This window comes from Corvus hawaiiensis, chromosome 11 (genome assembly GCF_020740725.1).
Source record: "Corvus hawaiiensis isolate bCorHaw1 chromosome 11, bCorHaw1.pri.cur, whole genome shotgun sequence".
NCBI lineage: Eukaryota > Metazoa > Chordata > Aves > Passeriformes > Corvidae > Corvus > Corvus hawaiiensis.
The window spans coordinates 1184728-1255553 of record NC_063223.1 but is presented as its reverse complement, the minus strand read 5'-3'; positions in this window follow the sequence as shown (position 1 = coordinate 1255553).

Sequence of the window (70826 nt, the reverse complement as noted above, 5' to 3'; positions counted from 1 at the left end):
AACGCCTTGTTCTAGCACTTGTTCTCTGAGTGCAGCTGCTGGATGTTTGGAAGGGCTTTGGGATCCGCGAGAGGTGGAGGGTAGGATGGTAGCTAGAGCTTGAAGGAAAGTGCGTCTCTCCAGGACCTTTGATGCAGTCCAGTGGGTGCGAGTTCCATGTTGAGCATGTTCAAGATGGCACAGAGAAGGTTCTGAAAGAAAGAGGCCGTGCTGGAACTGCCTTGACTTTTGCCGCTTCGAAACTGCACAGCCAACAATGAAAAGATTCCTCTTGCTTCCCCGCGACGCGCAGGATCACATTCTTTTGTGTCTCCAAGAGGCAGGATGCACAGCGGAGCTCTTCCACCAACTGCTCGCACACGACTGCGGCCGCGCCAGCGAAGCGCTTGGCTTTTTCCCCGGCACTGTCAGCGCTCATCGAAACAACCGCACGATGGCGCTGACGATTTGCAAAAGAAGGCCAAGCACCTGGCGCTGCTCGAAACCGCCCCAAGGGCAGAGGCAAGTTGCAAACGTCCCTGCACTCCAATCAACAGCACATCAGGACAAAAAGATTTCCCTCATCTTCCCCTTCCAAGAGCAGACTCTTCTTTACACCACACTCCAAGAGCCAGACAAACCTCTTTGGCCCAAACAAATCTTTTCCCTCTCGCAGATTCTGCCTACCAACTTGAAACCATCTGGCAAAAACAGAGCTCAAAACAGTGCCGGCTGACGAAGATCTTACTGCCTGCAACTTCAACTGCACCCCTCAAACTAGCAGCACACACGCTGTTCTCAGCACTTTCCTTCTCAGCTCTAGCTACCATCCTAAGCCTTCCCTCTCCTAGAGTCAGGATCCAAAGACAACGGCACCACGGACTGCTCACACACTAAAGGCATCAGGACAAAAGGCTCACAAGCTTGGCCTTTGCATTCCCACGGACAGCTCAACAGCTCTAACCCAGAGAGAGCTCTGCCTCTTGGGAAAAGCCTTTAAAATCCCTAAGAGCACCTGATGTGCACATCCAAACCTGCTTGCCTTGCCAAAGAGAGCAACTACAAGCCCATCTCCAAAGAAACGGCATCCCCTCCTCCAAAATACAACACATCCAGCCACTGATCCACCTCCAGTATTGAATAGATCCAACAATTGCCCCTACACGCCCAGGGGCCAGAAGAGAAATGTCTTGCTGGACTATTCCTCCCCATGCTACCTTAACATCTGCTCCAGCAACACTGGCACTCCGAGTCTCTTGGCCTTGCCTTGCCTTCAGTACCTTGTCGAGTTCTTCTTAAGCTACCCTTGCTCTGCTTCCTTTGCCTACGTCTGCCTTGCCTCGCACTACCTACAACTTGCTGGCTTTGCTTTGCCCTGCTTACCACTCTTGGCCTTGCCTTCCATGCAGGCAAGGCGCTGCAAAGCAAGTGCAGGCAATTGTGGGCAAGTCAAGGGAGAGGTAAGCAAGGCCAGAGCAGTGAGGGGAAAGCAAATGGAGTGGTAGGCAAGAGAAGGCCCAGACGTTAGAGGCAAGGCTGGCCGTAGGAAGGAAAGTCCACTGATGGGTAGGCCAGGCAGAAACAAGAAGGGCTTGGCAAGCCAAGGCCCTGGAGGAAAGCAGTAGGCAGGTCAAGGGCGGGGCATGGACGTGCAAAGGAATGCAAGGCTCCAGAGAGCTAGCAGGGCAAGGCAAGGAAACTGTTGTGTTGCCAAGGCAAGGCAAGGATAGGCAAGGCAGGTGAGAAGTACATTCGAGGACTGCTGGTACACAAAAGTGGCCAGGACCAACTGCTCTGTGTGGCCTTGCTTGGCGAGGCGAGGCAGGGCAATGAGGGTCCTAGAAGGAAAAGGAAAGGTGAGGCCAGACCTAGATGAATGTGAAAGGAAGTCAGGTGGGGGATGGGTGAGCAAGCCAATGCAAGGCAGGGGAGAAAAGGCAGGTTGAGGGAAGGCTACAGAGGGGGCAGCAAGGAAACGCAAGGCATGGGGAAGCATGTGAGGAGTGGGTGCTGCCAGCCGGCCGGGATGGCAGGGGCGGGGCCACTGCAAGTAGCATGGTGGGGATGTGGAGGGGGGTGTTAGTGTGCGGGAGGTGTGTGTGTGTGTGTGTGCAGCGGAGTGCAGGGTAAGTGCAGGTGTGCGTGTGCGCATAGGGGGGTTTTGTGCCAGGTGCTGTGCCAGGGGGAGCCGTCCCACCTCCAAGAAGGTGTGGGAGTGAAAGGAGTAACATGGATGTGTCTTTACAAAGAGATCGTGTGAATCCGTCCTTAGACAAGGCTAGGAATTTACTGGTAGGGGAGTAACAGAAGAAAGTGTTAGTTCTAGAAACTGTTACTAATCGACAGAGACTGTTGCTCAGCCAAGGCCGTGTTAAATTCCTGAACCTAGAGCAAGGCAACAAAGACTTAATAGCATTAGGAATAGTTTCGTTTTCTTCCTTTTCCATAGCAAGAGGGGGGTGCCTATTAGAGGGGAGCATAGAGTAGGCAGTTCCGGAAGTCTGTCATTCCCGAGTACCTCAGAGGGTGCTGTTGCCAGGAACTTAGCATAAAAAGGGGGCTGCGTCCCGCAATCAGTTGAGAGACTCCATGGCAAAAGCCCCATGGCCTCTCCCTGTAGTTGAAGAATGTTCCAGGACTCCTCTGTCTCCTTTTTGGTGGATGAAGAAATTCAGAAAACAACACTTCTGCCAGAACTCTCCAAGATGCCCCCTTTGCTCCCAGCGACTCCATCACTGCCCGGGAAGCTGTCTTTTCTACCAGAGGAGTTCGAGATACAGTAAAAAGCCGTGTGGCAGAGAAAAAAGACAAGAATTGGTTTATAAGGGATGGCAAACAAGAGATACCAGAAGCTTTGGCCCTACCAATATTAAAAGAACTCCGTGAAGAGAGTCCTTGCACTTCCTGAGGATTGGCAGAAGCCTTCCTCATGCTGTATGTTGCTGGGGGTCTTTTTAGACTGGCAAAACGAGCTGTTGAAGGTTGCTTGATCTGTGCTAAAGCAAACAGCCAAGTTACAAAGTAACTTGCCAGGGGAGGGAGGCCTTGGGCTGCATGTCCCTTCCAAAGATGCCAGGTGGATTTTCCTGAGATGCCCCAAGTGGGAAGGCTTCATATCTTCTGCTAATGGTATGTCAGCTAGCAAGGTGGCCAGAGGCATTTCCAACTGCTTCAGCAATGACAGGATCAGTTATTAAGGCATCTTTGGAACAAATCATTCCAAGATACAGCATTGTAGAAGCAATAGACTCAGATAGGGGAACTCATTTTACAGGAAAGATCCTTCAAGGGGTTTTGGCTTCTTTAGGAACACAATGGAACCTCCATAGGCCCTGGCACCCCCAGAGCTCGGCTGGGGTAGAAAACAATGAATAGAGAAAGAAACACCTTTTGAAGCTGGTAATAGAAACCAAGATGCCATGGCTAGGGCTTTGGACATTGGCTTTGGCGAGAATGAGAGCCCGACCCAGAAGAGAGATTCCGTTATCCCCCTTTCCGTCGTTGTTACGAATTACCCGGGTAAGTCTCAACCTAGTGGGGGAGTAGAGGTAAGTGATGTATATTTAAAACCATCTGTGGCCAGGATACTGCTTCTTGTGAAACCCCTTCAACAGGAAGCTCAGCTGGCACAAGCCCCACCTTTGGACTTTGCTGCTTGTAACATCCAACCAGGAGATTGAGTCCTAGTTAAGGAGTAGAAAGAAGCACCAGTGGCGGTGAAATGGCGTGGCCCATTCCAAGTGTCACTGACGACAGAAACAGCCATCAAGACAGCTGAACACAGGTGGACCCGTCACTCTCGGGTCAAGGTCTCTGAAGCCTCAGAGATTTGCACATCTCAGCTGGAGGAGAAGGCCGGGAGGCCGTGACTGACACTCTGCAGGAGTAGGCCGGAGCAGTAGCCAGTGCTTCGACATCAGAGGAAGCCCTGCGTGCCTACCCACAGACCATCTGCTGAAATAGTCTCTATGGGCATCCCTCCTCTAGAATCTCCACTCACTGGGGCGCTAATACTTGCAGCCATTGTTTCACGTTAAGTAGTTTCTGTGTCGTCAATTGCCACAGGTGCTGCAGAAGACAACGGGAAAATTAGACTAGCTAATTAGATCACATTATTAAAACATTTTCCTTACTAGTTCTACTTTTATATGGTCAGCTAAGTTTAGGCCAGGAGTGGGAGAATCAATTTGCAGCCTTAGGAGAAGAAGTAGCAAAAGTTTTGAACCTTAGCAATTGCTGGCTCTGTGGAGGGCCAGGAGGATCTGAAGAGTGCCTATGGTTGGCTAGCCCAGCTGAACCTAAGTGGTGGCTCAACACCCGACATGAGGTCCATACTAGGACCAAAGGGCCAAAGAAGGAAATCCATGGCTATAGGAGAAGGTTTCACGAAGGATGTCTGGACTTCAGGTGGCTCTCTTGAAAGCTGTTTCTTGCATAGGCGAAGTTACAGCAGTTCAGGGAGCGGGTATCCAGAGCCAGCCCTACAGCTGCCAGCTCCAGCTGTAGGCATACCTGAAGCCGCTTTCTGTTCAAGTTACAAAGCATTCTAGACTTTTCTTTGCAGAGTATCTTAACACATAACAACCAATAAGCACCATACCCAATACCTTTACATTTGCCTATAGCCTATCATAGCTACTACCATCACCATATTCTAGTCATTATTATCCAATCACAAGAGTAAGTAAGTTACAATTTCAGCTTACAGTGGAGAATTCTTAGACCTTTCTTCTTCTTGCTACATCAACATTTCTTGTTTGCCTGCCATATCTTTCTTTTTGGTAAAGACACGTTTTCTATTGACTTATGCTCTTCTTGAGACTTACTTACTTGGTGAAAAACATGTCTTTGTTTGTAATCACATACCTTTGTCCTGCTCCTAAAAATCTCCTTCCAACTCATCTCCAACCTTTGCCTTCTCAGTTACTCAGCGATCACTGTTTCAGCAAAACATCTTTTATTCTATATCAAAACTTGCTTCTATTTCTACCTCATCCCCAGCTTCTACATTCACAGACCTTTCTGCCAAGCCTACATACCTGTGAAACTTTCTTACCAAACTTTCATCCTCGCCAACACATGGCCACTTCATTCTTCTCCAACAGGCACTTATTGCCTAAACAGGACAGGGCGGGTCTATGTAGGAAAAGGCATTTGTCAATTGACTTTCCCTCTGGCTTTAAACAATTGGCTTTGGACCCACAATTGCCCTCCTTACAATTGTTCCAAATATCAAGACAAATGCAATCAAATAGCTGTTCAGCTCACTAATGGTAGCTGCGTAAGGTGTTCTTACCACACTTACCAAAAACATTTGGAAGCCTGTAAAGCAATGGGGAGGGACAAGGGGTTTTTTTGACCACCTATTTTTAAGCTGTCCCCACAAAAATTCCACAAGTAGAAGACATGTTGTTTGTGATTATCAGTGGGAATGGCAACACCGGATTGGAACTCAAAGCCTTTTAGTGAGTTCTGCTCCAAATCCAACCAAACAGCTTGCAGATGTAAATGTAGATGGGAACCCTGTGTGGGAGCTTGGAAATGCAAATACTGTGACCCTTATGGTGGGGCAGCTATTGTTGGAGGACCGTTAGGCCCGGGAATCCTGCTGTATTTTGACCCGCCAATTGATGACCAAGGGTAGGAAGGCCCCTTTGCTAATGGAACATGGGCTTTGAAAGGACATTATTGGATTTGTGGCCAACATGCTTAGCTCAGGTTACCTCCAAACTGGTCAGGGATATAGTGTATATCTTAGACCATTGTTCTTTTTGCTACTACAAATTCAGGGAAATCGCTTAGGAATCAAAATCTGTGAGGATTTAATTAGAGAAAAGCAGTCAGCTGAGGCAGCCTTGGCTGCAGGGAGCACCCCAAAATGGGGAAAAGATGAATGGCCACCAGAACAAGTTACGCAACACGATGGACCAGCCCCTTGGAAACCTAAGGAATTAATCCCAGATGCCTGGGAACCCATTTATCATTTCAATGAGATAATTAGGTTACAAGCTGTCTCAGAAATAATTACCAACCAGCCAGCCACAGCTCTTGACCGTCTTGCTGAGCAACCCACTTCAATGAGGAAAGCGGTATTTTCAACATTGGATGGTATTAGATTATCTGTTAGCAGAAGAAGGAGGAGTTTGTGGGAAATTCAATGACTCGAGCTGCTGTTTGCAAGCAGATGACAGCGGAAATGTGGTCAAACAAATAACAAAGGAAATAACCTCAGCTCATGGACCTGTCCAAGTGTTAAAAGGATGGTAATGGGACATGTTTTCCTGGCTAACTGGCCAGCTATGGGCTAAATTGTTACAGCAGGGATTACTGTAACACGCCTATATCAAACCAGGAATCCCGTGGAAAAGAAGTATATATGGACAGATTGGTGGTAGATGTTTCGGAGGTCTTTATTTCTCCAGCCGCATGGCCGGGGCTCTGCTCAGGAACTCCCCCAGTCACGGGACCCGAGGGTCCTTGGCCACACCGGGGAACACAAACCAACCAATGGGGAATGAAGCTGACCAGGGGCAGGGAAACCCCGTGTCTCTCGCCCAGGGCCCATCTCCCAGGGCTCCATGGCAGGGGGGGAGACCCCAACACTAAATGAATACCGTTTCTCCTCTTATATGCTATAGCAACTCTAATCTTTTGAGCATGCGTGACACCATGCTGGGTGCAGCTCTTTCAGCAGGTGGTCAAGGGGATGCCGCTAGCAGCCATGCCTACCTGATCCAGAAAGGACTACAAAAGGACAGAAAAGGATGTCACTGCAAATAATAGCAGAAGCCAAGAAGGCTCAAGAAGAAAAAATTAAATCAATGGTAATTAAGGTTTGTAAAGACAAATACAGATCAAATAAAAAGAGGAGGGATTAAAAGGAAGGAGCTGGATGAGTCTTTACAAACAGACCGTGTGAATTGGCCTGTAGACAAGGCTAGGAATTTATGGGGAGTGAAGTAACAGAAGAAACTATTAGTTCTCTAGAACTGTTACGAATCATCAGAGACTGTTGATTAATCCAGGGCGTGTTAAATTCCTGAACCTAGAGCAAGGCAACAAAGACTTAATAGAATTAGGAATGGTTTCTTTTTCTTCCTTTTCGATGCCAAAAGGGGGGGTGCATATTAGAGGAGGGCATCGAGTAGGCAGTTCCGGAAGTCTGTATCTGCCGAATACCTCAGCCAGTGGGGAAAAGGAAGAGGGCCTTGTGGCCAGGAACTTGGCATAAAAAAGGGGCTGCATCCCGCAACCGTTTGACAGACCCCAGGGGAAAAGCCCCATGGACTCTCCCTGTCGTCGAAGAATGTTGCAGGACTCCTCTGTCTCCTTTTCGGACATAAACCTCAGGCATCGTGGATTAATTTTCCCTAACGGCAGCGACCTGCTGCGTGCTCTCCGTGCTCCTCCCCAGCCCCCCGGCAGGTGTAAAATAGTTCCCGGCGGCTCCCACCACGCGTTACAGACGGCTGCGCGGCCCCGGGGCTGCTCGCAGTGCTCCCCTGCTCCGCAAGGGCTGCCCGCGGGCTGCGGAGCCACCTCGCCACCGGCGCGGCCAGGGCCGGGGCCCTTCTCGACAGCAGCCGAGGGGCTGCGGAGCGGGCGGCTGCGGGACGATCAGCCATTTTATGCCGCGCGGTGCTGCCGCCTCCATCTAGTGCTCCATCGCGCCGCCGGCCGACCCCGCCTGGCGCGTTCACGCTCGGCCGCGCTCGCCGCCCGCCCAGCCTCGCCGGAAGCTCTCCGGCCCGGGCCGTGCCCCGGCTCCGCCTGCGGTTCGGCAGGGCCCGGCCGCACGCGTGCTGCGTGGCTCGGAGCACCCGCGTTGCGCCGCAGGCCACGGGGAAGGCGGGGCGGGGCGGGCCGGCGCCATCGTGGTAGCGCGAGGAGAGGAGCGCCCGGGCGGGGCGGCGCGTGGCGCGGCGGTGAGCGCTTCTGCTTCCTGTCGCTCGGCGGCCGCCCTCGGCAGGTGCCGTGTGACCCCGCGGAGCGGCGGGGCCGGCCGGGCGGTGCGCGGCGAGGCTTTCGGCCAGCGGCGGCCGCAGCGAGAGGCTGCTGGCACTGCCCGTGCCGGTGGAGAGAGCGGGGATCCGAGGCCGGCCTTCCTAGGGTAACGAGGGGCGACCGCCTTTGCCGCGCTGCCCTCCGTGCAGCACGTGGCCGATTCCGGTGAACCCGAGGTCTCCGCAGCGGCGCGGGCGGGAGGGAGTGGGGAGCGCGCTCGGTGCTCTGCCGGCCGCTCCCGCCCAGCGCTGCGCTCCGCCGAGGCGTTTTCCCGCCCGTCCTGGGGAGGACACAAGGGACACCAAAGTTGGAGCTTAGCTGTCAGGGGGAGCAACTTGCCTCCATTGGCGACGTCCTTTTCCCTCTGATTCAGCTACCTTGTAGTAGGTGCGATGGTGCTGAAGAAGGGTGGCGGCTTGGCACAGTTGCTGTCATAGGTGGTGCAAGAGCTCCACGCAAGGAGCTTTGAGTGGCATGTGTGAGGGTAGGAGGGTACGGCACCCACAGCTGAAGGCAGAAAAGGTCAGGGCATGTCATCAGCCGCAATCGTGCTAAGTTGTTCATCTTTGCAAACAGCTTGCCGAGTTGTTCCTTTTCTTAGGTAATGGGGGTTAGTATCAACCAGAACTGCATATGGTCAGTATTTGCAGAGAAGGTTATTTGGACTGTTGTTGAGGTGAGTGTAGCAGTTTCTATGGCATTTTGCAAAAAAGTGACAGGTCTCTCTGCGTTCCCCAATTCTTAACAAAAATGAAGTTAACAAAGCCCTGAAAAGAGGTTTTACAAAACTTGAGGGATTTTTTCCTACGAGTACTGTAGAGACAACCATAGTCACCTTGTCTTTCCAAAAGTGAAGGTTACATCTTTTTGTCCAAGAGCATCAAGTGCTTTTGGTCAGCGTTTGTGTGCAAGCATTAGCCTTGTTCTTGTTCTTCCCTGGAGAACTTTTACAGTACTCAGATGATCTGTGTAGGCTGCAGAGTGCAGTGGTGAACTTCAAGGCTTCCAGCAGAAGGGAGATGCTGTCCACGTTTTGGATTCTCCTTAGTCTGAACCTTCAATGTCCAAGGCTTCACTTTTCAAGCAGTTGGAAGAGCTCCAAATTAAGATATGAACAGGTCTTAATTGACCTTGTCACCGCCTCAGTTAGTCAAGTAATGCTGTGCACTGGATTTAATTGCCTAGTGCAACATGTGCTAAAAATATGTAGAGTATCTCCTCGATTACCCTCCCAGAAGGGTTTGAATGGAGAACAAGGAGTTCCGAAGACAGGTATTTGGTGTACGAGAAGTAGAACGTAGTTGCTTGCAGGGCACTGCATGCACAAATGTCTAAGGAGGATCCTTCTTTTTTTGTCCCATCTATGCTTGTTCTCATTTGAAATCCTGAACATTCTGGAGGTTGGTTTTGTTAGGGTTGTGGCTGGGGAAGGGGTGGTGGTGGGGGAGGGGTGGGTGTTGTTTCTGATTTTTTTAATTTCCAGGATAGTGTACAAAGAACTTGTGCCCAAAACCAGCAGTATGAAGCAACGCAGGTATAAAAGAAGGTCACCGAAATGTCGGCTAATATGAATCTGAAAGCGCTTCAGTATTTTACCCAGGAGTTTCACTCCAACAAGGTGATTGTCCTTCACAGAAATGTAGTGGCAGGCTTATGCCATGCTAGAAGTGATGACCTTTCTCTGCCCCAAATTGACCAGCAAGATATTTTGGCTCTTGATTTAAACCCCTGAGCCAGCTGTGTTTCAGGCTGCAGAAGCTGCAGGTGTTGTGGCAGACGCGGGGCGCAGCCTTGCCTGCCGGTCCCGACCTGGCGCACGCCGGTGGCAGCCGTCAGCGCCTGGGGTCCCCTGTGCCGCCCACGCCAGGGCTCTGCCTGCCTGCTTGCACCCCCGGTAGCCTCAGGGAAACAGCGGACTACTCCATCTACTTTAAAAACAAAGAAGCAAACAAAAAGCCCACTGTAAAAATATGTAAAAGTCTTGAAACTAATTCTCAGCGCTTGCTCGGAGTTTGTTGATGGCGCAAATGGATTTTGGATAAACTGGTATTGCTAGTACTACTTTTAAATTAGGCTCCTGAACTTCAGAAAGGAGAAGATGGTGGTCACATACCCCTGAGGAATGTTTGAAAAAGTAAGAGTGCCCAGTCATTTAAAGGTGGCCAGAAAATGGGTGTGGCAGTGGAGTGGACACTCTGCGAGTAGGTAGCCTTAAGTCATGCAGCGACTGGCACTTCAGTGGGAATTTTGCATCAACACCAAGAGATCGTTCCATGATGTGTTGCATAACAGCAGATTGGGCCAAAATTCTGCTGACTTTGATCAAGGTGGACGGGCCACCTTCACTTAACCCAGCATAGGGACATAAATCAATGATGTTTGAAAAACAGCCATGAAACATAGCCCCTTTAGTTTATTGCACTGTTGCAAGTCTGCAAAGCTCTGTTGCCAGGTCATTGGAAGGAGCTGTTGGAATCTAACTGCATTTGGACACTTTGTCAGTCAGCATCACCAGGAGGCTTAACGGTTTAGGTTGAGAGGTGGTGCATGTCTTTTTTCAGAGGAATGGCCCAGTGAAGAGCAGTGTTCACTGCCATGACTGCCGTTGTCGCCTTCTAGAGAAATCTTGGTTCATTCAGAGAGAACTTCCTTGGTTCTGCTGGTTTGGTTTCGCAGCTGGAGCAAAGGTACAGCACTGGAAGCAATTCCTAGGGCAGAAGCGGGAGATAGCCAAAGCTCTGGACTTTGTTGTCCTCAGCACAGTGTAAGTGAGCGTAGTCTAATTGGAGGGGTGGTGAGCATCAGTGATATCAGATTTTTTACAAGTTCTTAATTCTGTCAAAACAAGAAAGAAGGAGAGTGATGAAGATGAAATCCTTTCCTCTTAAATCTGCCTACAGAGCAACTTCAGGGGTAGTTGTAATGTGTATTCACCTATTTTGAATTGCCCAAAACCAGGCCTAGAGATGCTTCAGAGACAGAGTCAGAGAAGCGGGTATTTGCTTTATTTGGCGCTGGGTGCGTGGGGGATCGCTCCTCCTAACACACCCACGCAGAGCACTCCATACAGTCCAGCATTATGTGTAAATTTTTTGAATATTCATCACATTCCTTGGGATAGGAGTAGTTCTAGAAATTACTTCTCGGAAGTCATTGATATCATTAGCAGACGTGCCACGCATGCGCTGTGTAGCCAGGTGGTCGCACTGAGGAAGGCTGCCCTTCTTCCTCGGGGGTCTTTCTGATAAAGATCAGTAGTCTCCGTCACAATGCACTTTTTACCTTTCTTTCTGGAGCATGCACAGTTCTTCACCGGATGATTCAGCGATCTCTGTGCTGGTTTTCAAAAGATCCTGTTCCTCTTATCTTGACAAGATTAAGGCAAGTCCTGCTGCTTAGGTTTTGTGATTAACATTTGCTGTCTCTTAGTAGTTCACTCGTGTTTACATGAGTAAACTATGGATCAAGCCCCTTCTCAATTTTAGCACTGAAAGGATATCAGAGTCATTTAAAGAGGTGTCTCCTATGGAGTACTATAAAACTGCCATCATGGTAACACGTTTTCATACAGTCGTTTTAGCACAGAAGTAATAGATGTACAATCTTGGATGTTTCAACCTGCTGACTCAAGAGCCAGTGTTGAGCTTTTCTCTTTTAAATCCAGTCTTAGAGCTCTGCAGGGATCACTACAGCATGACGTTGTGACAAGGGGATGCTGATTCATGCATAAACCTTTGACGCTTTCCTTCTATCTTCAAGCAGCTTTGCAAACCAGTGATGATCTGGCATGTTGCGACTTGAGAGTCATGGTAAAGGTTTCACCAAACACTTTGTAATATCATGCTGCAGCTTTCATTCCTAAGGAAATAGCATTGAGCATATGGCTGGCAAAATGCCAAAAGAATGAGCCAAAACCAATAGCCTTTAATGGGAAAGATGGAAAACATTGAGATGTGTTTATTTGAACTAAAATTCCTGTGGACCAAGCCTAAATGTATTTCACACTAAATTCTTAGAACTGATTTTAAGGGAAGATGTGAGAAAGATGAATTCACAAGCGGAATTTTCAGCAGCGTAATATTGAACATTTGTTAGTAGAACAAAGGCATATCACAGCGCGGGAGCACTTAGCAATATTGCTAGAGGCGTGGCTCCATTCATGTTACTGTGAACTTAAGTACTTTTTAAACATAGTCCTTAAGCCCAGAAAGTAATTCACACTTCACTCAACTTTTCCCCCCCTCCTGTCTGTGCCCCCTTGTGCCAGCGCACGCCAGCACGCTGCCGCCTCGGTCCTCTGGATAGCTCCAGAATTGAAGGCAGGCACCCCGCTCCGGTGCCTCCTCAGTCTCCAACCTAATTTGTAGTCGACAGATTCTTTGGGAGGTGTGAGTTTTGATGAGATAACAGACTTCCTGGGATGCATGCGGTTCATCTTCTTTGTTTCTTTAAGATGTCTGGGTTTCTACCTCTGTCATTTCTCAACTTAAAGGACATTTATTATCACGTGTTTATTACGACGTTTCCCAACATGTTGCCACTCTTTCGAAGTTACAATTTACTCTAGTCTTGTTTTTACTTAACTGTATTTTACCTGTTTCTACATAGTACATGATCACTTCTAAATGTTAAAATCATATATGGGAAAGACAATATTTATCGTTCACTCATTTATCACAGGAGGAATGTGTTAGCTGCTCGTGTTGCAGTTCACTTGTAATGCTGGTCTATTACCGCAGGCCTGGGCCCTAGGCTATATCACCATGTCGCGCAGCCATAGGGAGGAGGAGGAGAGAAGATCCAGCAGGCAGGAATTGTGCAGCAAGATTTATTCATTTAATTATTTTACAAACTCTTTTACAGACTTTCTTCTTCATAATCTATTTGGACAAAGGATCAGCCACCCCTTGGGGTGATTGGCTAAAATCCTAAAAGATCCATTGTCAAAATATTTTTCTACTATACCATAAACAAGACTTTTCAAGGTTGCAGGTGGCTTGGTCGTTTCCATACTCTGCTCCCTCTTCTGTGAGAGAGAAAAGTCTCTCACGGACTTAGAAAATAGCAAGAAAATCCTCGCTAGCAGCATTTTTGTATCTACACTGGTCCTTCTCATTTCCTTTTCTCTAGAACACATTTCTCAGGCTCAGTGAGCAGATGTGCGTGCAAGTGGTTTGGTGTGTCCTTGGAATTCAACTAGTCAGGATCAGATGGGTTTCTGCAGTGAAAGGATACAAGGAAACGGGGATATAGCCTACAGTGGGAACTCCTGTGATTTTGCTCCTCTCCAAACATTTCTCCTCTCCAAATGGATCTCTGTAGGAAACTTGACACATTCTTCTACTCCTGGGAGTCATTAATAAAGAAACCTGGGGTGTTTATTAGGTGACAGTGCTGTTCCTGCTGTGCACCTTTGCACCTGGCTCACAGACCATTTTCACACAGCCGTGGTCCAGAATGCGGGCAGACAAAATCCCAGCAGTTTTCTCTTGCCTACTTGACTTTTCAAATTCTTATTATGTGATGATTATCGCATCGTTTTGTCCATAATATCTGAAATAATTTGCCATGCAGTTTTGAATACAGTGCAAATACGTATTTTACTCTTAGAAATTTGAAAGTGAGTTACATTTAATAGTAGTTTGTGAGTAGTATGGCAATCAGGCCTTAAATGCGCCAATCAGGCTTGTAAATAAACCCATATTATCAGTCAATCTCTTCAATCTATTCATGTGTTTATATGGGATTTTATTCCTATAGAATAGAAAACTCGGAGCAGTGGCAAAGAAGGGGGGGGGGGGGGGGGGGGGGGCAGCAGCGGCCCTGCTCTGAGCGGGGCAGGGAAAGGCAGGCTCGGGATGCCGGGGTTTCTCACCTGAGGCACCCGAGCAGATGGTGAAGAGTCCCTCTTTTAGTGAAGGTAGACTGTTAAGAAGGTTCCAATGCAACGGCCGCTCTTAGGAACAGAGCTGCACTCACGGTAGAAGAAAGGCAGCAGGAGACGGAATCCTGCAGTGGTGACCAATTCTCCCCACAGCCACCGCAGCCTCTCTCCCCTCCGAATGCTTGAGAGAACAAGAGCTGGGGGCTGCATGCAACCCCGTTTTGCCAGTCCAAAGTTCACTGTATCTCTGCCCTCACAAGACACCTCAGCTAAAGGGAGTAGCCAGCTGCATCCCTCCCCTGAGCGGTGACAACTTCTTTTGTCTCTCTTAAGTGTCCAGTCGTTATTGTCTCCTAGCGTATGGGGGAAAGCTCCTTAAGAGAAAAAAACCCCCAAAAAATAAAAGGAGAACTACTAAAACCCCAACATACGGGTGATTCTCACTTTCCTTCTCTGTCCTGTGGTGGTCGGCGATGGAAGAGACGGGGCAGATTGCTCGGATGCAAGAAGCCGATTTTATTGATACAGAGCTGAGTATACCCTTTCAGCAGTAACTAAAAATAGATTCTTATATAAGCAGCAATCACTATAACAACCACATCTATGTTTCTTAATAACATTGCAAAACTACAAGCTAGCATTAACCGACAGCAAGCATGCCGTTCCCTTATACTAGCTATTTCCTGGTAGGCCGTACTGCCTGCCATGGTTTGCGGCCTAGCAGCGTTAGCGCGTCCACTTCTGACATGAGTTTAGCAGTGCTCTCACTTCTGCTTTCTAGCTGTATCTCCACACTTCTCAGCTCCATGTAAAAGCACATGCTCTCAGTGTCGTAGAGTCCTTAGGGAAAGCAAACAGCGGTTCCGCTTCACACTGCTAAATGTGCCAGGACAGAAGCTTTCACTGACCTTGCCTTGCCTTTTCCTTGCAGCCTTTCCTCTTCAGAGTGAAAGATAGATTTAGAAGAACTATAAAGATTTTAGTTATAGGCTAGCTGTGTTGAGATTAGTTAGAGTAGGAAGGAATTTGGGCCCAGTGAGAGTTAATGAAAATAGTTAAGAGAGCTGGACCTGAAAGGGGTTTTAAGATGTGATTACCAAATAACTGATGATCTGTCATTTGCATGTTTGCTTAGCTGTGCTTAGAAGGAGGAATAGAAACTTTGATAAGTTGGTGTAGGGAACAAGGACAATTACCAATTTCCTCCCTTGGTGGGAACCCGTTCAAAAGTCACGCAAGAGGAAACTTAAGAGGTCACTAAAGTAATTCGGATTGTTAAAGTTCAAAAAGGCAAAAAGGCCAAAATGAGGAAGATGAGTTACTTCATCTTTCTTGGGACCACTGACCCAATTCAAGACCACTGACTCCATTCAGGACACACACTATGCATGCTTAATGACATTTAAGCTCATTTCCATATGAAGCGGAGAATGGGAGGTGTTAATGTTACGAATATGCATTTGTATTTTGGATATTCCTAATATGTGGAAATAAAAAGTGTCGTGTTTGCTTGGATCGGGGCCCTGCGTCTTAGGCAGCGCGGCAAAGGCGGCCACCCCTCGTTACCCTAGGAAGGCCGGCCTCGGATCCCCGCTCTCTCCACCGGCACGGGCAGTGCCAGCAGCCTCTCGCTGCGGCCGCCGCTGGCCGAAAGCCTCGCCGCGCACCGCCCGGCCGGCCCCGCCGCTCCGCGGGGTCACACGGCACCTGCCGAGGGCGGCCGCCGAGCGACAGGAAGCAGAAGCGCTCACCGCCGCGCCACTCGCCGCCCCGCCCGGGCGCTCCTCTCCTCGCGCTACCACGATGGCGCCGGCCCGCCCCGCCCCGCCTTCCCCGTGGCCTGCGGCGCAACGCGGGTGCTCCGAGCCACGCAGCACGCGTGCGGCCGGGCCCTGCCGAACCGCAGGCGGAGCCGGGGCACGGCCCGGGCCGGAGAGCTTCCGGCGAGGCTGGGCGGGCGGCGAGCGCGGCCGAGCGTGAACGCGCCAGGCGGGGTCGGCCGGCGGCGCGATGGAGCACTAGATGGAGGCGGCAGCACCGCGCGGCATAAAATGGCTGATCGTCCCGCAGCCGCCCGCTCCGCAGCCCCTCGGCTGCTGTCGAGAAGGGCCCCGGCCCTGGCCGCGCCGGTGGCGAGGTGGCTCCGCAGCCCGCGGGCAGCCCTTGCGGAGCAGGGGAGCACTGCGGGCAGCCCCGGGACCATGCAGCCGTCTGTAACGCGCGGTGGGAGCCGCCGGGAACTATTTTACACCTGCCGGGGGGCTGGAGAGGAGCACGGAGAGCACGCAGCAGGTCGCTGCCGTTAGGGAAAATTAATCCACGATGCCTGAGGTTTATGTCCGAAAAGGAGACAGAGGAGTCCTGCAACATTCTTCGACGACAGGGAGAGTCCATGGGGCTTTTCCCCTGGGGTCTGTCAAACGGTTGCGGGATGCAGCCCCCTTTTGATGTCAAGTTCCTGGCCACAGCACCCTTTTCCCCACTGGCTGAGGTATTCGGCAGATACAGACTTCCAGAACTGCCTACTCTAAGTCCCCCTCTAATATGCACCCCCCCTTTTGGCATCGAAAAGGAAGAAAAAAACCCCATTCCTAATTCTATTAAGTCTTTGTTGCCTTGCTCTAGGTTCAGGAATTTAACACGCCCTGGATTAATCAACAGTCTCTGATGATTCGTAACAGTTCTAGAGAACTAATAGTTTCTTCTGTTACTTCACTCCCCATAAGTTCCTAGCCTTGTCTACAGGCCAATTCACACGGTCTGTTTGTAAAGACTCATCCATCTCATTCCTTTTAATCCCTCCTCTTTTTATTTGATCTGTATTTGTCTTTACAAACCTTAATTACCATTGATTTAATTTCTTCTTCTTGAGTCTTCTTGGCTTTTGCTATTATTTGCAGTGACATCCTTTTCTGTCCTTTTGTAGTCCTTTCTGGATCAGGTAGGCATGGCTGCTAGTGGCATCCCCTTGACCACCTGCTGAAAGAGCTGCACCCAGCATGGTGTCACGCATGGTCAAAAGATTAGAGTTGCTATAGCATATAAGAGGAGAAATGGTATTCATTTAGCCCATAGCTGGCCAGTTAACCATGAAAACATGTCCCATTACCATCCTTTCAACACTTGGACAGGTCCATGAGCTGAGGTTATTTCCTTTGTTATTTGTTTGACCACATTTCCGCTGTCCTCTGCTTGCAAACAGCAGCTCGAGTCATTGAATTTCCCACAAACTCCTCCTTCTTCTGCTAACAGATAATCTAATACCATCCAATGTTGAAGATTCCACTTTCCTCATTGAAGTGGGTTGCTCAGCAAGACGGTCAAGAGCTGTGGCTGGCTGGTTGGTAATTATTTCTGAGACAGCTTGTAACCTAATTATCTCATTGAAATGATAAATGGGTTCCCAGGCATCTGGGATTAATTCCTTAGGTTTCCAAGGGGCTGGTCCATCGTGTTGCGTAACTTGTTCTGGTGGCCATTCATCTTTTCCCCATTTTGGGGTGCTCCCTGCAGCCAAGGCTGCCTCAGCTGACTGCTTTTCTCTAATTAAATCCTCACAGATTTTGATTCCTAAGCGATTTCCCTGAATTTGTAGTAGCAAAAAGAACAATGGTCTAATATACCCCAGGGATATACCATATCCCTGACCAGTTTGGAGGTAACCTGAGCTAAGCATGTTGGCCACAAATCCAATAATGTCCTTTCAAAGCCCATGTTCCATTAGCAAAGGGGCCTTCCTACCCTTGGTCATCAATTGGCGGGTCAAAATACAGCAGGATTCCTGGGCCTAACTGTCCTCCAACAATAGCTGCCCCACCATAAGGGTCACAGTATTTGCATTTCCAAGCTCCCACACAGGGTTCCCATCTACATTTACATCTGCAAGTTGCTTGGTTGGATTTGGAGCAGAACTCACTAAAAGGCTTTGAGTTCCAATCCGGTGTTGCCATTCCCACTGATAATCACAAACAACATGTCTTCTACTTGTGGAATTTTTGTGGGGACAGCTTAAAAATAGATGGTCAAAAAAACCCCTTGTCCCTCCCCATTGCTTTACAGGCTTCCAAATATTTTTCGTAAGAACACCTTACGCAGCTACCATTAGTGAGCTGAACAGGTATTTGATTGCAATTGTTTTGATATTTGGAACAATTGTAAGGAGGGCAATTGGAGGGCCAAAGCCAATTGCTTAAAGCCAGAGAGAAAGTCAATTGACAAACGCCTTTTCCTACATAGACCCGCCCTGTCCTGTTTAGGCAATAAGTGCCTGTTGGAGAAGAATGAAGTGGCCATGGACTTCCTTCTTTGGCCCCAAATCCCATGCCATTGTGGCCCTCCCATTGACCCACCATTTAGGTTCAGCTGGGCTAGCCAACCATGGCCACTCTTCAGATCCTCCTGGCCCTCCACAGAGCCAGCAATTGCTAAGGTTCAAAACTTTTGCTACTTCTTCTCCTAAGGCTGCAAATTGATTCTCCCACTCCTGGCCTAAACTTAGCTGACCATATAAAAGTAGAACTAGTAAGGAAAATGTTTTAATAGTGTGATCTAATTAGCTAGTCTAATTTTCCCGTTGTCTTCTGCAGCACCTGTGGCAATTGACGACACAGAAACTACTTAACGTGAAACAATGGCTGCAAGTATTAGCGCCCCAGTGAGTGGAGATTCTAGAGGAGGGATACCCATAGAGACTATTTCAGCAGATGGTCTGTGGGTCAGCACTCAGAGCTTCCTCTGATGTCGAAGCACTGGCTACTGCTCCGGCCCACTCCTGCAGAGTGTCAGTCACGGCCTCCCGGCCTTCTCCTCCAGCTGAGATGTGCAAATCTCTGAGGCTTCAGAGACCTTGACCCGAGAGTGACGGGTCCACCTGTGTTCAGCTGTCTTGATGGCTGTTTCTGTCGTCAGTGACACTTGGAATGGGCCACGCCATTTCACCGCCACTGGCGCTTCTTTCTACTCCTTAACTAGGACTCAATCTCCCGGTTGGAGGTTACAAGCAGCAAAGTCCAAAGGTGGGGCTTGTGCCAGCTGAGCTTCCTGTTGAAGGGGTTTCACAAGAAGCAGTATCCTGGCCACAGATGGTTTTAAATATACATCACTTACCTCTACTCCCCCACTAGGTTGAGACTTACCCGGGTAATTCGTAACAACGACGGAAAGGGGGATAACGGAATCTCTCTTCTGGGTCGGGCTCTCATTCTCGCCAAAGCCAATGTCCAAAGCCCTAGCCATGGCATCTTGGTTTCTATTACCAGCTTCAAAAGGTGTTTATTCCTCTATTCATTGTTTTCTACCCGAGCCGAGCTCTGGGGGTGCCAGGGCCTAGGGAGGTTCCATTGTGTTCCTAAAGAAGCCAAAACCCCTTGAAGGATCTTTCCTGTAAAATGAGTTCCCCTATCTGAGTCTATTGCTTCTACAATGCTGTATCTTGGAATGATTTGTTCCAAAGATGCCTTAATAACTGATCCTGTCGTTGCTGAAGCAGTTGGAAATGCCTCTGGCCACCTTGCTAGCTGACATACCATTAGCAGAAGATATGAAGCCTTCCCACTTGGGGCATCTCAGGAAAATCCACCCGGCATCTTTGGAAGGGACATGCAGCCCAAGGCCTCCCTCCCCTGGCAAGTTACTTTGTAACTTGGCTGTTTGCTTTAGCACAGATCAAGCAACCTTCAACAGCTCGTTTTGCCAGTCTAAAAAGACCCCCAGCAACATACAGCATGAGGAAGGCTTCTGCCAATCCTCAGGAAGTGCAAGGACTCTCTTCACGGAGTTCTTTTAATATTGGTAGGGCCAAAGCTTCTGGTATCTCTTGTTTGCCATCCCTTATAAACCAATTCTTGTCTTTTTTCTCTGCCACACGGCTTTTTACTGTATCTCGAACTCCTCTGGTAGAAAAGACAGCTTCCCGGGCAGTGATGGAGTCGCTGGGAGCAAAGGAGGCATCTTGGAGAGTTCTGGCAGAAGTGTTGCTTTCTGAATTTCTTCATCCACCAAAAAGGAGACAGAGGAGTCCTGGAACATTCTTCAACTACAGGGAGAGGCCATGGGGCTTTTGCCATGGAGTCTCTCAACTGATTGCGGGACGCAGCCCCATTTTTATGCTAAGTTCCTGGCAACAGCACCCTCTGAGGTACTCGGGAATGACAGACTTCCGGAACTGCCTACTCTATGCTCCCCTCTAATAGGCACCCCCCTCTTGCTATGGAAAAGGAAGAAAACGAAACTATTCCTAATGCTATTAAGTCTTTGTTGCCTTGCTCTAGGTTCAGGAATTTAACACGGCCTTGGCTGAGCAACAGTCTCTGTCGATTAGTAACAGTTTCTAGAACTAACACTTTCTTCTGTTACTCCCCTACCAGTAAATTCCTAGCCTTGTCTAAGGACGGATTCACACGGTCTCTTTGTAAAGACACATCCATGTTACTCCTTTCACTCCCACACCTTCTTGGAGGTGGGACGGCTCCCCCTGGCACAGCACCTGGCACAAAACCCCCCTATGCGCACACGCACACCTGCACTTACCCTGCACTCCGCTGCGCGCACACACACCCACACACCTCCCGCACACTAACACCCCCCTCCACATCCCCACCATGCTACTTGCAGTGGCCCCGCCCCTGCCATCCCGGCCGGCTGGCAGCACCCACTCCTCACATGCTTCCCCATGCCTTGCGTTTCCTTGCTGCCCCCTCTGTAGCCTTCCCTCAACCTGCCTTTTCTCCACTGCCTTGCATTGGCTTGCTCACCCATCCCCCACCTGAGTTCCTTTCACATTCGTCTAGGTCTGGCCTCACCTTTCCTTTTCCTTCTAGGACCCTCATTGCCTTGCCTCGCCTCGCCTCGCAAAGCCACCACTTGCCTTGCCCTGCCCTTGAAGCCCTCCCTTGCCTTGCATGACCTTGCTCACCCCTCCCCCACCTGGAATTCAAGACCCCTTTTCAATGACATTTCATGGCCTTGCCCTGCCCCTTCTGCTCCTCCTAGGAATCTCAAAGCTCTCAAGCATCTCCGGTGTTTCAGGATCACAGGAGAGGAAGACCAGGGGAGGACGCATGTTGCCACACTCATCTCCATGGGCAGCCTTTGTCTGGGAGCAATCCTTGCATGTCTTGAATCTTGGAAGGGCAATTCACATTTTGCCCTTGAGCTCGGGGACCAGAATGAGAGTTCTTTTGCATACAAAGGAAAGCAGGTAGCTCAAGTCTTTTAGCTGCAGAGGAGACATGACCCACGCGGGATCAAGGCCACACAAAGCACTTGGTCCTGGCCACTTTTGTGTACCAGCAGTCCTTGAATGTACTTCTCACCTGCCTTGCCTGGCCTTGCCTTGGCAACACAACAGTTTCCTTGTCTTGCCCTGCTAGCCCTCTGGAGCCCGCTGGAGCCTTGCATTCCTTTGCATGGCCATGCCCCGCCCTTGACCTGCCTACTGCTTTCCTCCAGGGCCTTGACTTGCCAAGCACTTCCTGTTTCTGCCTGGCCTACCCATCAGTGGACTTTCCTTCCTACGGCCAGCCTTGCCTCTAACGTCTGGGCCTTCTCTTGCCTACCACTCCATTTGCTTTCCCCTCACTGCTCTGGCCTTGCTTACCTCTCCCTTGACTTGCCCACAATTGCCTGCACTTGCTTTGCAGCGCCTTGCCTGCATGGAAGGCAAGGCCAAGAGTGGTAGGCAGGGCAAAGCAAAGCCAGCAAGTTGTAGGTAGTGCGAGGCAAGGCAGACGTAGGCAAAGGAAGCAGAGCAAGGGTAGCTTAAGAAGAACTCGACAAGGTACTGAAGGCAAGGCAAGGCCAAGAGACTCGGAGTGCCAGTGTTGCTGGAGCAGATGTTAAGGTAGCATGGGGAGGAATAGTCCAGCAAGACATTTCTCTTCTGGCCCCTGGGCGTGTAGGGGCAATTGTTGGATCTATTCAATACTGGAGGTGGATCAGTGGCTGGATATGTGTTGTATTTTGGAGGAGGGGATGCCGTTTCTTTGGAGATGGGCTTGTAGTTGCTCTCTTTGGCAAGGAAAGCAGGTTTGGACGTGCACATCAGGTGCTCTTAGGGATTTTAAGGGCTTTTCCCAAGAGGCAGAGCTCTCTCTGGGTTAGAGCTGTTGAGCTGTCCGTGGGAATGCAAAGGCCAAGCTTGTGAGCCTTTTGTCCCGATGCCTTTAGTGTGTGAGCAGTCCGTGGTGCCGTTGTCTTTGGATCCTGACTCTAGGAGAGAGAAGGCTTAGGATGGTAGCTAGAGCTGAGAAGGAAAGTGCTGAGAACAGCGTGTGTGCTGCTAGTTTGAGGGGTGCAGTTGAAGTTGCAGGCAGTAAGATCTTCGTCAGCCGGCACTGTTTTGAGCTCTGTTTTTGCCAGATGGTTTCAAGTTGGTGGGCAGAATCTGCGAGAGGGAAAAGATTTGTTTGGGCCAAAGAGGTTTGTCTGGCTCTTGGAGTGTGGTGTAAAGAAGAGTCTGCTCTTGGAAGGGGAAGATGAGGGAAATCTTTTTGTCCTGATGTGCTGTTGATTGGAGTGCAGGGACGTTTGCAACTTGCCTCTGCCCTTGGGGCGGTTTCGAGCAGCGCCAGGTGCTTGGCCTTCTTTTGCAAGTCGTCAGCGCCATCGTGCGGTTGTTTCGATGAGCGCTGACAGTGCCGGGGAAAAAGCCAAGCGCTTCGCTGGCGCGGCCGCAGTCGTGTGCGAGCAGTTGGTGGAAGAGCTCCGCTGTGCATCCTGCCTCTTGGAGACACAAAAGAATGTGATCCTGCGCGTCGCGGGGAAGCAAGAGGAATCTTTTCATTGTTGGCTGTGCAGTTTCGAAGCGGCAAAAGTCAAGGCAGTTCCAGCACGGCCTCTTTCTTTCAGAACCTTCTCTGTGCCATCTTGAACATGCTCAACATGGAACTCGCACCCACTGAACTGCATCAAAGGTCCTGGAGAGACGCACTTTCCTTCAAGCTCTAGCTACCATCCTACCCTCCACCTCTCGCGGATCCCAAAGCCCTTCCAAACATCCAGCAGCTGCACGCAGAGAACAAGTGCTAGAACAAGGCGTTGGCCTTCCTAGTCCCTCTAAAGTCTGTAAACTAGGCGAAACATTGCAGTGACCAGCACTTTCCTTCGCAACTATCTATAGAGCGTCATCACATTCTCTCAGAGTGGCTAAGTCCACTCTTGCAGCGCAGCATTTCCAGCCACAGTTGGGACTGAGAGATGGGCCAGGTGAGAAAGCATTTGTTGACTATCCCTCGTCTCTGGAAGACTTGATACTCGCAGCGCAATCACGTCCACACACCTTCAGTGTGGCCAAATTCAAGCAGCTAGAGCTCACAGAGATGGGAGAGTCAGGAGAGAAGCCGTTCCAAAAGTAGCGTGTACTTACAGCAGCATTAAACTTGTGCACAGTAGTCTACAGCACTGTAGACCGTGGCTTCTCTGACAAGACGTGCCATCCCATTGTTGGCTCTCGCAGCTCGGTTGCTAGCTGCTCTCCTGAAGAAAAGAACTAGAAGGAAAAGCCAATGCTGGGCTGCACCTTCCCCTTGCCTCACGTAAAAGCCACTTCAACTCCCCGCTGCACTCTCTACTTCCCCTCTCCTTGGCATCGACCACTGTGTTTTCAGCATCTCGGAGCCGAAAGGTAAGCGCCAGTGTTCCCAGGGATGGTTGGAAGAGGGATAAGTAGTAGCACAAGTAGCTGTCGTTGAACTTCCTCCTTCTCAATGCTAACGTGAATTCGGCAGGCAGGCGAGCGCCAGCCACGCTCCTTTCTCAGTTTGTACGCTGCGGACGCGAGCCCGGTGCTCGGCGCCTTCGTTCGGCCTCTTTAGTACCCATGTGGCGCTTTCGTTCTGCCGGAGTCGAAGCGTCGTCTACTTGTCGCCCAGAGAGTACGGTGCCGGCAGCGAAATGCTCCAGCCCACTGCTTGTGCCGACACACGCCTGGGCTATGCACTTTGCCTCTCAGCGACATACAGCAGCACATTCGGTCTAAATGTAAAGGGAAAGATTCTCGGCTACGTCTGGCACAGAGAACAGCTGTAGTTCAACGGGCTTACCCAGAGCTTGCCCCGACGCGTGGGAACTTGTATTTGCACCACATTCCAGTGGCAGTCCTCTTTCCTTTACAGGCAGCACAGCGCCGTCAGATCGCGGTGCTCTCTGCACGTGCCTTCTCACTTCCAAGTAGCACCGCGCACATTAGAGCCTTGCAGGGAGAGAAGACGCGGATAGTCTTCTCGGCACAGAAGAACGTGGCAGGGCGAAAAGGTGTTCTTCTTTTGTCCTCCTCGTCGCCCAGAGTGTAGTGCTGTGTTGAAAGTCTTGGCCAGCGCAAAGCTAATCCAGCCAGTGTTTCTCTCCTGATGCATTTCGCTGAGCGAGAGCTGAGGAAAATCCTTGCACAGCACACTGTGGATGCGTGCTGTACACACGCAGAAGAGCGGCACGGCTAAAAGTGATCGCTGGGCTTCAGTTCTGTCCAGACCGCAGAAGGCGAAGAACGAAGCAGCTGAGCACCGGCTGCATGTACTCAGTGGAGCGAATTTCAAATGTCCAGTCAAAAGCCTCTTCACTAGCAGATTCAGCTGAGAATGCTCTGGCTGCTTCACAAAGGAAGGCGCTGTGTTGCACTCCTGGACACTACCTGGTCAGAAGCAGTTTCTTACACCTTCAATGCTGCAGAGTTCATGCAGCTGGAGCACACTCAGAAGAACGCGTCCAGCTAGAAGGCGTTCTTCAAGTACCCCCCTCTTCCAAGCAGCCTTGAAACTGAGCACAGCACACTGCGGCTCAGGAGGTTCCTTCTCAGATAGACGTGCCGTCACATTATGCACTCTCGCAGCTCTGTTGCCCACTTGCCGCAGCTGCTGCCAAAGAAAAAGGCTCCAGAAGTAAAAGCCACTGCTGGACTGCCCTTTCCCCTTGCCTCACGTCAAGCACCAGAAACTGTCCGCTGCACTCTCTATTTCCCTTCTCCGCCGCATGGCGAAGCATAAACGTAATCGCAATTGTTTCCAGGGGAAAGCTGGAAGAGAAATAGGTAGCAGCACAAGTAGCTGCAAGTTGGACTTTAAGTTTCGAGCTGCTAATGTGAATCCGAAAACAAGCGAGTGGCAGCCACGCTTCCTCTTGCAGCCTGTGCGGTGCACACACCAGCTCGGTGCTCTGCCTTCATTCTTATGCTCTTCGTAGCAGGTGGCGCTTTCCTTTTGCTGGAGACGAACCGTCGTCTACTTGTCGCCCAGAGAGTACGGTGCCGGCAGAGAAATGCTGCAGGCTGCTGCTTCTGCCGAAACACGCCTGGGCTATGCAATTTCTCTCTAGCGCTGAAGTAGCGCCACATTCTGTTTGCTTTGTAGCCAGCATCTTTACGGAAAGCTTCTCGGCTACGTCTGGCACAGAGAACAGCTGTAGTTCAACGGGCTTAGCCGGAGCTTACCCCCGACGCGTGGAACTTGTATTTGCACCACATTCCAGTGGCAGTCCTCTTTCCTTTACAGGCAGCACAGCGCCGTCAGATCGCGGTGCTCTCTGCACGTGCCTTCTCACTTCCAAGTAGCACCGCGCACATTAGAGCCTTGCAGGGAGAGAAGACGCGGATAGTCTTCTCGGCACAGAAGAACGTGGCAGGGCGAAAAGGTGTTCTTCTTTTGTCCTCCTCGTCGCCCAGAGTGTAGTGCTGTGTTGAAAGTCTTGGCCAGCGCAAAGCTAATCCAGCCAGTGTTTCTCTCCTGATGCATTTCGCTGAGCGAGAGCTACGCGGACAGTTTGGACTCTGTGAAGCAGCAAGAAAATGCTTGTCCGTCGAGCTGAGGAAAATCCGTGCACAGCGCACTGTGGCCGCGTGCAGTGTTGGCGCTGAAGAGCGGCAAAGCTCAAAGGTATCGCTGGGCTTCAGTTCTGTCCAGACCGCAGAAGGCGAAGAACGAAGCAGCTGAGCACCGGCTGCATGTACTCAGTGGAGCGAATTTCAAATGTCCAGTCAAAAGCCTCTTCACTAGCAGATTCAGCTGAGAATGCTCTGGCTGCTTCACAAAGGAAGGTGCTGTGTTGCACTTCCTGGACACTACCTGGTCAGAAGCAGTTTCTTACACCTTCAATGCTGCAGAGTCCATGCAGCTGGAGCACACCCAGAAGGACGCGTCCAGCAAGAAGGCGTTCTTCAAGTACCCCCCTCTTCCAAGTAGCCTTGAAACTGAGCACAGCACACTGCGGCTCAGGAGGTTCCTTCTCAGATAGACGTGCCGTCACATTATGCACTCTCGCAGCTCTGTTGCCCACTTGCCGCAGCTGCTGCCAAAGAAAAAGGCTCCAGAAGTAAAAGCCACTGCTGGACTGCCCTTTCCCCTTGCCTCACGTCAAGCACCAGAAACTGTCCGCTGCACTCTCTATTTCCCTTCTCCGCCGCATGGCGAAGCATAAACGTAATCGCAATTGTTTCCAGGGGAAAGCTGGAAGAGAAATAGGTAGCAGCACAAGTAGCTGCAAGTTGGACTTTAAGTTTCGAGCTGCTAATGTGAATCCGAAAACAAGCGAGTGGCAGCCACGCTTCCTCTTGCAGCCTGTGCGGTGCACACACCAGCTCGGTGCTCTGCCTTCATTCTTATGCTCTTCGTAGCAGGTGGCGCTTTCCTTTTGCTGGAGACGAACCGTCGTCTACTTGTCGCCCAGAGAGTACGGTGCCGGCAGCGAAATGCTGCAGGCTGCTGCTTCTGCCGAAACACGCCTGGGCTATGCAATTTCTCTCTAGCGCTGAAGTAGCGCCACATTCTGTTTGCTTTGTAGCCAGCATCTTTACGGAAAGCTTCTCGGCTACGTCTGGCACAGAGAACAGCTGTAGTTCAACGGGCTTAGCCGGAGCTTACCCCCGACGCGTGGAACTTGTATTTGCACCACATTCCAGTGGCAGTCCTCTTTCCTTTACAGGCAGCACAGCGCCGTCAGATCGCGGTGCTCTCTGCACGTGCCTTCTCACTTCCAAGTAGCACCGCGCACATTAGAGCCTTGCAGGGAGAGAAGACGCGGATAGTCTTCTCGGCACAGAAGAACGTGGCAGGGCGAAAAGGTGTTCTTCTTTTGTCCTCCTCGTCGCCCAGAGTGTAGTGCTGTGTTGAAAGTCTTGGCCAGCGCAAAGCTAATCCAGCCAGTGTTTCTCTCCTGATGCATTTCGCTGAGCGAGAGCTACGCGGACAGTTTGGACTCTGTGAAGCAGCAAGAAAATGCTTGTCCGTCGAGCTGAGGAAAATCCGTGCACAGCGCACTGTGGCCGCGTGCAGTGTTGGCGCTGAAGAGCGGCAAAGCTCAAAGGTATCGCTGGGCTTCAGTTCTGTCCAGACCGCAGAAGGCGAAGAACGAAGCAGCTGAGCACCGGCTGCATGTACTCAGTGGAGCGAATTTCAAATGTCCAGTCAAAAGCCTCTTCACTAGCAGATTCAGCTGAGAATGCTCTGGCTGCTTCACAAAGGAAGGTGCTGTGTTGCACTTCCTGGACACTACCTGGTCAGAAGCAGTTTCTTACACCTTCAATGCTGCAGAGTCCATGCAGCTGGAGCACACCCAGAAGGACGCGTCCAGCAAGAAGGCGTTCTTCAAGTACCCCCCTCTTCCAAGTAGCCTTGAAACTGAGCACAGCACACTGCGGCTCAGGAGGTTCCTTCTCAGATAGACGTGCCGTCACATTATGCACTCTCGCAGCTCTGTTGCCCACTTGCCGCAGCTGCTGCCAAAGAAAAAGGCTCCAGAAGTAAAAGCCACTGCTGGACTGCCCTTTCCCCTTGCCTCACGTCAAGCACCAGAAACTGTCCGCTGCACTCTCTATTTCCCTTCTCCGCCGCATGGCGAAGCATAAACGTAATCGCAATTGTTTCCAGGGGAAAGCTGGAAGAGAAATAGGTAGCAGCACAAGTAGCTGCAAGTTGGACTTTAAGTTTCGAGCTGCTAATGTGAATCCGAAAACAAGCGAGTGGCAGCCACGCTTCCTCTTGCAGCCTGTGCGGTGCACACACCAGCTCGGTGCTCTGCCTTCATTCTTATGCTCTTCGTAGCAGGTGGCGCTTTCCTTTTGCTGGAGACGAACCGTCGTCTACTTGTCGCCCAGAGAGTACGGTGCCGGCAGAGAAATGCTGCAGGCTGCTGCTTCTGCCGAAACACGCCTGGGCTATGCAATTTCTCTCTAGCGCTGAAGTAGCGCCACATTCTGTTTGCTTTGTAGCCAGCATCTTTACGGAAAGCTTCTCGGCTACGTCTGGCACAGAGAACAGCTGTAGTTCAACGGGCTTAGCCGGAGCTTACCCCCGACGCGTGGAACTTGTATTTGCACCACATTCCAGTGGCAGTCCTCTTTCCTTTACAGGCAGCACAGCGCCGTCAGATCGCGGTGCTCTCTGCACGTGCCTTCTCACTTCCAAGTAGCACCGCGCACATTAGAGCCTTGCAGGGAGAGAAGACGCGGATAGTCTTCTCGGCACAGAAGAACGTGGCAGGGCGAAAAGGTGTTCTTCTTTTGTCCTCCTCGTCGCCCAGAGTGTAGTGCTGTGTTGAAAGTCTTGGCCAGCGCAAAGCTAATCCAGCCAGTGTTTCTCTCCTGATGCATTTCGCTGAGCGAGAGCTACGCGGACAGTTTGGACTCTGTGAAGCAGCAAGAAAATGCTTGTCCGTCGAGCTGAGGAAAATCCGTGCACAGCGCACTGTGGCCGCGTGCAGTGTTGGCGCTGAAGAGCGGCAAAGCTCAAAGGTATCGCTGGGCTTCAGTTCTGTCCAGACCGCAGAAGGCGAAGAACGAAGCAGCTGAGCACCGGCTGCATGTACTCAGTGGAGCGAATTTCAAATGTCCAGTCAAAAGCCTCTTCACTAGCAGATTCAGCTGAGAATGCTCTGGCTGCTTCACAAAGGAAGGTGCTGTGTTGCACTTCCTGGACACTACCTGGTCAGAAGCAGTTTCTTACACCTTCAATGCTGCAGAGTCCATGCAGCTGGAGCACACCCAGAAGGACGCGTCCAGCAAGAAGGCGTTCTTCAAGTACCCCCCTCTTCCAAGTAGCCTTGAAACTGAGCACAGCACACTGCGGCTCAGGAGGTTCCTTCTCAGATAGACGTGCCGTCACATTATGCACTCTCGCAGCTCTGTTGCCCACTTGCCGCAGCTGCTGCCAAAGAAAAAGGCTCCAGAAGTAAAAGCCACTGCTGGACTGCCCTTTCCCCTTGCCTCACGTCAAGCACCAGAAACTGTCCGCTGCACTCTCTATTTCCCTTCTCCGCCGCATGGCGAAGCATAAACGTAATCGCAATTGTTTCCAGGGGAAAGCTGGAAGAGAAATAGGTAGCAGCACAAGTAGCTGCAAGTTGGACTTTAAGTTTCGAGCTGCTAATGTGAATCCGAAAACAAGCGAGTGGCAGCCACGCTTCCTCTTGCAGCCTGTGCGGTGCACACACCAGCTCGGTGCTCTGCCTTCATTCTTATGCTCTTCGTAGCAGGTCGCGCTTTCCTTTTGCTGGAGACGAACCGTCGTCTACTTGTCGCCCAGAGAGTACGGTGCCGGCAGAGAAATGCTGCAGGCTGCTGCTTCTGCCGAAACACGCCTGGGCTATGCAATTTCTCTCTAGCGCTGAAGTAGCGCCACATTCTGTTTGCTTTGTAGCCAGCATCTTTACGGAAAGCTTCTCGGCTACGTCTGGCACAGAGAACAGCTGTAGTTCAACGGGCTTAGCCGGAGCTTACCCCCGACGCGTGGAACTTGTATTTGCACCACATTCCAGTGGCAGTCCTCTTTCCTTTACAGGCAGCACAGCGCCGTCAGATCGCGGTGCTCTCTGCACGTGCCTTCTCACTTCCAAGTAGCACCGCGCACATTAGAGCCTTGCAGGGAGAGAAGACGCGGATAGTCTTCTCGGCACAGAAGAACGTGGCAGGGCGAAAAGGTGTTCTTCTTTTGTCCTCCTCGTCGCCCAGAGTGTAGTGCTGTGTTGAAAGTCTTGGCCAGCGCAAAGCTAATCCAGCCAGTGTTTCTCTCCTGATGCATTTCGCTGAGCGAGAGCTACGCGGACAGTTTGGACTCTGTGAAGCAGCAAGAAAATGCTTGTCCGTCGAGCTGAGGAAAATCCGTGCACAGCGCACTGTGGCCGCGTGCAGTGTTGGCGCTGAAGAGCGGCAAAGCTCAAAGGTATCGCTGGGCTTCAGTTCTGTCCAGACCGCAGAAGGCGAAGAACGAAGCAGCTGAGCACCGGCTGCATGTACTCAGTGGAGCGAATTTCAAATGTCCAGTCAAAAGCCTCTTCACTAGCAGATTCAGCTGAGAATGCTCTGGCTGCTTCACAAAGGAAGGTGCTGTGTTGCACTTCCTGGACACTACCTGGTCAGAAGCAGTTTCTTACACCTTCAATGCTGCAGAGTCCATGCAGCTGGAGCACACCCAGAAGGACGCGTCCAGCAAGAAGGCGTTCTTCAAGTACCCCCCTCTTCCAAGTAGCCTTGAAACTGAGCACAGCACACTGCGGCTCAGGAGGTTCCTTCTCAGATAGACGTGCCGTCACATTATGCACTCTCGCAGCTCTGTTGCCCACTTGCCGCAGCTGCTGCCAAAGAAAAAGGCTCCAGAAGTAAAAGCCACTGCTGGACTGCCCTTTCCCCTTGCCTCACGTCAAGCACCAGAAACTGTCCGCTGCACTCTCTATTTCCCTTCTCCGCCGCATGGCGAAGCATAAACGTAATCGCAATTGTTTCCAGGGGAAAGCTGGAAGAGAAATAGGTAGCAGCACAAGTAGCTGCAAGTTGGACTTTAAGTTTCGAGCTGCTAATGTGAATCCGAAAACAAGCGAGTGGCAGCCACGCTTCCTCTTGCAGCCTGTGCGGTGCACACACCAGCTCGGTGCTCTGCCTTCATTCTTATGCTCTTCGTAGCAGGTGGCGCTTTCCTTTTGCTGGAGACGAACCGTCGTCTACTTGTCGCCCAGAGAGTACGGTGCCGGCAGAGAAATGCTGCAGGCTGCTGCTTCTGCCGAAACACGCCTGGGCTATGCAATTTCTCTCTAGCGCTGAAGTAGCGCCACATTCTGTTTGCTTTGTAGCCAGCATCTTTACGGAAAGCTTCTCGGCTACGTCTGGCACAGAGAACAGCTGTAGTTCAACGGGCTTAGCCGGAGCTTACCCCCGACGCGTGGAACTTGTATTTGCACCACATTCCAGTGGCAGTCCTCTTTCCTTTACAGGCAGCACAGCGCCGTCAGATCGCGGTGCTCTCTGCACGTGCCTTCTCACTTCCAAGTAGCACCGCGCACATTAGAGCCTTGCAGGGAGAGAAGACGCGGATAGTCTTCTCGGCACAGAAGAACGTGGCAGGGCGAAAAGGTGTTCTTCTTTTGTCCTCCTCGTCGCCCAGAGTGTAGTGCTGTGTTGAAAGTCTTGGCCAGCGCAAAGCTAATCCAGCCAGTGTTTCTCTCCTGATGCATTTCGCTGAGCGAGAGCTACGCGGACAGTTTGGACTCTGTGAAGCAGCAAGAAAATGCTTGTCCGTCGAGCTGAGGAAAATCCGTGCACAGCGCACTGTGGCCGCGTGCAGTGTTGGCGCTGAAGAGCGGCAAAGCTCAAAGGTATCGCTGGGCTTCAGTTCTGTCCAGACCGCAGAAGGCGAAGAACGAAGCAGCTGAGCACCGGCTGCATGTACTCAGTGGAGCGAATTTCAAATGTCCAGTCAAAAGCCTCTTCACTAGCAGATTCAGCTGAGAATGCTCTGGCTGCTTCACAAAGGAAGGTGCTGTGTTGCATTCCTGGGCACTACCTGGTCAGAAGCAGGTTCTTACACCTTCAATGCTGCAGAGTCCATGCAGCTGGAGCACACCCAGAAGGACGCGTCCAGCAAGAAGGCGTTCTTCAAGTACCCCCCTCTTCCAAGTAGCCTTGAAACTGAGCACAGCACACTGCGGCTCAGGAGGTTCCTTCTCAGATAGACGTGCCGTCACATTATGCACTCTCGCAGCTCTGTTGCCCACTTGCCGCAGCTGCTGCCAAAGAAAAAGGCTCCAGAAGTAAAAGCCACTGCTGGACTGCCCTTTCCCCTTGCCTCACGTCAAGCACCAGAAACTGTCCGCTGCACTCTCTATTTCCCTTCTCCGCCGCATGGCGAAGCATAAACGTAATCGCAATTGTTTCCAGGGGAAAGCTGGAAGAGAAATAGGTAGCAGCACAAGTAGCTGCAAGTTGGACTTTAAGTTTCGAGCTGCTAATGTGAATCCGAAAACAAGCGAGTGGCAGCCACGCTTCCTCTTGCAGCCTGTGCGGTGCACACACCAGCTCGGTGCTCTGCCTTCATTCTTATGCTCTTCGTAGCAGGTGGCGCTTTCCTTTTGCTGGAGACGAACCGTCGTCTACTTGTCGCCCAGAGAGTACGGTGCCGGCAGAGAAATGCTGCAGGCTGCTGCTTCTGCCGAAACACGCCTGGGCTATGCAATTTCTCTCTAGCGCTGAAGTAGCGCCACATTCTGTTTGCTTTGTAGCCAGCATCTTTACGGAAAGCTTCTCGGCTACGTCTGGCACAGAGAACAGCTGTAGTTCAACGGGCTTAGCCGGAGCTTACCCCCGACGCGTGGAACTTGTATTTGCACCACATTCCAGTGGCAGTCCTCTTTCCTTTACAGGCAGCACAGCGCCGTCAGATCGCGGTGCTCTCTGCACGTGCCTTCTCACTTCCAAGTAGCACCGCGCACATTAGAGCCTTGCAGGGAGAGAAGACGCGGATAGTCTTCTCGGCACAGAAGAACGTGGCAGGGCGAAAAGGTGTTCTTCTTTTGTCCTCCTCGTCGCCCAGAGTGTAGTGCTGTGTTGAAAGTCTTGGCCAGCGCAAAGCTAATCCAGCCAGTGTTTCTCTCCTGATGCATTTCGCTGAGCGAGAGCTACGCGGACAGTTTGGACTCTGTGAAGCAGCAAGAAAATGCTTGTCCGTCGAGCTGAGGAAAATCCGTGCACAGCGCACTGTGGCCGCGTGCAGTGTTGGCGCTGAAGAGCGGCAAAGCTCAAAGGTATCGCTGGGCTTCAGTTCTGTCCAGACCGCAGAAGGCGAAGAACGAAGCAGCTGAGCACCGGCTGCATGTACTCAGTGGAGCGAATTTCAAATGTCCAGTCAAAAGCCTCTTCACTAGCAGATTCAGCTGAGAATGCTCTGGCTGCTTCACAAAGGAAGGTGCTGTGTTGCACTTCCTGGACACTACCTGGTCAGAAGCAGTTTCTTACACCTTCAATGCTGCAGAGTCCATGCAACTGGAGCACACCCAGAAGGACGCGTCCAGCAAGAAGGCGTTCTTCAAGTACCCCCCTCTTCCAAGTAGCCTTGAAACTGAGCACAGCACACTGCGGCTCAGGAGGTTCCTTCTCAGATAGACGTGCCGTCACATTATGCACTCTCGCAGCTCTGTTGCCCACTTGCCGCAGCTGCTGCCAAAGAAAAAGGCTCCAGAAGTAAAAGCCACTGCTGGACTGCCCTTTCCCCTTGCCTCACGTCAAGCACCAGAAACTGTCCGCTGCACTCTCTATTTCCCTTCTCCGCCGCATGGCGAAGCATAAACGTAATCGCAATTGTTTCCAGGGGAAAGCTGGAAGAGAAATAGGTAGCAGCACAAGTAGCTGCAAGTTGGACTTTAAGTTTCGAGCTGCTAATGTGAATCCGAAAACAAGCGAGTGGCAGCCACGCTTCCTCTTGCAGCCTGTGCGGTGCACACACCAGCTCGGTGCTCTGCCTTCATTCTTATGCTCTTCGTAGCAGGTGGCGCTTTCCTTTTGCTGGAGACGAACCGTCGTCTACTTGTCGCCCAGAGAGTACGGTGCCGGCAGCGAAATGCTGCAGGCTGCTGCTTCTGCCGAAACACGCCTGGGCTATGCAATTTCTCTCTAGCGCTGAAGTAGCGCCACATTCTGTTTGCTTTGTAGCCAGCATCTTTACGGAAAGCTTCTCGGCTACGTCTGGCACAGAGAACAGCTGTAGTTCAACGGGCTTAGCCGGAGCTTACCCCCGACGCGTGGAACTTGTATTTGCACCACATTCCAGTGGCAGTCCTCTTTCCTTTACAGGCAGCACAGCGCCGTCAGATCGCGGTGCTCTCTGCACGTGCCTTCTCACTTCCAAGTAGCACCGCGCACATTAGAGCCTTGCAGGGAGAGAAGACGCGGATAGTCGTGTCGCACAGAAGAACGTGGCAGGGCGAAAAGGTGTTCTTCTTTTGTCCTCCTCGTCGCCCAGAGTGTAGTGCTGTGTTGAAAGTCTTGGCCAGCGAAAAGCTAATCCAGCCAGTGTTTCTCTCCTGATGCATTTCGCTGAGCGAGAGCTACGCGGACAGTTTGGACTCTGTGAAGCAGCAAGAAAATGCTTGTCCGTCGAGCTGAGGAAAATCCGTGCACAGCGCACTGTGGCCGCGTGCAGTGTTGGCGCTGAAGAGCGGCAAAGCTCAAAGGTATCGCTGGGCTTCAGTTCTGTCCAGACCGCAGAAGGCGAAGAACGAAGCAGCTGAGCACCGGCTGCATGTACTCAGTGGAGCGAATTTCAAATGTCCAGCCAAGAACTGCTTCACAAGCAGATTCAGCTGAGAATGCTCTGGCTGCTTCACAAAGGAAGGCGCTGTGTTGCACTCCTGGACACTACCTGGTCAGAAGCAGTTTCTTACACCTTCAATGCTGCAGAGTTCATGCAGCTGGAGCACACTCAGAAGAACGCGTCCAGCTAGAAGGCGTTCTTCAAGTACCCCCCTCTTCCAAGCAGCCTTGAAACTGAGCACAGCACACTGCGGCTCAGGAGGTTCCTTCTCAGATAGACGTGCCGTCACATTATGCACTCTCGCAGCTCTGTTGCCCACTTGCAGCAGCTGCTGCCAAAGAAAAAGGCTCCAGAAGTAAAAGCCACTGCTGGACTGCCCTTTCCCCTTGCCTCATGTCAAGCACCAGAAACTGTCCGCTACACTCTCTATTTCCATTCTCCGTCGCATCTACCACTGTAATCTCTGCATCTCGAAGAATAAACCCCGGCCCAATTCTTTCCGTCGTCATCTTGTCGCACAGAGGGCACGCCGGCAGAGAAACGCTCCAGGTTGCTGATTCTTCCGAAACACACCTGGGCTGTGCATTTTCCTTCGCTGCCCTTGGTAGCACCACATTCTGTTTGCTTTGTAGCCTGAATATCAAGGGAAAGATTCTCAGCTACGTCTGGCACAGAGAACAGCTTTAGTTCAACGGGCTTACCCGGCGCTTACCCCGACGCGTGGGAACTTGTATTTGCACCACATTCCGGGGGTAGTCTTCTTTCCTTTACAGGCTGCACAGCGCCGTCAGATGGCAGTGCTTCTCTGCACGTGCCTTCTCACTTCCAAGTAGCACCGCGCACATTAGAGCCTTGCAGGGAGCAAAGACGTGGATAGATGTGTGGCAGAGAAAATCGTGCAAAGACGAAAAGGTGTTCTTCTTTTGTCCTCCTCGTCGCCCAGATTGTGGTGCTGTGCTGAAAGCGTGGGTATTATTACCCCTTCTCGCAGTGAGACTATGTGCTGCGTTGGAACTGTTGGCCAGTGAAAGGCTAATCCAGCAAGTGCTTCCCTCCTGATGCATTTTGCTGAGCGAGAGCTGAGGAAAATCCGTGCACTGCACACTGTGGATGCATGCAGTATACACGCAGAAGAGCGGCGAAGCTCATAGTCATCGCACACACCAGCCCAGTGGCCTGGGGCTGCGTTCTTCTCCCTTACCGGCGCTGGCCAGAACTGAAGCATTCAGCTGTGGCTCTCTTCAGTGTGTGTACTGCACGCATCCACAGTGCTCTTTGCACGGATTTTCCTCAGCGCTACGTGACACTACAGCCGTTCTGCTTCGCAGAGCCCAACTGTCCGCACAAGGTCACGCTCAGAGAAATGTGTCAGGAGAGAAGCACTTGCTGGATTAGCCTTTCACTGGCCAACAGTTCCAACGCAGCACCACAGTCTTATTGCGAGAAGGGGTAATAAAACACATGTATTGTCCCGGAACACTTCTCTGTGCGAGCCGTAGCCGAGAATCTTTCCCTTAAGATAAGGACCACCAGGCAGACAGAAGGTTGTGCTACCTAGCGCTAGAGAGAAATTGCATAGCCCGGGCGTGTTTCGGCAGAAGCAGCAGCCTGCAGCATTTGGCTGCCGGCACCGTGCTCTCTGGGCGACAAGTAGACGACGGTTCGTCTCCAGCAAAACGAAAGCGCCACCTGCTACGAAGAGCATAAGAACGAAGGCAGAGCACCGAGTTGGTGTGTGCATCGCACAGGCTGCAAGAGGAAGCGTGGCTGCCACTCGCTTGTTTTCGGATTCACATTAGCAGTCGGAAACTTGCAGCTACTTGTGCTGCTACCTATTTCTCTTCCAGCTTTCCCAGGAAAGAATTGTGCCGGGGTTTATGCTTCGAGATGCAGAGATTACAGTGGTAGATGCGGCGGAGAATGGAAATAGAGTGCAGCGGACAGTTTCTGGTGCTTGACGTGAGGCAAGGGGAAAGGGCAGTCCAGCAGTGGCTTTTACTTCTGGAGCCTTTTTCTTTGGCAGCAGCTGCTGCAAGTGGGCAACGGAGCTTCGAGAGTGAATAATGTGACGGCACGTCTGAGAAGGAAGCTGCCGAGCCGCAGTGTGTTGTGCTCAGTTTCAAGGCTACTTGGAAGAGGGGGGTACTTGAAGAACGCCTTCTTGCTGGACGCGTCCTTCTGGGTGTGCTCCAGCTGCATGGACTCTGCAGCATTGAAGGTGTAAGAACCTGCTTCTGACCAGGTAGTGCCCAGGAGTGCAACACAGCGCCTTCCTTTGTGAAGCAGCCAGAGCATTCTCAGCTGAATCTGCTTGTGAAGAAGCTCTTGGCTGGACATTTGAAATTCGCTCCACTGAGTACATGCAGCCGGTGCTCAGCTGCTTCGTTCTTCGCCTTCTGCGGTCTGGACAGAACTGAAGCCCAGCGATCACTTTTAGCCGTGCCGCTCTTCTGCGTGTGTACTGCACGCATCCACAGTGTGCTGTGCAAGGATTTTCCTCAGCTCTCGCTCAGCGAAATGCATCAGGAGAGAAACACTGGCTGGATTAGCTTTGCGCTGGCCAAGACTTTCAACACAGCACCACACTCTGGGCGACGAGGAGGACAAAAGAAGAACACCTTTTCGCCCTGCCACGTTCTTCTGTGCCGAGAAGACTATCCGCGTCTTCTCTCCCTGCAAGGCTCTAATGTGCACGGTGCTACTTGGAAGTGAGAAGGCACGTGCAGAGAGCACCGCGATCTGACGGCGCTGTGCTGCCTGTAAAGGAAAGAGGACGGCCACTGGAATGTGGTGCAAATACAAGTTCCACGCGTCGGGGGCAAGCTCCGTGTAAGCCGGTTAAATAAAGCTGTTCTCTGTGCCAGACGTAGCCGAGAAGCTTTCCGTAAAGATGCTGGCTACAAAGCAAACAGAATGTGGCGCTACTTCAGCGCTAGAGAGAAATTGCATAGCCCAGGCGTGTTTCGGCAGAAGCAGCAGCCTGGAGCATTTCGCTGCCGGCACCGTACTCTCTGGGCGACAAGTAGACGACGGTTCGTCTCCAGCAAAACGAAGGCGCGACCTGCTACGAAGAGCATAAGAATGAAGGCAGAGCACCGAGCTGGTGTGTGCACCGCACAGGCTGCAAGAGGAAGCGTGGCTGCCACTCGCTTGTTTTCGGATTCACATTAGCAGCTCGAAACTTAAAGTCCAACTTGCAGCTACTTGTGCTGCTACCTATTTCTCTTCCAGCTTTCCCCTGGAAACAATTGCGATTACGTTTATGCTTCGCCATGCGGCGGAGAAGGGAAATAGAGAGTGCAGCGGACAGTTTCTGGTGCTTGACGTGAGGCAAGGGGAAAGGGCAGTCCAGCAGTGGCTTTTACTTCTGGAGCCTTTTTCTTTGGCAGCAGCTGCGGCAAGTGGGCAACAGAGCTGCGAGAGTGCATAATGTGACGGCACGTCTATCTGAGAAGGAACCTCCTGAGCCGCAGTGTGCTGTGCTCAGTTTCAAGGCTACTTGGAAGAGGGGGGTACTTGAAGAACGCCTTCTAGCTGGACGCGTTCTTCTGAGTGTGCTCCAGCTGCATGAACTCTGCAGCATTGAAGGTGTAAGAAACTGCTTCTGACCAGGTAGTGCCCAGGAGTGCAACACAGCGCCTTCCTTTGTGAAGCAGCCAGAGCATTCTCAGCTGAATCTGCTTGTGAAGCAGTTCTTGGCTGGACATTTGAAATTCGCTCCACTGAGTACATGCAGCCGGTGCTCAGCTGCTTCGTTCTTCGCCTTCTGCGGTCTGGACAGAACTGAAGCCCAGCGATCACTTTTAGCCGTGCCGCTCTTCTGCGTGTGTACTGCACGCATCCACAGTGTGCTGTGCAAGGATTTTCCTCAGCTCTCGCTCAGCGAAATGCATCAGGAGAGAAACACTGGCTGGATTAGCTTTGCGCTGGCCAAGACTTTCAACACAGCACTACACTCTGGGCGACGAGGAGGACAAAAGAAGAACACCTTTTCGCCCTGCCACGTTCTTCTGTGCCGAGAAGACTATCCGCGTCTTCTCTCCCTGCAAGGCTCTAATGTGCGCGGTGCTACTTGGAAGTGAGAAGGCACGTGCAGAGAGCACCGCGATCTGACGGCGCTGTGCTGCCTGTAAAGGAAAGAGGACGGCCACTGGAATGTGGTGCAAATACAAGTTCCCACGCGTCGGGGCAAGCTCTGGGTAAGCCCGTTGAACTACAGCTGTGCCAGACGTAGCCGAGAATCTTTCCCTTTACATTTAGACCGAATGTGCTGCTGTATGTCGCTGAGAGGCAAAGTGCATAGCCCAGGCGTGTGTCGGCACAAGCAGTGGGCTGGAGCATTTCGCTGCCGGCACCGTGCTCTCTGGGCGACAAGTAGACGACGCTTCGACTCCGGCAGAACGAAAGCGCCACATGGGTACTAAAGAGGCCGAACGAAGGCGCCGAGCACCGGGCTCGCGTCCGCAGCGTACAAACTGAGAAAGGAGCGTGGCTGGCGCTCGCCTGCCTGCCGAATTCACGTTAGCATTGAGAAGGAGGAAGTTCAACGACAGCTACTTGTGCTACTACTTATCCCTCTTCCAACCATCCCTGGGAACACTGGCGCTTACCTTTCGGCTCCGAGATGCTGAAAACACAGTGGTCGATGCCAAGGAGAGGGGAAGTAGAGAGTGCAGCGGGGAGTTGAAGTGGCTTTTACGTGAGGCAAGGGGAAGGTGCAGCCCAGCATTGGCTTTTCCTTCTAGTTCTTTTCTTCAGGAGAGCAGCTAGCAACCGAGCTGCGAGAGCCAACAATGGGATGGCACGTCTTGTCAGAGAAGCCACGGTCTACAGTGCTGTAGACTGCTGTGCACTGTTTTAATGCTGCTGTCACTACACGCTACTTTTGGAACGGCTTCTCTCCTGACTCTCTCTGTGAGCTCTAGCTGCTTGAACTTGGCCACACTGAAGGTGTGTGGACGTGATTGCGCTCTATCAAGTCTTCCAGAGACGAGAGATAGTCAACAAATGCTTTCTCACCTGGCCCATCTCTCAGTCCCAACTGTGGCTGGAAACGCTGCGCTGCAAGGGTGGACTTAGCCACTCTGAGAGAATGTGATGACGCTCTATAGATAGTTGCGAAGGAAAGTGCTGGTCACTGCAATGTTTCGCCTAGTTTACAGACTTTAGAGGGACTAGGAAGGCCAACGCCTTGTTCTAGCACTTGTTCTCTGAGTGCAGCTGCTGGATGTTTGGAAGGGCTTTGGGATCCGCGAGAGGTGGAGGGTAGGATGGTAGCTAGAGCTTGAAGGAAAGTGCGTCTCTCCAGGACCTTTGATGCAGTCCAGTGGGTGCGAGTTCCATGTTGAGCATGTTCAAGATGGCACAGAGAAGGTTCTGAAAGAAAGAGGCCGTGCTGGAACTGCCTTGACTTTTGCCGCTTCGAAACTGCACAGCCAACAATGAAAAGATTCCTCTTGCTTCCCCGCGACGCGCAGGATCACATTCTTTTGTGTCTCCAAGAGGCAGGATGCACAGCGGAGCTCTTCCACCAACTGCTCGCACACGACTGCGGCCGCGCCAGCGAAGCGCTTGGCTTTTTCCCCGGCACTGTCAGCGCTCATCGAAACAACCGCACGATGGCGCTGACGACTTGCAAAAGAAGGCCAAGCACCTGGCGCTGCTCGAAACCGCCCCAAGGGCAGAGGCAAGTTGCAAACGTCCCTGCACTCCAATCAACAGCACATCAGGACAAAAAGATTTCCCTCATCTTCCCCTTCCAAGAGCAGACTCTTCTTTACACCACACTCCAAGAGCCAGACAAACCTCTTTGGCCCAAACAAATCTTTTCCCTCTCGCAGATTCTGCCTACCATCTTGAAACCATCTGGCAAAAACAGAGCTCAAAACAGTGCCGGCTGACGAAGATCTTACTGCCTGCAACTTCAACTGCACCCCTCAAACTAGCAGCACACACGCTGTTCTCAGCACTTTCCTTCTCAGCTCTAGCTACCATCCTAAGCCTTCTCTCTCCTAGAGTCAGGATCCAAAGACAACGGCACCACGGACTGCTCACACACTAAAGGCATCAGGACAAAAGGCTCACAAGCTTGGCCTTTGCATTCCCACGGACAGCTCAACAGCTCTAACCCAGAGAGAGCTCTGCCTCTTGGGAAAAGCCTTTAAAATCCCTAAGAGCACCTGATGTGCACATCCAAACCTGCTTGCCTTGCCAAAGAGAGCAACTACAAGCCTATCTCCAAAGAAACGGCATCCCCTCCTCCAAAATACAACACATCCAGCCACTGATCCACCTCCAGTATTGAATAGATCCAACAATTGCCCCTACACGCCCAGGGGCCAGAAGAGAAATGTCTTGCTGGACTATTCCTCCCCATGCTACCTTAACATCTGCTCCAGCAACACTGGCACTCCGAGTCTCTTGGCCTTGCCTTGCCTTCAGTACCTTGTCGAGTTCTTCTTAAGCTACCCTTGCTCTGCTTCCTTTGCCTACGTCTGCCTTGCCTCGCACTACCTACAACTTGCTGGCTTTGCTTTGCCCTGCTTACCACTCTTGGCCTTGCCTTCCATGCAGGCAAGGCGCTGCAAAGCAAGTGCAGGCAATTGTGGGCAAGTCAAGGGAGAGGTAAGCAAGGCCAGAGCAGTGAGGGGAAAGCAAATGGAGTGGTAGGCAAGAGAAGGCCCAGACGTTAGAGGCAAGGCTGGCCGTAGGAAGGAAAGTCCACTGATGGGTAGGCCAGGCAGAAACAAGAAGGGCTTGGCAAGTCAAGGCCCTGGAGGAAAGCAGTAGGCAGGTCAAGGGCGGGGCATGGACGTGCAAAGGAATGCAAGGCTCCAGAGAGCTAGCAGGGCAAGGCAAGGAAACTGTTGTGTTGCCAAGGCAAGGCAAGGATAGGCAAGGCAGGTGAGAAGTACATTCGAGGACTGCTGGTACACAAAAGTGGCCAGGACCAACTGCTCTGTGTGGCCTTGCTTGGCGAGGCGAGGCAGGGCAATGAGGGTCCTAGAAGGAAAAGGAAAGGTGAGGCCAGACCTAGATGAATGTGAAAGGAAGTCAGGTGGGGGATGGGTGAGCAAGCCAATGCAAGGCAGGGGAGAAAAGGCAGGTTGAGGGAAGGCTACAGAGGGGGCAGCAAGGAAACGCAAGGCATGGGGAAGCATGTGAGGAGTGGGTGCTGCCAGCCGGCCGGGATGGCAGGGGCGGGGCCACTGCAAGTAGCATGGTGGGGATGTGGAGGGGGGTGTTAGTGTGCGGGAGGTGTGTGTGTGTGTGTGTGCAGCGGAGTGCAGGGTAAGTGCAGGTGTGCGTGTGCGCATAGGGGGGTTTTGTGCCAGGTGCTGTGCCAGGGGGAGCCGTCCCACCTCCAAGAAGGTGTGGGAGTGAAAGGAGTAACATGGATGTGTCTTTACAAAGAGACCGTGTGAATCCGTCCTTAGACAAGGCTAGGAATTTACTGGTAGGGGAGTAACAGAAGAAAGTGTTAGTTCTAGAAACTGTTACTAATCGACAGAGACTGTTGCTCAGCCAAGGCCGTGTTAAATTCCTGAACCTAGAGCAAGGCAACAAAGACTTAATAGCATTAGGAATAGTTTCGTTTTCTTCCTTTTCCATACCAAGAGGGGGGTGCCTATTAGAGGGGAGCATAGAGTAGGCAGTTCCGGAAGTCTGTCATTCCCGAGTACCTCAGAGGGTGCTGTTGCCAGGAACTTAGCATAAAAAGGGGGCTGCGTCCCGCAATCAGTTGAGAGACTCCATGGCAAAAGCCCCATGGCCTCTCCCTGTAGTTGAAGAATGTTCCAGGACTCCTCTGTCTCCTTTTTGGTGGATGAAGAAATTCAGAAAGCAACACTTCTGCCAGAACTCTCCAAGATGCCCCCTTTGCTCCCAGCGACTCCATCACTGCCCGGGAAGCTGTCTTTTCTACCAGAGGAGTTCGAGATACAGTAAAAAGCCGTGTGGCAGAGAAAAAAGACAAGAATTGGTTTATAAGGGATGGCAAACAAAAGATACCAGAAGCTTTGGCCCTACCAATATTAAAAGAACTCCGTGAAGAGAGTCCTTGCACTTCCTGAGGATTGGCAGAAGCCTTCCTCATGCTGTATGTTGCTGGGGGTCTTTTTAGACTGGCAAAACGAGCTGTTGAAGGTTGCTTGATCTGTGCTAAAGCAAACAGCCAAGTTACAAAGTAACTTGCCAGGGGAGGGAGGCCTTGGGCTGCATGTCCCTTCCAAAGATGCCAGGTGGATTTTCCTGAGATGCCCCAAGTGGGAAGGCTTCATATCTTCTGCTAATGGTATGTCAGATAGCAAGGTGGCCAGAGGCATTTCCAACTGCTTCAGCAATGACAGGATCAGTTATTAAGGCATCTTTGGAACAAATCATTCCAAGATACAGCATTGTAGAAGCAATAGACTCAGATAGGGGAACTCATTTTACAGGAAAGATCCTTCAAGGGGTTTTGGCTTCTTTAGGAACACAATGGAACCTCCATAGGCCCTGGCACCCCCAGAGCTCGGCTCGGGTAGAAAACAATGAATAGAGAAAGAAACACCTTTTGAAGCTGGTAATAGAAACCAAGATGCCATGGCTAGGGCTTTGGACATTGGCTTTGGCGAGAATGAGAGCCCGACCCAGAAGAGAGATTCCGTTATCCCCCTTTCCGTCGTTGTTACGAATTACCCGGGTAAGTCTCAACCTAGTGGGGGAGTAGAGGTAAGTGATGTATATTTAAAACCATCTGTGGCCAGGATACTGCTTCTTGTGAAACCCCTTCAACAGGAAGCTCAGCTGGCACAAGCCCCACCTTTGGACTTTGCTGCTTGTAACATCCAACCAGGAGATTGAGTCCTAGTTAAGGAGTAGAAAGAAGCGCCAGTGGCGGTGAAATGGCGTGGCCCATTCCAAGTGTCACTGACGACAGAAACAGCCATCAAGACAGCTGAACACAGGTGGACCCGTCACTCTCGGGTCAAGGTCTCTGAAGCCTCAGAGATTTGCACATCTCAGCTGGAGGAGAAGGCCGGGAGGCCGTGACTGACACTCTGCAGGAGTAGGCCGGAGCAGTAGCCAGTGCTTCGACATCAGAGGAAGCCCTGCGTGCCTACCCACAGACCATCTGCTGAAATAGTCTCTATGGGCATCCCTCCTCTAGAATCTCCACTCACTGGGGCGCTAATACTTGCAGCCATTGTTTCACGTTAAGTAGTTTCTGTGTCGTCAATTGCCACAGGTGCTGCAGAAGACAACGGGAAAATTAGACTAGCTAATTAGATCACATTATTAAAACATTTTCCTTACTAGTTCTACTTTTATATGGTCAGCTAAGTTTAGGCCAGGAGTGGGAGAATCAATTGGCAGCCTTAGGAGAAGAAGTAGCAAAAGTTTTGAACCTTAGCAATTGCTGGCTCTGTGGAGGGCCAGGAGGATCTGAAGAGTGCCTATGGTTGGCTAGCCCAGCTGAACCTAAGTGGTGGCTCAACACCCGACATGAGGTCCATACTAGGACCAAAGGGCCAAAGAAGGAAGTCCATGGCTATAGGAGAAGGTTTCACGAAGGATGTCTGGACTTCAGGTGGCTCTCTTGAAAGCTGTTTCTTGCATAGGCGAAGTTACAGCAGTTCAGGGAGCGGGTATCCAGAGCCAGCCCTACAGCTGCCAGCTCCAGCTGTAGGCATACCTGAAGCCGCTTTCTGTTCAAGTTACAAAGCATTCTAGACTTTTCTTTGCAGAGTATCTTAACACATAACAACCAATAAGCACCATACCCAATACCTTTACATTTGCCTATAGCCTATCATAGCTACTACCATCACCATATTCTAGTCATTATTATCCAATCACAAGAGTAAGTAAGTTACAATTTCAGCTTACAGTGGAGAATTCTTAGACCTTTCTTCTTCTTGCTACATCAACATTTCTTGTTTGCCTGCCATATCTTTCTTTTTGGTAAAGACACGTTTTCTATTGACTTATGCTCTTCTTGAGACTTACTTACTTGGTGAAAAACATGTCTTTGTTTGTAATCACATACCTTTGTCCTGCTCCTAAAAATCTCCTTCCAACTCATCTCCAACCTTTGCCCTCTCAGTTACTCAGCGATCACTGTTTCAGCAAAACATCTTTTATTCTATATCAAAACTTGCTTCCATTTCTACCTCATCCCCAGCTTCTACATTCACAGACCTTTCTGCCAAGCCTACATACCTGTGAAACTTTCTTACCAAACTTTCATCCTCGCCAACACATGGCCACTTCATTCTTCTCCAACAGGCACTTATTGCCTAAACAGGACAGGGCGGGTCTATGTAGGAAAAGGCGTTTGTCAATTGACTTTCCCTCTGGCTTTAAACAATTGGCTTTGGACCCACAATTGCCCTCCTTACAATTGTTCCAAATATCAAGACAAATGCAATCAAATAGCTGTTCAGCTCACTAATGGTAGCTGCGTAAGGTGTTCTTACCACACTTACCAAAAACATTTGGAAGCCTGTAAAGCAATGGGGAGGGACAAGGGGTTTTTTTGACCACCTATTTTTAAGCTGTCCCCACAAAAATTCCACAAGTAGAAGACATGTTGTTTGTGATTATCAGTGGGAATGGCAACACCGGATTGGAACTCAAAGCCTTTTAGTGAGTTCTGCTCCAAATCCAACCAAACAGCTTGCAGATGTAAATGTAGATGGGAACCCTGTGTGGGAGCTTGGAAATGCAAATACTGTGACCCTTATGGTGGGGCAGCTATTGTTGGAGGACCGTTAGGCCCGGGAATCCTGCTGTATTTTGACCCACCAATTGATGACCAAGGGTAGGAAGGCCCCTTTGCTAATGGAACACGGGCTTTGAAAGGACATTATTGGATTTGTGGCCAACATGCTTAGCTCAGGTTACCTCCAAACTGGTCAGGGATATAGTGTATATCTTAGACCATTGTTCTTTTTGCTACTACAAATTCAGGGAAATCGCTTAGGAATCAAAATCTGTGAGGATTTAATTAGAGAAAAGCAGTCAGCTGAGGCAGCCTTGGCTGCAGGGAGCACCCCAAAATGGGGAAAAGATGAATGGCCACCAGAACAAGTTACGCAACACGATGGACCAGCCCCTTGGAAACCTAAGGAATTAATCCCAGATGCCTGGGAACCCATTTATCATTTCAATGAGATAATTAGGTTACAAGCTGTCTCAGAAATAATTACCAACCAGCCAGCCACAGCTCTTGACCGTCTTGCTGAGCAACCCACTTCAATGAGGAAAGCGGTATTTTCAACATTGGATGGTATTAGATTATCTGTTAGCAGAAGAAGGAGGAGTTTGTGGGAAATTCAATGACTCGAGCTGCTGTTTGCAAGCAGATGACAGCGGAAATGTGGTCAAACAAATAACAAAGGAAATAACCTCAGCTCATGGACCTGTCCAAGTGTTAAAAGGATGGTAATGGGACATGTTTTCCTGGCTAACTGGCCAGCTATGGGCTAAATTGTTACAGCAGGGATTACTGTAACACGCCTATATCAAACCAGGAATCCCGTGGAAAAGAAGTATATATGGACAGATTGGTGGTAGATGTTTCGGAGGTCTTTATTTCTCCAGCCGCATGGCCGGGGCTCTGCTCAGGAACTCCCCCAGTCACGGGACCCGAGGGTCCTTGGCCACACCGGGGAACACAAACCAACCAATGGGGAATGAAGCTGACCAGGGGCAGGGAAACCCCGTGTCTCTCGCCCAGGGCCCATCTCCCAGGGCTCCATGGCAGGGGGGGAGACCCCAACACTAAATGAATACCGTTTCTCCTCTTATATGCTATAGCAACTCTAATCTTTTGAGCATGCGTGACACCATGCTGGGTGCAGCTCTTTCAGCAGGTGGTCAAGGGGATGCCGCTAGCAGCCATGCCTACCTGATCCAGAAAGGACTACAAAAGGACAGAAAAGGATGTCACTGCAAATAATAGCAGAAGCCAAGAAGGCTCAAGAAGAAAAAATTAAATCAATGGTAATTAAGGTTTGTAAAGACAAATACAGATCAAATAAAAAGAGGAGGGATTAAAAGGAAGGAGCTGGATGAGTCTTTACAAACAGACCGTGTGAATTGGCCTGTAGACAAGGCTAGGAATTTATGGGGAGTGAAGTAACAGAAGAAACTATTAGTTCTCTAGAACTGTTACTAATCATCAGAGACTGTTGATTAATCCAGGGCGTGTTAAATTCCTGAACCTAGAGCAAGGCAACAAAGACTTAATAGAATTAGGAATGGTTTCTTTTTCTTCCTTTTCGATGCCAAAAGGGGGGGTGCATATTAGAGGAGGGCATCGAGTAGGCAGTTCCGGAAGTCTGTATCTGCCGAATACCTCAGCCAGTGGGGAAAAGGAAGAGGGCCTTGTGGCCAGGAACTTGGCATAAAAAAGGGGCTGCATCCCGCAACCGTTTGACAGACCCCAGGGGAAAAGCCCCATGGACTCTCCCTGTCGTCGAAGAATGTTGCAGGACTCCTCTGTCTCCTTTTCGGACATAAACCTCAGGCATCGTGGATTAATTTTCCCTAACGGCAGCGACCTGCTGCGTGCTCTCCGTGCTCCTCCCCAGCCCCCCGGCAGGTGTAAAATAGTTCCCGGCGGCTCCCACCACGCGTTACAGACGGCTGCGCGGCCCCGGGGCTGCTCGCAGTGCTCCCCTGCTCCGCAAGGGCTGCCCGCGGGCTGCGGAGCCACCTCGCCACCGGCGCGGCCAGGGCCGGGGCCCTTCTCGACAGCAGCCGAGGGGCTGCGGAGCGGGCGGCTGCGGGACGATCAGCCATTTTATGCCGCGCGGTGCTGCCGCCTCCATCTAGTGCTCCATCGCGCCGCCGGCCGACCCCGCCTGGCGCGTTCACGCTCGGCCGCGCTCGCCGCCCGCCCAGCCTCGCCGGAAGCTCTCCGGCCCGGGCCGTGCCCCGGCTCCGCCTGCGGTTCGGCAGGGCCCGGCCGCACGCGTGCTGCGTGGCTCGGAGCACCCGCGTTGCGCCGCAGGCCACGGGGAAGGCGGGGCGGGGCGGGCCGGCGCCATCGTGGTAGCGCGAGGAGAGGAGCGCCCGGGCGGGGCGGCGCGTGGCGCGGCGGTGAGCGCTTCTGCTTCCTGTCGCTCGGCGGCCGCCCTCGGCAGGTGCCGTGTGACCCCGCGGAGCGGCGGGGCCGGCCGGGCGGTGCGCGGCGAGGCTTTCGGCCAGCGGCGGCCGCAGCGAGAGGCTGCTGGCACTGCCCGTGCCGGTGGAGAGAGCGGGGATCCGAGGCCGGCCTTCCTAGGGTAACGAGGGGCGACCGCCTTTGCCGCGCTGCCCTCCGTGCAGCACGTGGCCGATTCCGGTGAACCCGAGGTCTCCGCAGCGGCGCGGGCGGGAGGGAGTGGGGAGCGCGCTCGGTGCTCTGCCGGCCGCTCCCGCCCAGCGCTGCGCTCCGCCGAGGCGTTTTCCCGCCCGTCCTGGGGAGGACACAAGGGACACCAAAGTTGGAGCTTAGCTGTCAGGGGGAGCAACTTGCCTCCATTGGCGACGTCCTTTTCCCTCTGATTCAGCTACCTTGTAGTAGGTGCGATGGTGCTGAAGAAGGGTGGCGGCTTGGCACAGTTGCTGTCATAGGTGGTGCAAGAGCTCCACGCAAGGAGCTTTGAGTGGCATGTGTGAGGGTAGGAGGGTACGGCACCCACAGCTGAAGGCAGAAAAGGTCAGGGCATGTCATCAGCCGCAATCGTGCTAAGTTGTTCATCTTTGCAAACAGCTTGCCGAGTTGTTCCTTTTCTTAGGTAATGGGGGTTAGTATCAACCAGAACTGCATATGGTCAGTATTTGCAGAGAAGGTTATTTGGACTGTTGTTGAGGTGAGTGTAGCAGTTTCTATGGCATTTTGCAAAAAAGTGACAGGTCTCTCTGCGTTCCCCAATTCTTAACAAAAATGAAGTTAACAAAGCCCTGAAAAGAGGTTTTACAAAACTTGAGGGATTTTTTCCTACGAGTACTGTAGAGACAACCATAGTCACCTTGTCTTTCCAAAAGTGAAGGTTACATCTTTTTGTCCAAGAGCATCAAGTGCTTTTGGTCAGCGTTTGTGTGCAAGCATTAGCCTTGTTCTTGTTCTTCCCTGGAGAACTTTTACAGTACTCAGATGATCTGTGTAGGCTGCAGAGTGCAGTGGTGAACTTCAAGGCTTCCAGCAGAAGGGAGATGCTGTCCACGTTTTGGATTCTCCTTAGTCTGAACCTTCAATGTCCAAGGCTTCACTTTTCAAGCAGTTGGAAGAGCTCCAAATTAAGATATGAACAGGTCTTAATTGACCTTGTCACCGCCTCAGTTAGTCAAGTAATGCTGTGCACTGGATTTAATTGCCTAGTGCAACATGTGCTAAAAATATGTAGAGTATCTCCTCGATTACCCTCCCAGAAGGGTTTGAATGGAGAACAAGGAGTTCCGAAGACAGGTATTTGGTGTACGAGAAGTAGAACTTAGTTGCTTGCAGGGCACTGCATGCACAAATGTCTAAGGAGGATCCTTCTTTTTTTGTCCCATCTATGCTTGTTCTCATTTGAAATCCTGAACATTCTGGAGGTTGGTTTTGTTAGGGTTGTGGCTGGGGAAGGGGTGGTGGTGGGGGAGGGGTGGGTGTTGTTTCTGATTTTTTTAATTTCCAGGATAGTGTACAAAGAACTTGTGCCCAAAACCAGCAGTATGAAGCAAGGCAGGTATAAAAGAAGGTCACCGAAATGTCGGCTAATATGAATCTGAAAGCGCTTCAGTATTTTACCCAGGAGTTTCACTCCAACAAGGTGATTGTCCTTCACAGAAATGTAGTGGCAGGCTTATGCCATGCTAGAAGTGATGACCTTTCTCTGCCCCAAATTGACCAGCAAGATATTTTGGCTCTTGATTTAAACCCCTGAGCCAGCTGTGTTTCAGGCTGCAGAAGCTGCAGGTGTTGTGGCAGACGCGGGGCGCAGCCTTGCCTGCCGGTCCCGACCTGGCGCACGCCGGTGGCAGCCGTCAGCGCCTGGGGTCCCCTGTGCCGCCCACGCCAGGGCTCTGCCTGCCTGCTTGCACCCCCGGTAGCCTCAGGGAAACAGCGGACTACTCCATCTACTTTAAAAACAAAGAAGCAAACAAAAAGCCCACTGTAAAAATATGTAAAAGTCTTGAAACTAATTCTCAGCGCTTGCTCGGAGTTTGTTGATGGCGCAAATGGATTTTGGATAAACTGGTATTGCTAGTACTACTTTTAAATTAGGCTCCTGAACTTCAGAAAGGAGAAGATGGTGGTCACATACCCCTGAGGAATGTTTGAAAAAGTAAGAGTGCCCAGTCATTTAAAGGTGGCCAGAAAATGGGTGTGGCAGTGGAGTGGACACTCTGCGAGTAGGTAGCCTTAAGTCATGCAGCGACTGGCACTTCAGTGGGAATTTTGCATCAACACCAAGAGATCGTTCCATGATGTGTTGCATAACAGCAGATTGGGCCAAAATTCTGCTGACTTTGATCAAGGTGGACGGGCCACCTTCACTTAACCCAGCATAGGGACATAAATCAATGATGTTTGAAAAACAGCCATGAAACATAGCCCCTTTAGTTTATTGCACTGTTGCAAGTCTGCAAAGCTCTGTTGCCAGGTCATTGGAAGTAGCTGTTGGAATCTAACTGCATTTGGACACTTTGTCAGTCAGCATCACCAGGAGGCTTAACGGTTTAGGTTGAGAGGTGGTGCATGTCTTTTTTCAGAGGAATGGCCCAGTGAAGAGCAGTGTTCACTGCCATGACTGCCGTTGTCGCCTTCTAGAGAAATCTTGGTTCATTCAGAGAGAACTTCCTTGGTTCTGCTGGTTTGGTTTCGCAGCTGGAGCAAAGGTACAGCACTGGAAGCAATTCCTAGGGCAGAAGCGGGAGATAGCCAAAGCTCTGGACTTTGTTGTCCTCAGCACAGTGTAAGTGAGCGTAGTCTAATTGGAGGGGTGGTGAGCATCAGTGATATCAGATTTTTTACAAGTTCTTAATTCTGTCAAAACAAGAAAGAAGGAGAGTGATGAAGATGAAATCCTTTCCTCTTAAATCTGCCTACAGAGCAACTTCAGGGGTAGTTGTAATGTGTATTCACCTATTTTGAATTGCCCAAAACCAGGCCTAGAGATGCTTCAGAGACAGAGTCAGAGAAGCGGGTATTTGCTTTATTTGGCGCTGGGTGCGTGGGGGATCGCTCCTCCTAACACACCCACGCAGAGCACTCCATACAGTCCAGCATTATGTGTAAATTTTTTGAATATTCATCACATTCCTTGGGATAGGAGTAGTTCTAGAAATTACTTCTCGGAAGTCATTGATATCATTAGCAGACGTGCCACGCATGCGCTGTGTAGCCAGGTGGTCGCACTGAGGAAGGCTGCCCTTCTTCCTCGGGGGTCTTTCTGATAAAGATCAGTAGTCTCCGTCACAATGCACTTTTTACCTTTCTTTCTGGAGCATGCACAGTTCTTCACCGGATGATTCAGCGATCTCTGTGCTGGTTTTCAAAAGATCCTGTTCCTCTTATCTTGACAAGATTAAGGCAAGTGCTGCTGCTTAGGTTTTGTGATTAACATTTGCTGTCTCTTAGTAGTTCCCTCGTGTTTACATGAGTAAACTATGGATCAACCCCCTTCTCAATTTTAGCACTGAAAGGATATCAGAGTCATTTAAAGAGGTGTCTCCTATGGAGTACTATAAAACTGCCATCATGGTAACACGTTTTCATACAGTCGTTTTAGCACAGAAGTAATAGATGTACAATCTTGGATGTTTCAACCTGCTGACTCAAGAGCCAGTGTTGAGCTTTTCTCTTTTAAATCCAGTCTTAGAGCTCTGCAGGGATCACTACAGCATGACGTTGTGACAAGGGGATGCTGATTCATGCATAAACCTTTGACGCTTTCCTTCTATCTTCAAGCAGCTTTGCAAACCAGTGATGATCTGGCATGTTGCGACTTGAGAGTCATGGTAAAGGTTTCACCAAACACTTTGTAATATCATGCTGCAGCTTTCATTCCTAAGGAAATAGCATTGAGCATATGGCTGGCAAAATGCCAAAAGAATGAGCCAAAACCAATAGCCTTTAATGGGAAAGATGGAAAACATTGAGATGTGTTTATTTGAACTAAAATTCCTGTGGACCAAGCCTAAATGTATTTCACACTAAATTCTTAGAACTGATTTTAAGGGAAGATGTGAGAAAGATGAATTCACAAGCGGAATTTTCAGCAGCGTAATATTGAACATTTGTTAGTAGAACAAAGGCATATCACAGCGTGGGAGCACTTAGCAATATTGCTAGAGGCGTGGCTCCATTCATGTTACTGTGAACTTAAGTACTTTTTAAACATAGTCCTTAAGCCCAGAAAGTAATTTACACTTCACTCAACTTTTCCCCCCCTCCTGTCTGTGCCCCCTTGTGCCAGCGCACGCCAGCACGCTGCCGCCTCGGTCCTCTGGATAGCTCCAGAATTGAAGGCAGGCACCCCGCTCCGGTGCCTCCTCAGTCTCCAACCTAATTTGTAGTCGACAGATTCTTTGGGAGGTGTGAGTTTTGATGAGATAACAGACTTCCTGGGATGCATGCGGTTCATCTTCTTTGTTTCTTTAAGATGTCTGGGTTTCTACCTCTGTCATTTCTCAACTTAAAGGACATTTATTATCACGTGTTTATTACGACGTTTCCCAACATGTTGCCACTCTTTCGAAGTTACAATTTACTCTAGTCTTGTTTTTACTTAACTGTATTTTACCTGTTTCTACATAGTACATGATCACTTCTAAATGTTAAAATCATATATGGGAAAGACAATATTTATCGTTCACTCATTTATCACAGGAGGAATGTGTTAGCTGCTCGTGTTGCAGTTCACTTGTAATGCTGGTCTATTACCGCAGGCCTGGGCCCTAGGCTATATCATCATGTCGCGCAGCCATAGGGAGGAGGAGGAGAGAAGATCCAGCAGGCAGGAATTGTGCAGCAAGATTTATTCATTTAATTATTTTACAAACTCTTTTACAGACTTTCTTCTTCATAATCTATTTGGACAAAGGATCAGCCACCCCTTGGGGTGATTGGCTAAAATCCTAAAAGATCCATTGTCAAAATATTTTTCTACTATACCATAAACAAGACTTTTCAAGGTTGCAGGTGGCTTGGTCGTTTCCATACTCTGCTCCCTCTTCTGTGAGAGAGAAAAGTCTCTCACGGACTTAGAAAATAGCAAGAAAATCCTCGCTAGCAGCATTTTTGTATCTACACTGGTCCTTCTCATTTCCTTTTCTCTAGAACACATTTCTCAGGCTCAGTGAGCAGATGTGCGTGCAAGTGGTTTGGTGTGTCCTTGGAATTCAACTAGTCAGGATCAGATGGGTTTCTGCAGTGAAAGGATACAAGGAAACGGGGATATAGCCTACAGTGGGAACTCCTGTGATTTTGCTCCTCTCCAAACATTTCTCCTCTCCAAATGGATCTCTGTAGGAAACTTGACACATTCTTCTACTCCTGGGAGTCATTAATAAAGAAACCTGGGGTGTTTATTAGGTGACAGTGCTGTTCCTGCTGTGCACCTTTGCACCTGGCTCACAGACCATTTTCACACAGCCGTGGTCCAGAATGCGGGCAGACAAAATCCCAGCAGTTTTCTCTTGCCTACTTGACTTTTCAAATTCTTATTATGTGATGATTATCGCATCGTTTTGTCCATAATATCTGAAATAATTTGCCATGCAGTTTTGAATACAGTGCAAATACGTATTTTACTCTTAGAAATTTGAAAGTGAGTTACATTTAATAGTAGTTTGTGAGTAGTATGGCAATCAGGCCTTAAATGCGCCAATCAGGCTTGTAAATAAACCCATATTATCAGTCAATCTCTTCAATCTATTCATGTGTTTATATGGGATTTTATTCCTATAGAATAGAAAACTCGGAGCAGTGGCAAAGAAGGGGCGGGGGGGGGGTGGGGTGGGGCAGCAGCGGCCCTGCTCTGAGCGGGGCAGGGAAAGGCAGGCTCGGGATGCCGGGGTTTCTCACCTGAGGCACCCGAGCAGATGGTGAAGAGTCCCTCTTTTAGTGAAGGTAGACTGTTAAGAAGGTTCCAATGCAACGGCCGCTCTTACGAACAGAGCTGCACTCACGGTAGAAGAAAGGCAGCAGGAGACGGAATCCTGCAGTGGTGACCAATTCTCCCCACAGCCACCGCAGCCTCTCTCCCCTCCGAATGCTTGAGAGAACAAGAGCTGGGGGCTGCATGCAACCCCGTTTTGCCAGTCCAAAGTTCACTGTATCTCTGCCCTCACAAGACACCTCAGCTAAAGGGAGTAGCCAGCTGCATCCCTCCCCTGAGCGGTGACAACTTCTTTTGTCTCTCTTAAGTGTCCAGTTGTTATTGTCTCCTAGCGTATGGGGGAAAGCTCCTTAAGAGAAAAAAACCCCCAAAAAATAAAAGGAGAACTACTAAAACCCCAACATACGGGTGATTCTCACTTTCCTTCTCTGTCCTGTGGTGGTCGGCGATGGAAGAGACGGGGCAGATTGCTCGGATGCAAGAAGCCGATTTTATTGATACAGAGCTGAGTATACCCTTTCAGCAGTAACTAAAAATAGATTCTTATATAAGCAGCAATCACTATAACAACCACATCTATGTTTCTTAATAACATTGCAAAACTACAAGCTAGCATTAACCGACAGCAAGCATGCCGTTCCCTTATACTAGCTATTTCCTGGTAGGCCGTACTGCCTGCCATGGTTTGCGGCCTAGCAGCGTTAGCGCGTCCACTTCTGACATGAGTTTAGCAGTGCTCTCACTTCTGCTTTCTAGCTGTATCTCCACACTTCTCAGCTCCATGTAAAAGCACATGCTCTCAGTGTCGTAGAGTCCTTAGGGAAAGCAAACAGCGGTTCCGCTTCACACTGCTAAATGTGCCAGGACAGAAGCTTTCACTGACCTTGCCTTGCCTTTTCCTTGCAGCCTTTCCTCTTCAGAGTGAAAGATAGATTTAGAAGAACTATAAAGATTTTAGTTATAGGCTAGCTGTGTTGAGATTAGTTAGAGTAGGAAGGAATTTGGGCCCAGTGAGAGTTAATGAAAATAGTTAAGAGAGCTGGACCTGAAAGGGGTTTTAAGATGTGATTACCAAATAACTGATGATCTGTCATTTGCATGTTTGCTTAGCTGTGCTTAGAACGAGGAATAGAAACTTTGATAAGTTGGTGTAGGGAACAAGGACAATTACCAATTTCCTCCCTTGGTGGGAACCCGTTCAAAAGTCACGCAAGAGGAAACTTAAGAGGTCACTAAAGTAATTCGGATTGTTAAAGTTCAAAAAGGCAAAAAGGCCAAAATGAGGAAGATGAGTTACTTCATCTTTCTTGGGACCACTGACCCAATTCAAGACCACTGACTCCATTCAGGACACACACTATGCATGCTTAATGACATTTAAGCTCATTTCCATATGAAGCGGAGAATGGGAGGTGTTAATGTTACGAATATGCATTTGTATTTTGGATATTCCTAATATGTGGAAATAAAAAGTGTCGTGTTTGCTTGGATCGGGGCCCTGCGTCTTAGGCAGCGCGGCAAAGGCGGCCACCCCTCGTTACCCTAGGAAGGCCGGCCTCGGATCCCCGCTCTCTCCACCGGCACGGGCAGTGCCAGCAGCCTCTCGCTGCGGCCGCCGCTGGCCGAAAGCCTCGCCGCGCACCGCCCGGCCGGCCCCGCCGCTCCGCGGGGTCACACGGCACCTGCCGAGGGCGGCCGCCGAGCGACAGGAAGCAGAAGCGCTCACCGCCGCGCCACTCGCCGCCCCGCCCGGGCGCTCCTCTCCTCGCGCTACCACCATGGCGCCGGCCCGCCCCGCCCCGCCTTCCCCGTGGCCTGCGGCGCAACGCGGGTGCTCCGAGCCACGCAGCACGCGTGCGGCCGGGCCCTGCCGAACCGCAGGCGGAGCCGGGGCACGGCCCGGGCCGGAGAGCTTCCGGCGAGGCTGGGCGGGCGGCGAGCGCGGCCGAGCGTGAACGCGCCAGGCGGGGTCGGCCGGCGGCGCGATGGAGCACTAGATGGAGGCGGCAGCACCGCGCGGCATAAAATGGCTGATCGTCCCGCAGCCGCCCGCTCCGCAGCCCCTCGGCTGCTGTCGAGAAGGGCCCCGGCCCTGGCCGCGCCGGTGGCGAGGTGGCTCCGCAGCCCGCGGGCAGCCCTGGCGGGGCAGGGGAGCACTGCGGGCAGCCCCGGGACCATGCAGCCGTCTGTAACGCGCGGTGGGAGCCGCCGGGAACTATTTTACACCTGCCGGGGGGCTGGGGAGGAGCACGGAGAGCACGCAGCAGGTCGCTGCCGTTAGGGAAAATTAATCCACGATGCCTGAGGTTTATGTCCGAAAAGGAGACAGAGGAGTCCTGCAACATTCTTCGACGACAGGGAGAGTCCATGGGGCTTTTCCCCTGGGGTCTGTCAAACGGTTGCGGGATGCAGCCCCCTTTTGATGTCAAGTTCCTGGCCACAGCACCCTTTTCCCCACTGGCTGAGGTATTCGGCAGATACAGACTTCCAGAACTGCCTACTCTAAGTCCCCCTCTAATATGCACCCCCCCTTTTGGCATCGAAAAGGAAGAAAAAAACCCCATTCCTAATTCTATTAAGTCTTTGTTGCCTTGCTCTAGGTTCAGGAATTTAACACGCCCTGGATTAATCAACAGTCTCTGATGATTCGTAACAGTTCTAGAGAACTAATAGTTTCTTCTGTTACTTCACTCCCCATAAGTTCCTAGCCTTGTCTACAGGCCAATTCACACGGTCTGTTTGTAAAGACTCATCCATCTCATTCCTTTTAATCCCTCCTCTTTTTATTTGATCTGTATTTGTCTTTACAAACCTTAATTACCATTGATTTAATTTCTTCTTCTTGAGTCTTCTTGGCTTTTGCTATTATTTGCAGTGACATCCTTTTCTGTCCTTTTGTAGTCCTTTCTGGATCAGGTAGGCATGGCTGCTAGTGGCATCCCCTTGACCACCTGCTGAAAGAGCTGCACCCAGCATGGTGTCACGCATGCTCAAAAGATTAGAGTTGCTATAGCATATAAGAGGAGAAATGGTATTCATTTAGCCCATAGCTGGCCAGTTAACCATGAAAACATGTCCCATTACCATCCTTTCAACACTTGGACAGGTCCATGAGCTGAGGTTATTTCCTTTGTTATTTGTTTGACCACATTTCCGCTGTCCTCTGCTTGCAAACAGCAGCTCGAGTCATTGAATTTCCCACAAACTCCTCCTTCTTCTGCTAACAGATAATCTAATACCATCCAATGTTGAAGATTCCGCTTTCCTCATTGAAGTGGGTTGCTCAGCAAGACGGTCAAGAGCTGTGGCTGGCTGGTTGGTAATTATTTCTGAGACAGCTTGTAACCTAATTATCTCATTGAAATGATAAATGGGTTCCCAGGCATCTGGGATTAATTCCTTAGGTTTCCAAGGGGCTGGTCCATCGTGTTGCGTAACTTGTTCTGGTGGCCATTCATCTTTTCCCCGTTTTGGGGTGCTCCCTGCAGCCAAGGCTGCCTCAGCTGACTGCTTTTCTCTAATTAAATCCTCACAGATTTTGATTCCTAAGCGATTTCCCTGAATTTGTAGTAGCAAAAAGAACAATGGTCTAATATACCCCAGGGATATACCATATCCCTGACCAGTTTGGAGGTAACCTGAGCTAAGCATGTTGGCCACAAATCCAATAATGTCCTTTCAAAGCCCATGTTCCATTAGCAAAGGGGCCTTCCTACCCTTGGTCATCAATTGGCGGGTCAAAATACAGCAGGATTCCCGGGCCTAACGGTCCTCCAACAATAGCTGCCCCACCATAAGGGTCACAGTATTTGCATTTCCAAGCTCCCACACAGGGTTCCCATCTACATTTACATCTGCAAGTTGCTTGGTTGGATTTGGAGCAGAACTCACTAAAAGGCTTTGAGTTCCAATCCGGTGTTGCCATTCCCACTGATAATCACAAACAACATGTCTTCTACTTGTGGAGTTTTTGTGGGGACAGCTTAAAAATAGATGGTCAAAAAAACCCCTTGTCCCTCCCCATTGCTTTACAGGCTTCCAAATATTTTTCGTAAGAACACCTTACGCAGCTACCATTAGTGAGCTGAACAGGTATTTGATTGCAATTGTTTTGATATTTGGAACAATTGTAAGGAGGGCAATTGGAGGGCCAAAGCCAATTGCTTAAAGCCAGAGAGAAAGTCAATTGACAAACGCCTTTTCCTACATAGACCCGCCCTGTCCTGTTTAGGCAATAAGTGCCTGTTGGAGAAGAATGAAGTGGCCATGGACTTCCTTCTTTGGCCCCAAATCCCATGCCATTGTGGCCCTCCCATTGACCCACCATTTAGGTTCAGCTGGGCTAGCCAACCATGGCCACTCTTCAGATCCTCCTGGCCCTCCACAGAGCCAGCAATTGCTAAGGTTCAAAACTTTTGCTACTTCTTCTCCTAAGGCTGCAAATTGATTCTCCCACTCCTGGCCTAAACTTAGCTGACCATATAAAAGTAGAATTATTAAGGAAAATGTTTTAATAGTGTGATCTAATTAGCTAGTCTAATTTTCCCGTTGTCTTCTGCAGCACCTGTGGCAATTGACGACACAGAAACTACTTAACGTGAAACAATGGCTGCAAGTATTAGCGCCCCAGTGAGTGGAGATTCTAGAGGAGGGATACCCATAGAGACTATTTCAGCAGATGATCTGTGGGTCGGCACTCAGGGCTTCCTCTGATGTCGAAGCACTGGCTACTGCTCTGGCCTACTCCTGCAGAGTGTCAGTCACGGCCTCCCGGCCTTCTCCTCCAGCTGAGATGTGCAAATCTCTGAGGCTTCAGAGACCTTGACCCGAGAGTGACGGGTCCACCTGTGTTCAGCTGTCTTGATGGCTGTTTCTGTCGTCAGTGACACTTGGAATGGGCCACGCCATTTCACCGCCACTGGCGCTTCTTTCTACTCCTTAACTAGGACTCAATCTCCTGGTTGGAGGTTACAAGCAGCAAAGTCCAAAGGTGGGGCTTGTGCCAGCTGAGCTTCCTGTTGAAGGGGTTTCACAAGAAGCAGTATCCTGGCCACAGATGGTTTTAAATATACATCACTTACCTCTACTCCCCCACTAGGTTGAGACTTACCCGGGTAATTCGTAACAACGACGGAAAGGGGGATAACGGAATCTCTCTTCTGGGTCGGGCTCTCATTCTCGCCAAAGCCAATGTCCAAAGCCCTAGCCATGGCATCTTGGTTTCTATTACCAGCTTCAAAAGGTGTTTATTCCTCTATTCATTGTTTTCTACCCCAGCCGAGCTCTGGGGGTGCCAGGGCCTAGGGAGGTTCCATTGTGTTCCTAAAGAAGCCAAAACCCCTTGAAGGATCTTTCCTGTAAAATGAGTTCCCCTATCTGAGTCTATTGCTTCTACAATGCTGTATCTTGGAATGATTTGTTCCAAAGATGCCTTAATAACTGATCCTGTCATTGCTGAAGCAGTTGGAAATGCCTCTGGCCACCTTGCTAGCTGACATACCATTAGCAGAAGATATGAAGCCTTCCCACTTGGGGCATCTCAGGAAAATCCACCTGGCATCTTTGGAAGGGACATGCAGCCCAAGGCCTCCCTCCCCTGGCAAGTTACTTTGTAACTTGGCTGTTTGCTTTAGCACAGATCAAGCAACCTTCAACAGCTCGTTTTGCCAGTCTAAAAAGACCCCCAGCAACATACAGCATGAGGAAGGCTTCTGCCAATCCTCAGGAAGTGCAAGGACTCTCTTCACGGAGTTCTTTTAATATTGGTAGGGCCAAAGCTTCTGGTATCTCTTGTTTGCCATCCCTTATAAACCAATTCTTGTCTTTTTTCTCTGCCACACGGCTTTTTACTGTATCTCGAACTCCTCTGGTAGAAAAGACAGCTTCCCGGGCAGTGATGGAGTCGCTGGGAGCAAAGGGGGCATCTTGGAGAGTTCTGGCAGAAGTGTTGCTTTCTGAATTTCTTCATCCACCAAAAAGGAGACAGAGGAGTCCTGGAACATTCTTCAACTACAGGGAGAGGCCATGGGGCTTTTGCCATGGAGTCTCTCAACTGATTGCGGGACGCAGCCCCCTTTTTATGCTAAGTTCCTGGCAACAGCACCCTCTGAGGTACTCGGGAATGACAGACTTCCGGAACTGCCTACTCTATGCTCCCCTCTAATAGGCACCCCCCTCTTGGTATGGAAAAGGAAGAAAACGAAACTATTCCTAATGCTATTAAGTCTTTGTTGCCTTGCTCTAGGTTCAGGAATTTAACACGGCCTTGGCTGAGCAACAGTCTCTGTCGATTAGTAACAGTTTCTAGAACTAACACTTTCTTCTGTTACTCCCCTACCAGTAAATTCCTAGCCTTGTCTAAGGACGGATTCACACGGTCTCTTTGTAAAGACACATCCATGTTACTCCTTTCACTCCCACACCTTCTTGGAGGTGGGACGGCTCCCCCTGGCACAGCACCTGGCACAAAACCCCCCTATGCGCACACGCACACCTGCACTTACCCTGCACTCCGCTGCGCACACACACACACACACACCTCCCGCACACTAACACCCCCCTCCACATCCCCACCATGCTACGTGCAGTGGCCCCGCCCCTGCCATCCCGGCCGGCTGGCAGCACCCACTCCTCACATGCTTCCCCATGCCTTGCGTTTCCTTGCTGCCCCCTCTGTAGCCTTCCCTCAACCTGCCTTTTCTCCACTGCCTTGCATTGGCTTGCTCACCCATCCCCCACCTGACTTCCTTTCACATTCGTCTAGGTCTGGCCTCACCTTTCCTTTTCCTTCTAGGACCCTCATTGCCTTGCCTCGCCTCGCCTCGCAAAGCCACCACTTGCCTTGCCCTGCCCTTGAAGCCCTCCCTTGCCTTGCATGACCTTGCTCACCCCTCCCCCACCTGGAATTCAAGACCCCTTTTCAATGACATTTCATGGCCTTGCCCTGCCCCTTCTGCTCCTCCTAGGAATCTCAAAGCTCTCAAGCATCTCCGGTGTTTCAGGATCACAGGAGAGGAAGACCAGGGGAGGACGCATGTTGCCACACTCATCTCCATGGGCAGCCTTTGTCTGGGAGCAATCCTTGCATGTCTTGAATCTTGGAAGGGCAATTCACATTTTGCCCTTGAGCTCGGGGACCAGAATGAGAGTTCTTTTGCATACAAAGGAAAGCAGGTAGCTCAAGTCTTTTAGCTGCAGAGGAGACATGACCCACGCGGGATCAAGGCCACACAAAGCACTTGGTCCTGGCCACTTTTGTGTACCAGCAGTCCTTGAATGTACTTCTCACCTGCCTTGCCTGGCCTTGCCTTGGCAACACAACAGTTTCCTTGTCTTGCCCTGCTAGCCCTCTGGAGCCCGCTGGAGCCTTGCATTCCTTTGCATGGCCATGCCCCGCCCTTGACCTGCCTACTGCTTTCCTCCAGGGCCTTGACTTGCCAAGCACTTCCTGTTTCTGCCTGGCCTACCCATCAGTGGACTTTCCTTCCTACGGCCAGCCTTGCCTCTAACGTCTGGGCCTTCTCTTGCCTACCACTCCATTTGCTTTCCCCTCACTGCTCTGGCCTTGCTTACCTCTCCCTTGACTTGCCCACAATTGCCTGCACTTGCTTTGCAGCGCCTTGCCTGCATGGAAGGCAAGGCCAAGAGTGGTAGGCAGGGCAAAGCAAAGCCAGCAAGTTGTAGGTAGTGCGAGGCAAGGCAGACGTAGGCAAAGGAAGCAGAGCAAGGGTAGCTTAAGAAGAACTCGACAAGGTACTGAAGGCAAGGCAAGGCCAAGAGACTCGGAGTGCCAGTGTTGCTGGAGCAGATGTTAAGGTAGCATGGGGAGGAATAGTCCAGCAAGACATTTCTCTTCTGGCCCCTGGGTGTGTAGGGGCAATTGTTGGATCTATTCAATACTGGAGGTGGATCAGTGGCTGGATATGTGTTGTATTTTGGAGGAGGGGATGCCGTTTCTTTGGAGATGGGCTTGTAGTTGCTCTCTTTGGCAAGGAAAGCAGGTTTGGACGTGCACATCAGGTGCTCTTAGGGATTTTAAGGGCTTTTCCCAAGAGGCAGAGCTCTCTCTGGGTTAGAGCTGTTGAGCTGTCCGTGGGAATGCAAAGGCCAAGCTTGTGAGCCTTTTGTCCTGATGCCTTTAGTGTGTGAGCAGTCCGTGGTGCCGTTGTCTTTGGATCCTGACTCTAGGAGAGGGAAGGCTTAGGATGGTAGCTAGAGCTGAGAAGGAAAGTGCTGAGAACAGCGTGTGTGCTGCTAGTTTGAGGGGTGCAGTTGAAGTTGCAGGCAGTAAGATCTTCGTCAGCCGGCACTGTTTTGAGCTCTGTTTTTGCCAGATGGTTTCAAGTTGGTGGGCAGAATCTGCGAGAGGGAAAAGATTTGTTTGGGCCAAAGAGGTTTGTCTGGCTCTTGGAGTGTGGTGTAAAGAAGAGTCTGCTCTTGGAAGGGGAAGATGAGGGAAATCTTTTTGTCCTGATGTGCTGTTGATTGGAGTGCAGGGACGTTTGCAACTTGCCTCTGCCCTTGGGGTGGTTTCGAGCAGCGCCAGGTGCTTGGCCTTCTTTTGCAAGTCGTCAGCGCCATCGTGTGGTTGTTTCGATGAGCGCTGACAGTGCCGGGGAAAAAGCCAAGCGCTTCGCTGGCGCGGCCGCAGTCGTGTGCGAGCAGTTGGTGGAAGAGCTCCGCTGTGCATCCTGCCTCTTGGAGACACAAAAGAATGTGATCCTGCGCGTCGCGGGGAAGCAAGAGGAATCTTTTCATTGTTGGCTGTGCAGTTTCGAAGCGGCAAAAGTCAAGGCAGTTCCAGCACGGCCTCTTTCTTTCAGAACCTTCTCTGTGCCATCTTGAACATGCTCAAAATGGAACTCGCGCCCACTGGACTGCATCAAAGGTCCTGGAGAGACGCACTTTCCTTCAAGCTCTAGCTACCATCCTACCCTCCACCTCTCGCGGATCCCAAAGCCCTTCCAAACATCCAGCAGCTGCACGCAGAGAACAAGTGCTAGAACAAGGCGTTGGCCTTCCTAGTCCCTCTAAAGTCTGTAAACTAGGCGAAACATTGCAGTGACCAGCACTTTCCTTCGCAACTATCTATAGAGCGTCATCACATTCTCTCAGAGTGGCTAAGTCCACCCTTGCAGCGCAGCATTTCCAGCCACAGTTGGGACTGAGAGATGGGCCAGGTGAGAAAGCATTTGTTGACTATCCCTCGTCTCTGGAAGACTTGATACTCGCAGCGCAATCACGTCCACACACCTTCAGTGTGGCCAAATTCAAGCAGCTAGAGCTCACAGAGATGGGAAAGTCAGGAGAGAAGCCGTTCCAAAAGTAGCGTGTACTTACAGCAGCATTAAACCTGTGCACAGTAGTCTACAGCACTGTAGACCGTGGCTTCTCTGACAAGACGTGCCATCCCATTGTTGGCTCTCGCAGCTCGGTTGCTAGCTGCTCTCCTGAAGAAAAGAACTAGAAGGAAAAGCCAATGCTGGGCTGCACCTTCCCCTTGCCTCACGTAAAAGCCACTTCAACTCCCCGCTGCACTCTCTACTTCCCCTCTCCTTGGCATCGACCACTGTGTTTTCAGCATCTCGGAGCCGAAAGGTAAGCGCCAGTGTTCCCAGGGATGGTTGGAAGAGGGATAAGTAGTAGCACAAGTAGCTGTCGTTGAACTTCCTCCTTCTCAATGCTAACGTGAATTCGGCAGGCAGGCGAGCGCCAGCCACGCTCCTTTCTCAGTTTGTACGCTGCGGACGCGAGCCCGGTGCTCGGCGCCTTCGTTCGGCCTCTTTAGTACCCATGTGGCGCTTTCGTTCTGCCGGAGTCGAAGCGTCGTCTACTTCTCGCCCAGAGAGCACGGTGCCGGCAGCGAAATGCTCCAGCCCACTGCTTGTGCCGACACACGCCTGGGCTATGCACTTTGCCTCTCAGCGACATACAGCAGCACATTCGGTCTAAATGTAAAGGGAAAGATTCTCGGCTACGTCTGGCACAGAGAACAGCTGTAGTTCAACGGGCTTACCCAGAGCTTGCCCCGACGCGTGGGAACTTGTATTTGCACCACATTCCAGTGGCAGTCCTCTTTCCTTTACAGGCAGCACAGCGCCGTCAGATCGCGGTGCTCTCTGCACGTGCCTTCTCACTTCCAAGTAGCACCGCGCACATTAGAGCCTTGCAGGGAGAGAAGACGCGGATAGTCGTGTCGCACAGAAGAACGTGGCAGGGCGAAAAGGTGTTCTTCTTTTGTCCTCCTCGTCGCCCAGAGTGTAGTGCTGTGTTGAAAGTCTTGGCCAGCGCAAAGCTAATCCAGCCAGTGTTTCTCACCTGATGCATTTCGCTGAGCGAGAGCTGAGGAAAATCCTTGCACAGCACACTGTGGCCGCGTGCAGTACACACGCAGAAGAGCGGCACGGCTAAAAGTGATCGCTGGGCTTCAGTTCTGTCCAGACCGCAGAAGGCGAAGAACGAAGCAGCTGAGCACCGGCTGCATGTACTCAGTGGAGCGAATTTCAAATGTCCAGTCAAAAGCCTCTTCACTAGCAGATTCAGCTGAGAATGCTCTGGCTGCTTCACAAAGGAAGGCGCTGTGTTGCACTCCTGGACACTACCTGGTCAGAAGCAGTTTCTTACACCTTCAATGCTGCAGAGTTCATGCAGCTGGAGCACACTCAGAAGAACGCGTCCAGCTAGAAGGCGTTCTTCAAGTACCCCCCTCTTCCAAGCAGCCTTGAAACTGAGCACAGCACACTGCGGCTCAGGAGGTTCCTTCTCAGATAGACGTGCCGTCACATTATGCACTCTCGCAGCTCTGTTGCCCACTTGCAGCAGCTGCTGCCAAAGAAAAAGGCTCCAGAAGTAAAAGCCACTGCTGGACTGCCCTTTCCCCTTGCCTCACGTCAAGCACCAGAAACTGTCCGCTGCACTCTCTATTTCCCTTCTCCGCCGCATGGCGAAGCATAAACGTAATCGCAATTGTTTCCAGGGGAAAGCTGGAAGAGAAATAGGTAGCAGCACAAGTAGCTGCAAGTTGGACTTTAAGTTTCGAGCTGCTAATGTGAATCCGAAAACAAGCGAGTGGCAGCCACGCTTCCTCTTGCAGCCTGTGCGGTGCACACACCAGCTCGGTGCTCTGCCTTCATTCTTATGCTCTTCGTAGCAGGTGGCGCTTTCGTTTTGCTGGAGACGAACCGTCGTCTACTTGTCGCCCAGAGAGTACGGTGCCGGCAGAGAAATGCTCCAGGCTGCTGCTTCTGCCGAAACACGCCTGGGCTATGCAATTTCTCTCTAGCGCTGAAGTAGCGCCACATTCTGTTTGCTTTGTAGCCAGCATCTTTACGGAAAGCTTCTCGGCTACGTCTGGCACAGAGAACAGCTGTAGTTCAACGGGCTTAGCCGGAGCTTGCCCCCGACGCGTGGAACTTTTATTTGCACCACATTCCAGTGGCAGTCCTCTTTCCTTTACAGGCAGCACAGCGCCGTCAGATCGCGGTGCTCTCTGCACGTGCCTTCTCACTTCCAAGTAGCACCGCGCACATTAGAGCCTTGCAGGGAGAGAAGACGCGGATAGTCTTCTCGGCACAGAAGAACGTGGCAGGGCGAAAAGGTGTTCTTCTTTTGTCCTCCTCGTCGCCCAGAGTGTAGTGCTGTGTTGAAAGTCTTGGCCAGCGCAAAGCTAATCCAGCCAGTGTTTCTCTCCTGATGCATTTCGCTGAGCGAGAGCTGAGGAAAATCCTTGCACAGCACACTGTGGATGCGTGCAGTACACACGCAGAAGAGCGGCACGGCTAAAAGTCATCGCTGGGCTTCAGTTCTGTCCAGACCGCAGAAGGCGAAGAACGAAGCAGCTGAGCACCGGCTGCATGTACTCAGTGGAGCGAATTTCAAATGTCCAGTCAAAAGCCTCTTCACTAGCAGATTCAGCTGAGAATGCTCTGGCTGCTTCACAAAGGAAGGCGCTGTGTTGCACTCCTGGACACTACCTGGTCAGAAGCAGTTTCTTACACCTTCAATGCTGCAGAGTTCATGCAGCTGGAGCACACTCAGAAGAACGCGTCCAGCTAGAAGGCGTTCTTCAAGTACCCCCCTCTTCCAAGCAGCCTTGAAACTGAGCACAGCACACTGCGGCTCAGGAGGTTCCTTCTCAGATAGACGTGCCGTCACATTATGCACTCTCGCAGCTCTGTTGCCCACTTGCAGCAGCTGCTGCCAAAGAAAAAGGCTCCAGAAGTAAAAGCCACTGCTGGACTGCCCTTTCCCCTTGCCTCACGTCAAGCACCAGAAACTGTCCGCTGCACTCTCTATTTCCCTTCTCCGCCGCATGGCGAAGCATAAACGTAATCGCAATTGTTTCCAGGGGAAAGCTGGAAGAGAAATAGGTAGCAGCACAAGTAGCTGCAAGTTGGACTTTAAGTTTCGAGCTGCTAATGTGAATCCGAAAACAAGCGAGTGGCAGCCACGCTTCCTCTTGCAGCCTGTGCGGTGCACACACCAGCTCGGTGCTCTGCCTTCATTCTTATGCTCTTCGTAGCAGGTGGCGCTTTCGTTTTGCTGGAGACGAACCGTCGTCTACTTGTCGCCCAGAGAGTACGGTGCCGGCAGAGAAATGCTCCAGGCTGCTGCTTCTGCCGAAACACGCCTGGGCTATGCAATTTCTCTCTAGCGCTGAAGTAGCGCCACATTCTGTTTGCTTTGTAGCCAGCATCTTTACGGAAAGCTTCTCGGCTACGTCTGGCACAGAGAACAGCTGTAGTTCAACGGGCTTAGCCGGAGCTTGCCCCCGACGCGTGGAACTTTTATTTGCACCACATTCCAGTGGCAGTCCTCTTTCCTTTACAGGCAGCACAGCGCCGTCAGATCGCGGTGCTCTCTGCACGTGCCTTCTCACTTCCAAGTAGCACCGCGCACATTAGAGCCTTGCAGGGAGAGAAGACGCGGATAGTCGTGTCGCACAGAAGAACGTGGCAGGGCGAAAAGGTGTTCTTCTTTTGTCCTCCTCGTCGCCCAGAGTGTAGTGCTGTGTTGAAAGTCTTGGCCAGCGAAAAGCTAATCCAGCCAGTGTTTCTCTCCTGATGCATTTCGCTGAGCGAGAGCTACGCGGACAGTTTGGACTCTGTGAAGCAGCAAGAAAATGCTTGTCCGTCGAGCTGAGGAAAATCCGTGCACAGCGCACTGTGGCCGCGTGCAGTGTTGGCGCTGAAGAGCGGCAAAGCTCAAAGGTATCGCTGGGCTTCAGTTCTGTCCAGACCGCAGAAGGCGAAGAACGAAGCAGCTGAGCACCGGCTGCATGTACTCAGTGGAGCGAATTTCAAATGTCCAGCCAAGAACTGCTTCACAAGCAGATTCAGCTGAGAATGCTCTGGCTGCTTCACAAAGGAAGGCGCTGTGTTGCACTCCTGGACACTACCTGGTCAGAAGCAGTTTCTTACACCTTCAATGCTGCAGAGTTCATGCAGCTGGAGCACACTCAGAAGAACGCGTCCAGCTAGAAGGCGTTCTTCAAGTACCCCCCTCTTCCAAGCAGCCTTGAAACTGAGCACAGCACACTGCGGCTCAGGAGGTTCCTTCTCAGATAGACGTGCCGTCACATTATGCACTCTCGCAGCTCTGTTGCCCACTTGCAGCAGCTGCTGCCAAAGAAAAAGGCTCCAGAAGTAAAAGCCACTGCTGGACTGCCCTTTCCCCTTGCCTCATGTCAAGCACCAGAAACTGTCCGCTACACTCTCTATTTCCATTCTCCGTCGCATCTACCACTGTAATCTCTGCATCTCGAAGAATAAACCCCGGCCCAATTCTTTCCGTCGTCATCTTGTCGCACAGAGGGCACGCCGGCAGAGAAACGCTCCAGGTTGCTGATTCTTCCGAAACACACCTGGGCTGTGCATTTTCCTTCGCTGCCCTTGGTAGCACCACATTCTGTTTGCTTTGTAGCCTGAATATCAAGGGAAAGATTCTCAGCTACGTCTGGCACAGAGAACAGCTGTAGTTCAACGGGCTTACCCGGCGCTTACCCCGACGCGTGGGAACTTGTATTTGCACCACATTCCGGGGGTAGTCTTCTTTCCTTTACAGGCTGCACAGCGCCGTCAGATGGCAGTGCTTCTCTGCACGTGCCTTCTCACTTCCAAGTAGCACCGCGCACATTAGAGCCTTGCAGGGAGCAAAGACGTGGATAGATGTGTGGCAGAGAAAATCGTGCAAAGACGAAAAGGTGTTCTTCTTTTGTCCTCCTCGTCGCCCAGATTGTGGTGCTGTGCTGAAAGCGTGGGTATTATTACCCCTTCTCGCAGTGAGACTATGTGCTGCGTTGGAACTGTTGGCCAGTGAAAGGCTAATCCAGCAAGTGCTTCCCTCCTGATGCATTTTGCTGAGCGAGAGCTGAGGAAAATCCGTGCACTGCACACTGTGGATGCATGCAGTATACACGCAGAAGAGCGGCGAAGCTCATAGTCATCGCACACACCAGCCCAGTGGCCTGGGGCTGCGTTCTTCTCCCTTACCGGCGCTGGCCAGAACTGAAGCATTCAGCTGTGGCTCTCTTCAGTGTGTGTACTGCACGCATCCACAGTGCTCTTTGCACGGATTTTCCTCAGCGCTACGTGACACTACAGCCGTTCTGCTTCGCAGAGCCCAACTGTCCGCACAAGGTCTCGCTCAGAGAAATGTGTCAGGAGAGAAGCACTTGCTGGATTAGCCTTTCACTGGCCAACAGTTCCAACGCAGCACCACAGTCTTATTGCGAGAAGGGGTAATAAAACACATGTATTGTCCCGGAACACTTCTCTGTGCGAGCCGTAGCTGAGAATCTTTCCCTTAAGATAAGGACCACCAGGCAGACAGAAGGTTGTGCTACCTAGCGCTAAAGAGAAATTGCATAGCCCGGGCGTGTTTCGGCAGAAGCAGCAGCCTGCAGCATTTGGCTGCCGGCACCGTGTTCTCTGGGCGACAATTAGACGACGGTTCGTCTCCAGCAAAACGAAAGCGCCACCTGCTACGAAGAGCATAAGAACGAAGGCAGAGCACCGAGTTGGTGTGTGCATCGCACAGGCTGCAAGAGGAAGCGTGGCTGCCACTCGCTTGTTTTCGGATTCACATTAGCAGTCGGAAACTTGCAGCTACTTGTGCTGCTACCTATTTCTCTTCCAGCTTTCCCAGGAAAGAATTGTGCCGGGGTTTATGCTTCGAGATGCAGAGATTACAGTGGTAGATGCGGCGGAGAATGGAAATAGAGTGCAGCGGACAGTTTCTGGTGCTTGACGTGAGGCAAGGGGAAAGGGCAGTCCAGCAGTGGCTTTTACTTCTGGAGCCTTTTCCTTGGGGAGCAGCTGCGGCAAGTGGGCAACGGAGCTGCGAGAGTGAATAATGTGACGGCACGTCTGAGAAGGAAGCTGCCGAGCCGCAGTGTGTTGTGCTCAGTTTCAAGGCTACTTGGAAGAGGGGGGTACTTGAAGAACGCCTTCTTGCTGGACGCGTCCTTCTGGGTGTGCTCCAGCTGCATGGACTCTGCAGCATTGAAGGTGTAAGAACCTGCTTCTGACCAGGTAGTGCCCAGGAATGCAACACAGCGCCTTCCTTTGTGAAGCAGCCAGAGCATTCTCAGCTGAATCTGCTTGTGAAGAAGCTCTTGGCTGGACATTTGAAATTCGCTCCACTGAGTACATGCAGCCGGTGCTCAGCTGCTTCGTTCTTCGCCTTCTGCGGTCTGGACAGAACTGAAGCCCAGCGATCACTTTTAGCCGTGCCGCTCTTCTGCGTGTGTACTGCACGCATCCACAGTGTGCTGTGCAAGGATTTTCCTCAGCTCTCGCTCAGCGAAATGCATCAGGAGAGAAACACTGGCTGGATTAGCTTTTCGCTGGCCAAGACTTTCAACACAGCACCACACTCTGGGCGACGAGGAGGACAAAAGAAGAACACCTTTTCGCCCTGCCACGTTCTTCTGTGCGACACGACTATCCGCGTCTTCTCTCCCTGCAAGGCTCTAATGTGCGCGGTGCTACTTGGAAGTGAGAAGGCACGTGCAGAGAGCACCGCGATCTGACGGCGCTGTGCTGCCTGTAAAGGAAAGAGGACGGCCACTGGAATGTGGTGCAAATACAAGTTCCACGCGTCGGGGGCAAGCTCCGTGTAAGCCGGTTAAATAAAGCTGTTCTCTGTGCCAGACGTAGCCGAGAAGCTTTCCGTAAAGATGCTGGCTACAAAGCAAACAGAATGTGGCGCTACTTCAGCGCTAGAGAGAAATTGCATAGCCCAGGCGTGTTTCGGCAGAAGCAGCAGCCTGGAGCATTTCGCTGCCGGCACCGTGCTCTCTGGGCGACAAGTAGACGACGGTTCGTCTCCAGCAAAACGAAGGCGCGACCTGCTACGAAGAGCATAAGAATGAAGGCAGAGCACCGAGCTGGTGTGTGCACCGCACAGGCTGCAAGAGGAAGCGTGGCTGCCACTCGCTTGTTTTCGGATTCACATTAGCAGCTCGAAACTTAAAGTCCAACTTGCAGCTACTTGTGCTGCTTCCTAATTCTCTTCCAGCTTTCCCCTGGAAACAATTGCGATTACGTTTATGCTTCGCCATGCGGCGGAGAAGGGAAATAGAGAGTGCAGCGGACAGTTTCTGGTGCTTGACGTGAGGCAAGGGGAAAGGGCAGTCCAGCAGTGGCTTTTACTTCTGGAGCCTTTTTCTTTGGCAGCAGCTGCTGCAAGTGGGCAACAGAGCTGCGAGAGTGCATAATGTGACGGCACGTCTATCTGAGAAGGAACCTCCTGAGCCGCAGTGTGCTGTGCTCAGTTTCAAGGCTGCTTGGAAGAGGGGGGTACTTGAAGAACGCCTTCTAGCTGGACGCGTTCTTCTGAGTGTGCTCCAGCTGCATGAACTCTGCAGCATTGAAGGTGTAAGAAACTGCTTCTGACCAGGTAGTGTCCAGGAGTGCAACACAGCGCCTTCCTTTGTGAAGCAGCCAGAGCATTCTCAGCTGAATCTGCTAGTGAAGAGGCTTTTGACTGGACATTTGAAATTCGCTCCACTGAGTACATGCAGCCGGTGCTCAGCTGCTTCGTTCTTCGCCTTCTGCGGTCTGGACAGAACTGAAGCCCAGCGATCACTTTTAGCCGTGCCGCTCTTCTGCGTGTGTACTGCACGCGGCCACAGTGTGCTGTGCAAGGATTTTCCTCAGCTCTCGCTCAGCGAAATGCATCAGGTGAGAAACACTGGCTGGATTAGCTTTGCGCTGGCCAAGACTTTCAACACAGCACTACACTCTGGGCGACGAGGAGGACAAAAGAAGAACACCTTTTCGCCCTGCCACGTTCTTCTGTGCGACACGACTATCCGCGTCTTCTCTCCCTGCAAGGCTCTAATGTGCGCGGTGCTACTTGGAAGTGAGAAGGCACGTGCAG